General features: G+C 41.1%; 1 protein-coding gene and 1 long non-coding RNA gene across 2 annotated transcripts; both read right to left on the bottom strand.

Annotated features, from left to right (window-relative positions):
• Positions 1-10145: 10145 nt before the first annotated feature.
• Positions 10146-43782, bottom strand: SDAD1 (SDA1 domain containing 1). Its single transcript, XM_026676468.2, has 21 exons — positions 43577-43782; positions 41089-41193; positions 38816-38914; positions 37138-37248; positions 36132-36203; positions 35941-36041; positions 35113-35170; positions 34531-34605; positions 32703-32804; positions 31833-31902; positions 30745-30848; positions 28008-28065; positions 26559-26617; positions 24890-24966; positions 22881-22978; positions 22449-22525; positions 20779-20911; positions 18240-18340; positions 12896-13086; positions 12613-12697; positions 10146-10415 (listed from the first exon to the last, which is right to left on the bottom strand). The coding sequence occupies exons 1-21, from the start codon at positions 43664-43666 to the stop codon at positions 10161-10163; spliced, it is 2121 nt and encodes a 706-aa protein (XP_026532253.2). The 5' UTR covers positions 43667-43782; the 3' UTR covers positions 10146-10160.
• Positions 43783-47840: 4058 nt separating this feature from the next.
• Positions 47841-49672, bottom strand: LOC148130647 (uncharacterized). Its single transcript, XR_015749148.1, has 2 exons — positions 49580-49672; positions 47841-49548 (listed from the first exon to the last, which is right to left on the bottom strand). It is a non-coding gene; the product is annotated as an uncharacterized LOC148130647 (long non-coding RNA).
• Between the last annotated feature and the right edge of the window lie 8216 nt (positions 49673-57888).

Below are 57888 nucleotides of genomic sequence, written 5' to 3'. Positions count from 1 at the left end.
GGATCCCTGCTATAGAGCATTGCACACCAGAACAACTAGACACAAGGAGTTTTTTCCTGAACGCCACCACTCTGCTAAACAAATAATTCCCTCAACACTGTCCAACTATTACAAAGTCTGCATTACTATTACTGCTAATCTTGTCATTACTCCTTATCACTCATCCCCTCCCACTTGTGATTGTATGACTGTAACTTTGTCGCTTGTTTCCTAACGATCTATATGGACTGTTTCCTAGTATGATTTGATTGCTTATTGTACCCTATGACTATCATTAAGTGTTGTACCTGATGGTTCTTGACGAATGCATATTTTATGTTGTACACTGAGAGCATTTGCACCAAGACAAATTCCTTGTGTGTCCAATCACACTTGGCCAATAAAGAATTCTATTCTATTCTGTTCTGTCCTGTTCTATTCTATGAATACTTTTTTTAAAAAGTGTGTGTCCTTACCTCTATGTTTAGTACAAGAAAGTGCAATGTAATCTAAACAAGTTGTCATCAAACCCTGCCACCACTAACTACAACTGTGTCATATTTTAAGCAATATTTTTTTGTTAATTCCATGGGAACTACGGCAGTGGCTGGCCATTTGGAGTTTACACTCCCTGCATTTACACACTAATGAATTTCAGTATATAATCCTCATGATTTAATGAAGGTGAATCTCCAGTTCTCTAACTAACCACATGGACAGGTTGGGAGGATATTATGGGATACAGCATTATGAGATGCTCAAGATTATTATGGGCTAGAGTCACCTGGTCATTTGAAGAGAGCTTGCAAGTGGATGGGCCAAGTATATATAGCAAGCTAAAAGCATTTTAATTTTTTATGAAAGCACAATAGCTGGCCAAGTGTTTTTTCACACCTCATCTTCCTGTAGTGAATATGAATATGTGAATAAATGGAGTCGATTTATTAAACCAGGGGTCCCCAACCGCCGGTCCGCGGACCGGTACCGGGCCGCGGAACAACCCTTACCGGGCCGCTGGTTGCTGGGCGCCGCCATCTTTTTGGTAAAAGCGCTTCCGGGTAGAAAGTTCACGGAAGCGCTGTTTCGTCATAAAAGATGGCGGCGCCAGCGCTCGGTGAGCTTTTCCGGGTAGAAAGCCATTTCTACCGAAAAAGCTCACCAGAAGCGCTGCGCGCCATCTTTTGTATGATGAACTGCGCTTCGTGACGTCACCGAAGCGCCTTTCGTCATAAAAGATGGCGGCGCCCAGTTGACGCCGGTACCGGGCCGCGGCGCCCAGCTGATGTCGGAACCGGGCCGCGGCGTCGAAAAGGTTGGGGATCCCTGTATTAAACCATGCAGGAGAGTTCGCTGAGCTTATTTATATCAAAGTACAAAGTTCATAGGAATGCTAAAACAGCCCTTTTCTCACAGCTCTATAAAGTGTATTTAGAGATATCCAAGGCTAAGAGGTCAGAAGTTATTAAGATGCATTATGTAACTACTAAACTTCAGGTAGTGGGATCGCACAAAGTCCTACCCCAGATTTGTTTTGTCCTAGGCCTCCCCTCAAAACACTAAGTCAATTCTGAGTGCCGGCAAAACCTCTTTTATTACATTAATGTGAATTTATTTCATTCAGTCAACCAACAGCTTGGCAAACAGTCTTGCCAAGGTATACTAATTAGCTCAGATCTTTATCAATCCTAGAACGCTGCCTGGTAAATAGTTCCACACTCAGTGCTGGCAGGGAAGGGCTGGGTTACACAGATAAATCCTCACGAGACTGGAACAAACGAACGAGTTGTTTCCTGCAAAAGCCCCCTCCCATTTTGCTTCTTTTAATCCTGATAGGAGGAACCATTCATCGTCCACCTGTGGCCTTACTCCTACGTCGACCCTGAGTTCTTAATTGTGCCTTCCTTTTGGTAGCTCTGCATATGCCCAGGCTGGGAACCGGTTCCAGAAGCTCCCCCGCCTCACTGCTGTCCATGCCCAAAGGCAGCTGATAACTGCCAGCCTGCCCTGGCCCCATCTCTGCCTCCGACGCAGAGCCCTCGTCCGAACCTTCCTCATAGTCTGCAGGAATGGCCTGGGTTCCTTCCCAACCTCCTCACTACTGTCCGACTCTGCTGCCGGCTCCACCAGCCGCCAGCAGGCCACAACAGAAATCTCCAAACTTGGCAACTTTTAAGACTTGTGGACTTCAACTCCTGGGAGTTGAAGTCCACAAGTCTTAAAAGTTGCCAAGTTTGGGGACCCCTGTCCTACACAGTGAAATAGGCAACTCATTGTCATAAGGACATAAAATAGGTCTTCAGCCGAAGGCTTGAGAATCATCTGTCGAGAAATGGTCCTGAGGGTTAGGCTAGATCAGGGCTGTCAAACTCTTGGCCTGCGGGCCAGATGTGTCACATGCCGGCCACGCCCATGCCCCGTATAGCGAAGGGGAAAAAAATGTCCTGATACGTCACGTTACGTTGCCGTGACAATGCGAATTTGACATCCCTGGGCTAGATCAGGGGTATCAAACTCGATTTCATTGAGGGCCGCATCAGGGTTGTGTTTGACCTCGGGCGGGGGGAGGGGGGAAACATGGCTTGGGTGGGCATGGCCAGCTTGATGTCACTCGTGTCGGGAGGTGCCTGTGGTGGTCCAAGCGCTCTGCCAGCGAAAACCCGGCTCCTGATCTCCATTTTTGGCTGCAACAGCCTCCTGCAATCTTCTGCCAGGCCCTCCTAAGCTCCATTTTCGCTGGCAGAGGCACCTCAGGGTGGACTGTTTCCAGGGCAGCCCTCCGGGCCAGCTCTAAGCACCCCACGTGGCGGATATGGCCGCATGCCTCAAGTTTGATACCCCTGGGATAGATGATCTCTACAATCCCTTCCCACCGTTTCTGTGAAAAGGTTCTTGGGTTAGGTCAGCCAGTCCAACTCATGTTATGGTTTAGTCAATAAATGAGGAGGCAATATATATATATATATATATATATATATATATATATATATATATATATATATATATATATATATATATATATATATATATATATTCATATATATTTAAAACCATATTTTACAGTCATGTGCAAGCTACGTTCTTTATATAAATTTGTTGGCTGGTGCGGTTCTGAGGTACTTATTTCCTTGCATAACAATCCCTTTGCAGTTTGTAGGATTTGGATTGGATTATAAACCATCATCATAATTTTCTTCTTCTTCTTCTTCTAATGACCCCATAATCCCTTGCTCTGTGGAGTCTGGACAACTGAATGGAACTGAGTGTTTACTGGCCGAATGCCCTTCCTGTCACCAATGCGGAGTTATATTCAGCAGATATATTCTCATTGTGCCCAGAGAGAGACAAATCTGCCTCTCCCTAGGATTCGAACTCACAGCCTCCTGATTGTGAGGCGAGAACTCCACCTCTAAGCTAACGCACTACTCAGATTGGATTATAAATGCCAAAACACAAATCACAAAAAATTCATTTTTTTTTTGAATATTTGAAACGAATCTTCGAAGGCTGTCATGAGCTGAGAAAAATAGCTGAATGCCATTCATATTTTTCCGGTGCATGTAATGGATAGAAGTATCTTTTTAAATTATCCTGTGAATGAAATCGGTTTATGGTTACAGTTCATCATTTTCAGTTGTCTTTCTCCAGTCCTCTCAGTTTTTACTTTTCAAACTGTCATTTCTGACACTCCTCTGCTGTGCTGTGGTTATTTCATCAATCTTTTCTTCTGCCTCAAAAGTGCATCCCGTAGAGCCAGCTGCAATAAGTAGAAAAGAAAAAAAGGAAAAGGAAAAGAAAAGAAAAGAAAAAGAAAAAATGTTAGCATGCAAGAATTGCTTTGCAAAGGAAAATCTCTGAATTTAGACCTTGCACAATATGTCTTATAAAATCTTGTGTGTTTAATTCCAAAATTGCATAACCACTTTGTGCGTCCTGTTCTAACCCATATCATAGGCTAAGCCATGGTAAAAACGATTAGATGGTTCCCATATCACACAAATGAAAGAAACCTTATTCTGCTTACTGCATGTTTATCCTCAAAAGTAATCATCAGTAAATTAGAAATGTCAGCATTTCAGTGCTGTGTTTCATTGGACTTTCTAAGCCAAGATTTTTTTCAACCTTGGCAACTTTTAAGACAGGTGAACTTCAATTCCCAAAATTCCCCCAGACAGACATACTTGCCACCTTGAGTTACAGGTAGCTATGCTGGCTGGGGAATTCTGGGAGTTGGAAGTCCACCCTTCTTAAACTTTGCCAAGGTTGAAATACATTGTTTTTTAACCATTACAGGTAGTCCTCAATTTGCTTAGCACCATTACGACAATCTCTCCCCCAAAAAGATATTGATTGCAAAATTCTGAAATTCCACTGGTTGCAGCCCTGGTCATGTAACCTGTCAGACACTTGGCCGTTAGCTCAAATTTATGGGGGTTTGCAACATCTTGTGGGTCACATGACTGCTTTTTCCTGACTTTTGTCAAAAAATAAAATAAAAAGGTATTTACTTCTGATTTTCAACAAAAATGGCCCACAATGAACGATGGGTTTGCTTTATGGCTACGGCGTTTACTTTACGACCGGGGTGTTTGCTTTTAACAACTGCCACAAAATTGGGAGTAAAATCAGGCCGGTCATGTGGGTGCTCGGCTTTACGAGTGTTAGGACTTACGAAAGCACTGCGCATTATGGTCCATTATGGTCGTAAAACAAGGACCACCTGTATGTTTTACCTTTAGCAGTTTTAGCTATTCTATGAGTGGTGCGGTGGCCTAGAGGTGGAATTCTCGCCTCACAATCAGGAGGCTGTGAGTTCAATCCTAGGTAGAGGCAGAGATTTCTCTCTCTGGGCACAATGTGACTATAACTGCTGTAAAAAAACTCCGTATTGGCAACAGGAAAGGCATCTGGCCAGTAAACACTCTACTAGCTCCATTCAGCTGCCCAGACTCCAGCCTGCAAGGGATTATGGGGTCCTTAAAAGAAGATGAAGATTTTTTAAGCTATTCTACAGCCAGGAAAAATAGAAAACATGCACTGGGAAACAGAAAAGAAAGCAATGGGTATTAAGGGAACTAAGCTGATGAATTAAAAACTGCCCACTCTACAGAAATAAAAACACGTAATTCACTCAAAGGGTTCATATGTGGCTCACAACTGACAACTATGTATTATCTCTCATGTTTAATTAACACGGAGTAATTTTTAGTCTTGTCTTCCTTCGGGCAAAGTGCATACCATACATAAGCAAACATTATAATTACTCATTTCCAGCAATCCTTAATCTGCTGAAGAATTAAAAACAATCAGCATTAATAACATACAGAAACCCGTGTATTTGCTCAAACATACAGGCAGTTTTCGACTTACAAGAGTTCGTTTAGTGACTGTTCAAAGTTACATGGGCACTGGAAAAAAGTGATGTGTGACCTTTTCCGCGTGCTTATGACCACTGCAGCCTCCCCACAGTCACGATTTAAATTCAGATGCTTGACAACTGGTTCATATTTATGATGGTTGCCATGTCCCGGGGTCGTGCAATCTCCTTTTGCGACCTTCTGGACAAGCAAAGTCAACGATGGGGAATCCAGGTTCACTTAACGACGGTGCGACCAACTTCCGGTTTGAGCTTCTTCGTCGACGGACCGAAATCTGCGATTATGCACGGTTTCGATCCGTGCTCGCCGCCGGAGAGTCCCGAGCCGGCTGGATTTGGGGCTAAGCCATCCCGTAGAGGTGGTGAAGAGGGGGGAGACCGCCAGCACGGTCGAGGAGAGCCGCATCTCTCCTCCTCAGCTGGCCATTACTCCCTTTTCCAAAGGTGGTTGCAGCGGTGGTCAGAAATGGCCACTTCAAAGAAGAACTCGACCAGAAAAGTATGTGCAGGAGGAAGATAAGAAGAGAAAGTTTTGGTTGACAGGGTTAAGCTGAAAAAGCAACAACGTAAGGTACCCTGGAATTTGAACTATAAAAAATAACATTGTTCCCAAAGAAGACTTTGAAGCAGTGAAGGAGAGAGGGAAGGGAAAGGATTTGGCTTTTTTTTTTTTCTTCCCTTCCTTATACTGACAGCTAAGAGAATTAAGTAAGAAATCGACAAAAATCCACTTTGACGTCAATAGGCATTTAAGATGAAAATAAAATGTCAAAGGGATAATAAAGACTTTTGGATACTCAAAAACCTTTAAAAGCAGGAAAGGAGAGAAAAGGAAAGAATAAAAGGGCGGGATCTGGAAAAATGGAGGAGACTGCCTGGAACTAAAAGGAACTTATAGTGAAACCTAAACAAGATTCCTAAAAGATACATTCTAACTGACACTTTGTAACAAAATAATAGAACCCCAGGAAGAGAAAGTGGAAAAAAGAAGCAAGAAGAAACAGCTTTGGATTATTTGGATTACTTGGTGGTTTCTGGATTTTTGGCTATTGGATTTAAATGACTAGAATCAATCGAGTGGTTGTTTAAAAGTGTTTAAAATGGCATCACTTTTAGAAGAACTGAAAATGGAACTTAAAAAACAGAAAGAAGATGCACAAGAAGGAAGAGGTTATTTTGGCTTTTCAATTTTTAGAAATGGAGATCTGAAACTATGAGAAACAACAAGAAGCGCTTGTAGAACAAGAAGATCAGGACAAAGAAGAAGCCATCTTTAATGATCAAGTAACTTTATGTGTGGGAAAAAAAGGAAAGAGGGGAAATAGAATGAAAAGTTTAAGATTTGAAAAAACAACCAAAAAAAGAATAGTTTGAAAAATAATTACAATATTAGGAAGCAACAGAAGAGAGGATTACAGAAGAGAGAATTAGAAGTAGAGAGACAAGGGGGCAAAAAGAGGAGGGAGAAGAAGAGGGGGAAGAAGGAATGGAAAAGAAGTTATAAAAGACAGAAACAAGATATAGAGAAACAGGGAAAATGTATGAGAATGTAAAGTATAAGCCTATTTAGAGATAATGGGTGAAAATTTAATTGAAAAAGGGATTCTGCAAAGGTACATAAGATAGTATTGTTATATTAGAAATAGAAATAATGTTAGAAAATATGAAACAATGTATGATTAAAATGATGGATAAAATACTTATGGGAATGCAGTGGAATGTTTGTTAATAAATAAATGAAATAAAGAGAATGAGAGAATGAAATTAGGAAAGGATGAGAACATTTTAATTATTATTAATGATTTCTAAAAATATAAGTGAAGAGAAATATGAAAAAAAAAAAAAAAATTAATTATGGAAAGTTTATAAGTGTTCCCAAGGAAGTATGATATTCAATGGAAAAGAATTGTTAAAGACGTTAAGATTCTAACTAATATTAATGATAGAATTGAATTGGAATGGAATATATATATGTGTGTGTGTGTGTGTGTGTGTGTGTGTGTGTGTGTATATATATATATATATATATATATATATATATATATATATATATATATATATATATATATATTCATTCCATCCCCAAATTATTGGGGATGAGAAAAATCATCCAGATGCCCTAAACTCTATGGCCTCCCCAAGATACGCGAAGAAGGAACACCCCTCAGACCCATAGTCAGCTCCATAGGCTCACCTCTACAGAATCTTGCCAAATTTCTCACCAAACAACTCCAGCCCTACACAGAATCCATCACCTCACAAGTATAAAACTCTTTCCACTTCATAGAAACAATAAAGAAACAAAACCTACAACCCGGCGACCTACTCGTGAGCTTTGATGTCATATCCCTCTTCACCCAAGTACCTATTAAAGAAGCCTTGACAGCCATCCAAAACAAATACAACCCCCCAAAGTACATCCTAGATCTGACCAACCACTGCCTAACCAACACATACTTCATCTACAATGGACAAAGATACAAACAGATAGAAGGAGCACCTATGGGATCACCCCTCTCACCCATCATCGCTAACCTATACATGGAACATTTTGAAACCAATGCTCTAGACAAATCCGAACACAAACCCAAACTCTGGCTTAGATATGTAGATGACACTTTCGTAATTTGGCCACATGGGAAAGAAAAACTGGACAACTTCCTCACACATCTCAGCAGCCTACACCCCAAAATACAATTCACCATGGAAACAGAAGCCAACAACCAACTTCCCTTCCTGGATGTCTTAATTTACAAAAAATCCAATGGCTCCCTAGGACACAGCATCCACCGGAAGAAAACACACACCAACCGCTACTTAAACACACAATCCCATCACCACCCTGCACAGATCAACTCCGTAGCCAAGATCCTCAACTCCAGAACCAAATGCCTAGCTGACAAAGACCACTTGAGAACAGAATTACACACCCTCATTAACGTATTAATTTCCAACGGATTCCAAAGAAACACAACTACCAACCTAATCCCAAAGGAGACACCCCCCAGAAACCGAGACACAGAACAGGACAACGGTATCGCCTCCTCCCCTACATCAAAGGCACCACAGATAAAATCAGCAAAATTCTCCACAAACACAATATCAGGACAACCTTCGGCACTGACCAAAAAATAGCCAACATCCTAAGAAACCCCAAAGACAAGATCCAGCTAGAAAACCAAGGAGTATGAAATACCATGCAACAATTGCCCAGCCACATACATTGGACAAACCAACAGAATAAATGCATGCATCGCAGAACACAAGAACGTAGTCAGAAAAGAAGAAAATTCTTCCTCCCTTTTCCAGCATCTTAAAGCCACAGCATATGAAATTAATTTTGAGGGAACCAAATTAATCTCCAATACTGAACAATTCAACAAGAGAATAATCAGGGAAGCCATCGAAATAGAGAAACACCCTCATAACATGAATAAATGGGACAATACCTCCCGCCGACCAGACATTTGGAAACTAGCCCTTACCAATAAACGAGTCCGAGCCATTAAAACAAACACCGGACCCAAAACAACACATGACGCCACCACCAATCCTCCCTCACCAGACTGAAACCCCAAACCACCCCATAGACGAAAGGCAACCACCGTCCAGAAACCAGACCACGGCTGCATCACCAGCTGCCACACACCCCGACCCCCAAACCAAGCAAACTGACACACACCATGAACACATAGCCAGGCCTCAAACTCAGAGCCAAACCAAAACCCGGAACGTCACATCCCAGCCACCCGCTCAGGATATCACATCATGGAACTCAGGAGGTTATACCTTAAAACCTCAGGATGTTACAACACAGCCAACGACCCAGGAGATTACAGCACAAGACCCAGGATGTCAAAACAACAGAACTCAGAAGGTCATCACACAGCCCATTACCCAGGTCGTTACAATACAGGAGGCTGATAGACACACAGCCAATACCTCAGCCACACATGTTCTTAAGAAAAAGCCAGCCAATCTGCAAACATCAACTCCATCCACCAATCAAGAAATGACAACATAGCCAACCTCCCCATCAGTATATATAGGGAGACAGCAGCTCCGATCATGCTTTGCTCGCACAAGCATGAAGCCGAAAGCACCAGCCTGAAGATGGTGAGTGGGACCTCGTCAAAACGTTGCCAAATACTCTCAATCTTACACGGGAAAAGACCCGAACACGGCAAGACCTGCATACCTGTACCCGTGAAAATCTGCTAAGCAGAATTTGACTGGAAGTTATGTACTATATTGAATGTTATTTTAAAGGCATAAATTGAAGTTTAAATAAGAGTTGAATGAATAAAATTAAAAGATATAAAGGTGTCATACTCCAATTAGTCACTTCAGGGGAAAATTTGTTTAATGAGAAAAGATAATACGAAATTGAAACAGGACAAACAAAAGTATAAATATAATGATTGGAAAAACATTGAAACTTAGAAAAAGATATATAATTGAATTTAGATACGAGATAATTAAAAATAAAGTTGAGAAAACCAAGGGAAGGGAAAAATTATGGAGAAAATGTTAAAACAATAATAAGATATGAAATAGAACACATAGATGAATATGAAATTGAGTTTGTGTCTGTATGAAGAAGTGACAACCCGGCATCATGCTATTCTCAAAAAAAAGATGTTTTATTTGTATTATGTTTTTGTGAAAACCCAAATAAAATTTATATTTAAAAACAAAAAACGACGGTGGGACCAACTGAACGGCCGCAGTGATTCAACTTAACAACAGTGGCCCCAGAAAGTGTGCAAAACGGGACACAACACTCACTTTAACAACTTCTCTTGCTTTAGCAACAGAAATTGGGGCTCAATGGCGGTCGTAAAGCGAGGACTACCCGTATTGGGGGATCTTTTTTTCTGATAACCAATGGCCAACTTGCCTGCTTCTCTCTAAAGGAACGCTTGTTTTTTGTCCGGACATTGTGACTGTATCGCATCATCATGAAATTCTTCTGCTTTTTCTTCTCTTTGTTTGTGGAGCTGGCATAAGGGTTCAGCTTCGTTTTCTTCTTCACAAACTCTTTTCGGTCGGTCTTGCCAGCCTAAAAAAAAAAAAAAAAACACGGGAGGGAAGAAAAGAGATGTAGCCATGCCAGGCTCTTCTTATAACCCACTTTGCTTTTCTCCCTTGGCTTTGAAAAGCACAAATGTGTTTTATCTTTAAACACGCAGAACGCCTTGCAGGAGCAAATAAGGAAGCTCACAAATTAAGTTGTAGCTGCGCTGTGGAAATGCAACACCGTAATAAGTGGCTATATTAGCAGAGAAGGCCTGCTGCGAAGTACCATCTGCCATGGACTTATATTTAGAGTAGAGTAGAGTAGAGTAGAGTAGAATAGAGTAGAGTAGAGTAGAGTAGAGTAGAGTAGAATAGAATAGAATAGAATAGAAGAGTTGGAAGGGACCTTGGAGGTCTTCTAGTCCAGCCTCCTGCTTAGGCAGGAAACCCTATACCACTTCAGACAAATGGTTACCCAACATCTTCTTAAAAATCTCCCTGTTCTGACCCAAACCTTGTTCCAAGGAAACAAACACCAAACACAGGTAATAGCAAAAACTTTTAATGATTCTTTATGAATTCTGTTCCTTCCCGGTTAAAAGGCTGTTTCAAACTAACTGTCTCTGATAAGAACAAGCCTTGCCAAGGTTGCGGAAGGCTGCCAAGAACACGAGATAAAGTTACTAAGAAATATTTCAAACACAAAGAGTCTCCAAACACCAACCAAGATAATCTGAATGTCCACAAGGCTTGAGTGCAAAAACTTCTTTGCTTCCTGCAAAGAACTCCGGTTTCTCAGCTGGCTTTTATCTCTTAAGGGAGGGGCCATCACCTTGCAGCCTTACTCCCAAGTTGCCCGTGCTGCTGCAGCTGCTCTTTCCTTTGAGCAGCCCTGCACACATGCCTCCACAATCTCTGAAGGCAGCATTCCACTCCCTGATGGTCCTGGCCCCAACCCTGCATCACACACAGGCCCCTCATCTGAGTCCTCGCTCTCCGAGACCTCAGCCGTCCACACCTGCTACCGGCGCACAACACTTCCAGTGTTGGAGGATTTACAACTTCTGGAGGCAAATCGTTCCACGGATTAATTGTTCTAACTGTCAGGAAATCTTCTCCTTAGTTCTAGGTTGTTTCTCTCCTTGATTAGTTTCCACCCATTACTCCTTGTTCCGTGCTCAGGGGCTTTGGAGAATAGCTTGACTCCCTCTTCTTTGGGGCTGAGATATTGGAACACAGAAGGCAGAGGAGAGGAGAGCAGTGGAAATCTATGGGCCGGTCCTCAGGACGGAAGAGCCACCGCTGCTAGCGAAGACCCACCCTAGCTCTGGGGATAAAAGGCAGGGGGCGGAGATGAATGGCTGTGGCAGACAACTATTCATCTGTTGTGGTTCGCTGGCAGCAGGTGCAGATGGCTGAGATCTCAGAGAGCGAGGACTCAGAGGAGGGGCCTGCGTGTGATGTATGGATGGGGCCAGGACCATCAGGGAGTGGAGTGCTGCCTCCAGAGATTGTGGAGGCTGGCAGCAGTGATGAAGAGGCCCCCAAGGAGCCTGTGCCAAGTGTGCGTGTGCGCAGGGCTGCTCGAAGGAAAGAGCAGCTGCAACAGCACGGGCGACTCAGGAGTAAGGCGGCAAGATAATGGCCTCTCCCTTAAGAGATAAAAGCCAGCTGAGAAACTGGAGTTCTTTGCAGGAAGCAAAGAAGTTTTTGCACTCAAGCCATGTGCACATTCGGACTATCTTAGCTTGTGCTTGGAGATTCTTTGTCTTTGAAATATTTCTTGGCAACTTTATCTAGTGTTCTTGGCAGCCTTGCACAACCTTGACAATGTTCGTTCTTATCCGAGACAATTAGTTTGAAGCAGCCTTTTAACCGGGAAGGAACGGAATTCGTAAAGAATCATTAAAAGATTTTGCTATTACCTCTGTTTGGTGTTGTTCCCTTGGAACAAGGTTTGGGTCAGGATATCATCTCCCCTGCTTGGACAGACTCATGAGAGAGAGAATTTTTTTTGCCGGGGTTGCTGAAGCTCCTACTAAAGGAATCGTTGATTTAATTTCAGAGGGTTTGTCGTGTTTGGGGAGCTGGGACAGAATAGAATAGGCAGAGGGAATATCAAAATGGAGATAGGCAAAAAAAAAAGATAACCGGGGAAAGGCCGATTGAGCTTTTCACACATGCTTTTTGAACAACTGTTGCCAATTTAAGTCTGGCATGTTCACACCCACACAACTCACCAGCGCTGTGGCTAATCTTGTCTCTTTATCAGACCGCGGTTTTTTATGGAGGTGTTCGATGTCTCTAAGCGATAGCAGTTCCCCCCTGTAAAAGATCACAGAGATGCTAACAGCCGGGAGCCAAAAAGAAAAAAAAAACATTCCTTCAAGAGAAGAAGGAACTTGAGAGCCATTTTGGGTCGTGCTTAAAGCATGAGAAACCGAGAGATCCCGAGTTTTGCTGGTCTCCCTCCCTCAACCCTCAACGGAAGAGCCCCTCGCTTTCGTATCCAGGGCTTCTCACCTTGATTCTTCATCGCTGTTTATTTCTATGTTTTTCCTCTTGGCTGCCTTGCCAGGGGCAGACTGGAGCTCTTTGCTCAGCTGAGCCAGCCGGATTTTCTGAAAGTCTTCTTGAGTGAGAAGGCGGCTGCTACTGACTTCCGTGGCCTTGACCTTCCGTTCCTCCACTGGCATGCTTTCTATCTTTTTAGCCTTGTGAGGGAAGAGGCAAAACAGGGGAGGCCTGGAGACCCTTCGGGAGCCTCAGGCAACGTAATTTCATTTTAATGGATGACGATTAGCGTACATTCAAAGTGACAATAAAGTATTCCATCCCATTCCATTCCATTCTATATTTTCTATTTTATTCTATTCCTATTCTATATTCTCTATATATTCTATTCTATTTCTATTCTATATTCTCTTCTATTCCAATTCTACATTCTCTATATATTCTATTCTATTCCAATTCTACATTCTCTATATATTCTATTCTATTCCAATTCTATGTTCTCTATATATTCTATTCTATTCTATATTCTATTCTATATTCTATTCTATTCTATTCTATATTTTCTATATATTCTATTCTATTCCAATTCTATATTTTCTATATATTCTATTCCAATTCTATATTCTCTATATATTCTATTCTAATTCTATATTCTCTATATATTCTATTCTATTTCTATTCCATTCCATTCCAATTCTATTCTATTCCTATTTCAATTCTATTTTCTATTCCATTCTATGATAGATGAAATCCAATCCCTTCTTCACTAAGAACAGATAGTCCTCGACTTGCGACCACAATGGAGCTCAAAATTTCTGTCGCTAAACGAGACAGTTTTAAGAGAGTTTTGCCCCTATTTTATGACCTTTCTTGCCACAATTGTTAAATGAATCACGGCAGTTAAGTTAGTTACACAGTTACTGCCAGATTCTGTAACAGCTTTGTTCCCTATGCCATTCATCCGGTAAAATCACAAGGTTCTGGTTTTTTTGCTGAACTAGACTGTATGGTTTCTCTGTGTCATACAATATATGTGGGTATATGCATAATTTTCTTTTTCTTTCTTTCTTTCTTTCTTTCTTTCTTTCTTTTTCTTTCTTTCTTCTTTCTTTTTCTTTCTCTCTCTCCTTCCTTCCTTCCTTCCTTCCTTCCTTCCTTCTTTCTATTTTTGTCATGTTTATGTAGTATATATTGGTGGTGGTGACCCTTTGAGAGCTGCATGCAACGAAATTTCATTTCAATGTAGGCCGGTAAGCGCGCATTTAAAGTGACAATATAGTTATAAAGATTCTAAAATTAAAAGTCTAAACAGCTGTTAAGTGAATCTGGCTTTCTCACTGACTTTGCTTGTCAGAAGGTCACAAAAGGGGAAACCACATGACACCCCCCCCCTTGGGACACTGCAACCTGTCATAAACTGAGCCAGTTGCCAAACATCCGAATTCTGACCATGTGACCCCAGGAATGCTGCAACTGTCATAAGTGTGGAAAAAACCCCGATCAGTCACTTTTTCCAGTGCCGTGTGAATGTTCGCTAATCGAAGGATTGTAAACTACCTGCATGCTGAGAAAGTTTCGTAGCAGTGAATCACACCTACACAACAATGAGGGACTATTGGCAAGCGAGCATGCTTGTGAACATCACCCTAGAGAATGTGCCTGGCTGCCATGCCCCCCACCCACCCCCAACCCCGAGTCTGAATCTGCAGGGGAAGAGAGATGGAACAAGTGCCAAGAGAGATTGAGAGGCTGGCTCTGTTGGCCTTGGAGGAAACTGGGGAAGGGCGGACTCCGTCCAGGCAAGGCTTTTCTGACTTTCCCTGAAAATAATGACCTGCCCTGAAAGTAAGCCCTAGACTTTTACACAGGTGCAAAAAAGCCCTACCCCCCAAATAAGCCCTAATTAAGATTATTATAAGCCCTAGCCCCAAATAAGACCTAATTAAGATTATTATAAGCCCTAGCCCCAAATAAGACCTAATTAAGATTATTATAAGCCCTAGCCCCAAATAAGACCTAATTAAGATTATTATAAGCCCTAGCCCCAAATAAGACCTAATTAAGATTATTATAAGCCCTAGCCCCAAATAAGACCTAATTAAGATTATTATAAGCCCTAGCCCCCAAATAAGACCTAATTAAGATTATTATAAGCCCTACCCCCAAATAAGCCCTAATTAAGATTATTATAAGCCCTACCCCCAAATAAGCCCTAATTAAGATTATTATAAGCCCTAGCCCCCAAATAAGCCCTAATTAAGATTATTATAAGCCCTAGCCCCAAATAAGACCTAATTAAGATTATTATAAGCCCTACCCCCCAAATAAGCCCTAATTAAGATTATTATAAGCCCTAGCCCCAAATAAGACCTAATTAAGATTATTATAAGCCCTAGCTCCAAATAAGACCTAATTAAGATTATTATAAGCCCTAGCCCCAAATAAGACCTAATTAAGATTATTATAAGCCCTAGCCCCAAATAAGACCTAATTAAGATTATTATAAGCCCTAGCCCCAAATAAGACCTAATTAAGATTATTATAAGCCCTAGCCCCAAATAAGACCTAATTAAGATTATTATAAGCCCTACCCCCAAATAAGCCCTAATTAAGATTATTATAAGCCCTACCCCCAAATAAGCCCTAATTAAGATTATTATAAGCCCTAGCCCCCAAATAAGCTCTAATTAAGATTATTATAAGCCCTACCCCCAAAATAAGCCCTAATTAAGATTATTATAAGCCCTACCCCCAAATAAACCCTAATTAAGATTATTATAAGCCCTACCCCCCAAATAAACCCTAATTAAGATTATTATAAGCCCTACCCCCAAATAAGCCCTAATTAAGATTATTATAAGCCCTACCCCCAAATAAACCCTAATTAAGATTATTATAAGCCCTACCCCCAAATAAGCCCTAATTAAGATTATTATAAGCCCTACCCCCAAATAAGCCCTAATTAAGATTATAAGACCTACCCCCAAATAAGCCCTAATTAAGATTATTATAAGCCCTAGCCCAAAATAAGCCCTAATTAAGATTATTATCCCTAGCCCCAAATAAGCCCTAATTAAGATTATTATAAGACCTACCCCCAAATAAGCCCTAATTAAGATTATTATAAGCCCTACCCCAAAATAAGCCCTAATTAAGATTATTATAAGCCCTACCCCAAAATAAGCCCTAATTAAGATTATAAGCCCTACCCCAAAATAAACCCTAATTAAGATTATTATAAGCCCCACCCCAAAATAAGCCCTAATTAAGATTATAAGCCCTACCCCAAATAAGCCCCAATTAAGATTATTATAAGCCCTACCCCCAAAATAAGTCCCAATTAAGATTATTATAAGCCCTACCCCCAAATAAGCCCTAATTAAGATTATTATAAGCCCTACCCCCAAAATAAGCCCTAATTAAGATTATTATAAGCCCTACCCCAAAATAAGCCCTAATTAAGATTATTATAAGCCCTACCCCAAATAAGCCCCAATTAAGATTATTATAAGCCCTACCCCCAAATAAGCCCCAATTAAGATTATTATAAGCCCTACCCCCAAAATAAGTCCCAATTAAGATTATTATAAGCCCTACCCCCAAATAAGCCCTAATTAAGATTATTATAAGCCCTACCCCCAAAATAAGCCCTAATTAAGATTATTATAAGCCCTACCCCAAAATAAGCCCTAATTAAGATTATTATAAGCCCTACCCCCAAAATAAGCCCTAATTAAGATTCCCCCCACTCCAGAGTAATCGGGTAAAAGTTAAGCTAGGATGGGGATGAGGGGAGGTTAAAGCTGCCCTACTACTTACCTTTGGACAGTTGTAGCCAGGCCTCGCACACCCCAACACCTGCCTTACTGGCCCATTTCTTCTGCACCCGGCAAGGCTGGCAAGGCTTTTCTGAAGGCCTCTGCAGCTGGTAACAAAGCTCTGGATCGATCCAGAGCTCTGTTATCGGCTGCAGAGGCCTTCAGGAAAGCCTTACCGGCCACAGAAGAAGTTCCCGAAGGCCTCTGACAGCGAAAAGGAAGCCGGGGGCGACGCACACAAGTGAGGTTAGTCAGTGGACGACATCCCCCGAAAATAAGACCTGGTGCCTTTTTCGGCGGCAAAAAATATATATAAGACAGGGTCTTATTTTCAGGGAAACACAGTAGTAAGGCAGGCAGACGTGGGAGCGCTCAGGAGAAGAGCAAAGGACTACCTCTTCCTGATCTGAGAGCACGGAGAGAAGAGAGAAGGCGAGATCAACGTAGACGGAGCCGGCTACGAAGGGAGGAGAGTGCCCCACCCCGTTTCACAAGGCACACCTGGGGACTGAGATACAAGGTGGTGCTGGTGGGAGGGGCATTTGTCGGGAACAAGCATTGAATCTGTGGAGCCTCGGGTGCACCAGGAGATTGCTGCGCCCTGTCAGAGCAATTGCTGTCAGGGCACAGCAATCTGAACGTCTGAACACAGCTTCACTGAACTTCTGGCTCTGGTTACTCTTTGGGCTAACCTGGATTATTGGACGGCTGGCCCTGGTTGCTGTTTAGTTAACCTGGTTTACTGGACTTAGCTTGCAGCCAGAGGCTTCTGAAGGTGCGTGTGAGAGTTTTGTTCCAGGACTTGTAGTGAATCAGTGGTGGTATTGTACCGGTTTGGCCCAGTTCTACCGAGCCGGTAGTGCCGATGAGGAGCAGAGACCAAACTGGTTCTCTCTGATGTTCTGCTATTGGGCCCACCTGGGCTCCCATACTAACCGTTATGTCCTGGGAGAGTGCAGGATTGCAAGAGGTGACACAAGACGCCTCTGCGCCTGCACGAAGCGTGCGTTTGGTGCGCGCAAAGCGCGGCCATCAAGCCACACCCACCGAACTGGTAGTAAAAATGTTTGAAACGCGCCATTGTAGTGAACGTGGGAACATTTGGGGGCCCAGTTGGGAGCCTCGGTGGCGCAGTGGTTAGAGGGCAGTACTGCAAGCTACTCCTACTGCAATTTGACAGATCGAATCCCACCAGGCTCAAGGTTGACTCAGCCTTCCATCCTTCCGAGGTGGGTAAAATGAGGAGCCAGATTGTTGGGGGGCAATAGGCTGACTCTGTAAACCTCTTTTGAGAGGGCTGGAAAGCACTATAAAGCGGTATATAAGTCTTAAGTGCTCTGGCTATTGCTAATAAAGGGGCGGCTGGAACTGCCCGCTGTTTGTGTTATCTGTGTGCCGTGCCCCGGGCCATCACACTGGTCAACACATCCTGCAACTCAAGCCCAACTCAATGAGCTAGGAACTTGGCAAAGAATAATTATAATCCTAGAGGAAAAGGTTTGGCAAAAACATATAAGGAGGAAAGACCACCCTACTATCTCCTGCTGTTCTTCATCCGAGGAGTGATGCACGTCCACCCATTCTCCCTTTTCATCGTCTTCCTCCTCTTCGCTGCAGCTGGCTGTCTCCCACCCATCTGTAAAGAGGTTTTTTTTTTAAAAAAAAATGTGAGCAGTGCAACAGAGTTGGAAAAAATATTTTAAGAGAGTTGTGTTTTTGCTTTCTCCAAACCTTCGTTAAGGACAAGTGTCAGCCCAAAGGCTACAACGGTCACTATAAGGTTTATGGAGGCCAATATATCTTGCATTATCAGAATTGGTTTGTGAATCATGGTTATTACTAATTGCTTTCAATTTTAAATCTGCCTATCTTATCTCTGCTTTTTACTCGTGCAGGTAGTCCTGGAGTTACGACTGTAACGGACCTGCCCGTCGTGGTTATTAAGTTGTAAGCAGTGGTTTTTTTTGCGCTGATCGCCAAGGAAATACAGGTAGTCCTCAACTTACAACAGTTCCCTTAGCGAGCGTTCAAAGTTACAACGGCACTGAAAAAAGGGACTTGTGACCCTTTTTTTTGCACTTATGACCTTGGCCACATCTCCATGAACACGATTCAGGTGCTTGGCAACAGGTTTATATTTACGACCAGTCAGGATTCCGGCAGCTACCCCCATTTAAATCATGAGACTCGAGCCAAACTTCCAAAACTTAAAAAGGATTTATTGGGAGTTAAACTGTCCGGCACTGCCTGGGTGTAGCTGACTCTGAGACATCTAATTCATTGTCACCCTTGAACCTGGTTTTTCCCCACCCCCTGGGTGTATTCATATTCTCCAATGGGACACATCCATAGCCAAGAGTCATCAATCATGCTCTCCAGTTAGAATTTTGCATGGCAGAAACTTTGGTCACCTGGTTACCATCTTTGAAAACATTTATGGAATGCAGTTTCAGTTTGCAAGCTGCTGTACTGCTCCCCCCCCCTCTTTCTATTGACAACTCTAAAAAGACCATAGAAATATTTTATGAGTTGACACGACCGTTGCTGTGTCCCAAGGTCATGTGATCACTTCTGACAAGCCAAGAGAAGGGAGAAGCCAGGTTCACTTAAACAACCAGGTTGCTGACTGATCAACTGCAGTGATTCACTTCACAACGGTGGCAAGAAAAGGTCTTTAAAATGGGGCAAAAGTCACTTAACCAATGTCTCGCTTAACAACAGACATTCTTGGGCTCAATTGCCGTCGTACGTGGAGGACTACCTGTCCCTTCTGCTGCGGAAGTGAAACAAATGGTTTGCTGGGGGCGTGGTTTGCCCCAAAACTGGAAATGCTAGTGGTTTGGCAAAACTATCGTAAAATGAGATCACAACGCTGCCAATGCGAGAATGTTGTAGTGCGGTGCTCGCCAACTGGCGGGCCACAGCCCACTGATGGTCCGCAAGAAAATTTTGGTGGTCCGCAGAGAAATGTCCCCCCCCCCAAAGCAATTAATCCAGGCTGCGCGGGAACACAAGGCTGTGCCGCCCACATGGCCCGTGGGAACACAAGTCTTGTGTCGCCTGCATTGCGAACAACACGAGGTAGTGAGGGGAGGGGGGAAAGGGCAGAAGGGGGAACTTGCCCCACTCGCCCCATGTGCCTGGCCTGGCCACCGGGCTGCTTCTTTCCGCCTCTCTCCCTCCCTCCCTCCTCTCTCTCTCTCCCACCAATGTCAGCAAGCCACCATCAGTCAAAATTCATATTAGTGGTCTGCGGGATTTAAAATTATGAGTTTGGTGGTCACTGAGGTCCAAAAGATTGGCGACCCCTGTTGTAGCGTGTCCGAAGTGCAGTCACGACTCCCCCCCAGCGGTCAAACTTTGGATCCATGTTGGAGGTCTCCCCTCTCAGGTCCGTTGGGACTTTGGTTGTTAAGTCAAGGACTATCTGTAATTATACCCATTATGGCTAGCCCTCAGCTTACGACCACAATTGATGGTATGTTGTTAAGTGAATGTGCCCTGTTTTACGACTTTCCTCACATTTGTTACGTGAATCACTCCACTTCTTAAAATTAGTAACATGGTTACGTGAACCTGGTTTCCCCGTTGACTTTGCTTCCCAGAAGATCACAAAAGGGGATCGCCATAACTCCGGGACCGTCATACATGTGAGTCGGTTGTCAAGCATCCGAATGTAAAGCGCATGACTGTAGGGATGCTGCAACTGTCCTTAGGTATGAAAAAATGGGCCTTTTTCAGTGCCGTGGTAACTTTGAAACGGACACTAAATGAACCATGATAACTCCAGGACTACAACCTGTGTAATTTTCCAGCTATTTTGTACACCTTTGTGTACACGATGCAGACATACCGATCAGGATAATGTTTTCTGAATATGAAAGTGAAATTTCATCCACAAAATCTTTTGAACTCTTCTAACAATATCATTAGCCTTTAAGACACCGTAAGATCCCCTTATACACCTTAAATCAGGAGTATCCAACCTTGGCAACTCGAACACCTGTGGATTTCAACTCCCAGAATTCCTAACCAAGAGAAGCAAAAATGGATGGGTGCCAAACTCAAACTGACCTCCTTCTTCTTCGAGGTTTTTGTCTCCTTCCTTCTCGAGCTCCAGGATTTCAGCTCCAGGAATATAATCTTTGACATCCAATTCTCCGTATTCATGGATCTTGGCTTCTGATGTGGCTTCTGTTGGTTTACCCTACAGATAAATCGACGATAAATGAACGTGTTCTGACCCAAGCCTTGTTCAAATCAAACAAACACAAAGTATATATAAAAGCAAACCTTTTTAATGCGGTGCGGTGAATTCTGTGCATTTGCAGCCTAGAGTCATTCAAAGCTAATTGTCCCAGATAAGAGCAAGCCCTTTCAAGGTTGCAAAAGTTTCAAAAAACAAACCAAGAGTACGCAGGGCTTCAACGAGGACTCCGAACAGGAAAAACTTCTTTGCTTCCTGCAAAGAAGCCAACCCCGAAGGCTAGCTTTTATCCCTTATGGGAGGGGCCATCACCTTCCAGCCTTACTCCTGAGTTGTCCGTGCTGCTTCAGCTGCTCTTTCCTTCGAGCAGCCCTGCGCACACGTGCACTGAGCGCAGGTTCCCCGGGGTCCTCTTTGTCACGGCTGCCAGACTCTACCACCTCGGAAGGCAGCACCCCACTCTCCGATAGTCCTGGCCCCCTCCCTGCATCACACGCAGGCCCCTCGTCCGAGTCCTCAGCCGTCAGCACCTGCTGCTGGTGAACCACAACAGAACGCTACATCCAACTGAGATATTTATGTCTTAAAAAACAAATGCTTGAAGGCAACTAGGATGGCTTCAAGCTTGAGGCATCTTCTTTCTTGCTTCTAGAACAGGGATGTCCAAATGTAGGCGACTTTTAAGACTCCTGGACTTCAACTCCCAGATTTCCCCAGCTGGCTGAAGAATTCTGGGAGTTGAAGTCCACAAGCCTTGCAGTCACCACATTTGGAGACCCCTGTTTAAGAAGATGCCATCGAAGGCCTAAAGACGATGGATGGCAATCGCAGAAAGTAGCTTAAAGAAGCCAGAACTGTCTTCTACAACCCCAGCAGGTGCAAAGGGAGTTCCAAGCCGGCATGGACAACGTCCAGCAAATGGCCAATGGCACAAAAAAGCCCCATCCTGAACAGCTACAACTCCAGAATCAATCAAATGCAGAAGATACAGAGCAGATACAGGAGGTCAGGACAGAAGAGGTGACTTACTAATGAGGCCAACAGACTAAAGCAGGGGTGTCAAGGCCTGGGGACCAAATCCAGCCCACGGGAGGTTTAGTGTCAGGATTCCTGCAGTTGCCCTAATTAAATCATGAGCCTCGAGCCGTGCTTCAAAAACTTCAAAGGATTTATTAGGAGCGAACATATCGGCATGACCTGTATGAAGCTGATTCTGAGACACGTAATTCACGGTCATCCTTGACCCTAGTTTTCCCATCACCCCTTCTGGGTGTATCATAATTCATATTCTCCAACCGAAACATGTTCGTAGCCAAGAGTCATCAATCACATTCTCCAATTAAGAGATTTGCTCGGCTCATGTTTATACTTATACCTATTATCTTGTGATTGACAAATCAAATAAAGGAATAAAAATAAATAAATAAAGTTCACACCAACTCTTCATCACAATCGGCTCTTTGTTTTTAACTTTTACGGGACGAGCATCGACGGTGAGCCATTCATTCTTTGACGTGAAAATGAAATTATTATTTACCCGGAATTTTTTCTGCAACATTTGTGGATTCAGTGACTGGAACAGGTGGATGAGTGTCTTTGCTGACATCACTACATCTGTGAAGAACAATTCATAACGCTGAGCATGACTTGCAAAGTGAACTTCAGAAATATATATAAAATAGGCCTTTGGCTTTTATTCCTCCTGATGCCTTCCCACTGTTTCCGTTTCTTATTCTTTAATTTTTTACACCTCCCATCTTCCCTACAAGCTGGCTCTGAAGTGAAGCTCTGAAGAAATGTTGGAAATAAAATTAAAAAGCCAATTAAAAGACAACACTCACTTGAAATTAGTAACAAATGAGCTCTGCAAAGCTACCTAGTATCTGAAACAAGTAAACAAGGTCCCTCAGGAGGAAAATATGAGACTACAGAGGTCATTAATTTTGTACACACAACAATAATGACTCACTCTTGTTTTTATGAGATCTGTATTGCACCAGGTCTTGAAGCAAATCTTCTGTCATGGCCAGTGGGCACCGAGCAGATATCTCTTTAATAGCATTGATCCTAAAAAGTTGGAAAATACAACCATTTTTGGAATGAGATACGCTTTCTCTCCCTCCCTCCCTCTCTTATATCGACTCAGAATAGAACTGGATGGGACCTTGGAGGTCTTCTAGTCCAACCCCTTGCTCAAGCAGGAGATCCTATACCCGTGATGGCGATCCAATGGCACGCGTGCCACAGGTGGCATGCAGAGCCATTTGTGCAGGCACGTGAGCCCCAGCCAAACTTACCTGCACTGCGCATGCACATGCCTCCCAGCTGAGTTTCGGCCCATTTAAGGCCTTTTGCAGCCTCCCTGAGGCTCAAGGGAAGCCTCTGCAGCCTTGGGAGGCCGAAAAACGGGCCTTCTGGAAATACTGGAAGTGCCCGTTTTCAGCCTCCAGAGGTCCGCTGGAGCCCAGGGGAGGCTCTTTTCGCCCTCCTGGGGGCTTGAAGGAAGCCTCTGCAGCCTTTGGAGGCCGAAAAACGGGCCCATTTCATCACTTCCGGTATTTACGGAAATACCGGAAGTGATGAAACGGGCCCGTTTTTCGGCCTCCAAAGGCTGCAGAAGCTTCCCTCGAGCCTCGGGGAGGTCAAAAAAAGGCCTCAAACGGGCTGAAAATCAGCTAGAGGCACGTGCATGCGTAGTGCAGGTAAGGGAGGGGGTGTTGCGCACGCATGCGCGCGGGGGGGGCGGCGGCAGGGCGCATTGCATTGTGGGTGCCGGCACGCGCATGCGCGCTATCCATCGTTTCTTGTCTTGCCTTCTGGTGCTTTGGAAAATAAGTTGACCCCCCTCTTCTTTGTGGCAGCCCCTCAAATACTGGAATACTGTTATCAATTCACCCCTTGTCCTTCTTTTCTCTGGACTGGCCATAACCAAATCCTGCAACAGTTCTCAACCGGTCTCCATGATCACTTGATCAAAATTCAGATGCCTGGCAACTGACTCATATTTATGACCCAGGGTCACATGATCCCCCTTTTGCGGCCTTCTGACAAAGCAAAGTCAAAGGGGGAAGTCAGATTCACTTAACAACCAGGTTACTAACTTATGAACTGCAGCGATTCACTAAACAACTGTGGCAAGGAAGGTCAGAAAAAAAGGGGGGATAGTCACTTTAACAAACGTCTCACTTAACAACAGAAATTTTGGGCTCAATTGTGGTTGTAAGTCGAGGACTACCTGTAATCCAGGACAGTAGTCCTTGACTTACAACTGGTCGCTTAACGACCATTCAAAGTTACGATGGGAGTCGAAAAAAGTGACTTACAATTCAAAGTTACAACTGCTGCATCACCCTCTTGGGCAAATGATGGTTATTTCAGCATCTTGGTAACTGGCTGGCCTTTAGAATTAGTTGAAGGATTTGAGTGATTGTGTTTTGCCATTTTATTTTTGTTTGCCATTTTCCAGCAAAAAACATCCATTAGATAAGCTGACTCATAGCACTTAGGCTTATATACCGCTTTACAGTGCTTTACAGCCCTCTCTAAGCGGTTTACAGAGTCAGCCTATTGCCCCCCCAACAATCTGGGTCCTCATTTTACCCACCTCGGAAGGATGGAAGGCTGAGTCAACCTTCAGCCTGGTGGGATTTGAACTGCCAAGTTGTAGGCAGCTGGCTGCAGAAGGAGCTTGCAATACTGCACTCTAACCACTGCGCCACAGTCTTATGACCGTATGATTCACTTAACAGATATGCGATTCTCTTCACAACCCGTGGCCCATTAAACAACCATCACAAATAAGAGTCCAGCCAAATGGGGAATTCAACACGTGACCACAATAACTTACGGTCGAAGTTCTGAGCAACATTGTGGTTATAAGTCGAGAACTACCTGTACTGAATTTTCCAAAGCTGCTTTATCTCCTCCTTAGATGTTGCATCAAAGTTTACGGCCTGGTCCCAAGCTTTGAATGCTTACCCAACGGTCATGACTTCCCCGGAGTTTTTGTCCGTCACAAAGTTGTTGGCTATCGTCATGATGACTGGCTGTATCGTCTGTTGAAAAGAAGAAGGAAAAAAATCATGCCAAAGACTTAGTATGGGAGATTCCTCCCTTCCTCCCACTTCTTTAAAAAGTAAGGAATGGAGTTTAATTACATCAAGATGTGCTGGCATGACGATGCCTGAATTGCACAGAACATTTCGGTAAGCCCAGGGGTTTAAACTGGGCAAAAGATTGGTCCAAAGTCACCCAGCTGGCTTTCATGCCAAAGGTGGCTCTAGAACTCATCTGGTTTATAAGTCAGCATCTTAATCACTATACCAAACTAGCTCTCTAATTACACCACTGAGTCAATTTGCACAGGTTCTACTTTCCATTCTATCCAGGTCTTCAGATTAACAGAAAGGACCTTATAGGTCATCTAGTCCAACCCCCGCCCAAGCAGGAAACCCTACACCATTTTCGGCAGAGGGCAGTCCAATCTCTTCTTGAAAGCTTCCAGGGACAAAGCTCCTACAACTTCCAAAGGCAAGCCATTCCATCGGTTGATTGTTCTGTCAGGAAATTTCTCCTAATTTCTAGGTTGAATCTCTCTTTGTTCAGTTTCCATCCATTATTCCTTGTCTGGCCTTTGGGTGCTTTGGAAAATAGTTTGACCCCCTCCTCTCTGTGGCAGCCCCTGAGATATTGGCAGACTGCTATCATGTCTCCCCTGGTCCTTCTCTTCCCTAGACTAGCCATGCCCAGTTCTTGCAACTGTTTATCATATGTTTTAGCCTCCAGTCCCCTGACCATCCTGGGTGCTCTTCTCTGTCTCAACTCATAAAAACAATTCTATGGTCTTTTAAAGTTGCCAACAGAAAGCGAGGGGAGAGCAGTGCAACAGCTTGCAACCGAAACTGCAGTCCATAAATGTTTTCAAAGATAGTAACTAGGTGACTGAAGTTTCTGCTGCGCAAAATTCTAACTGGAGAGTATGATTGATGACTCTTGGCTATGGATGTGTCCCATTGGAGAATATGAATTATGATACACCCAGGAGATGGGGGGAAACCTGGGTCAAGGGTGACAATGAATGATGTGACTCAGAGTCGGCTATACCCGGCAATGCCGGACAGTTTAATTCCCAATAAATCCTTTTTAAGTTTTGGAAGTTTGGCTCGGGACTCATGATTTAAATGGGGATAAGTGCCAGAATCCTGACACTTTGCACTTTTTCTAGAGTCTCAACATCTTTTTTATAGTATGGTGACCAAAACTGGATGCAGTACTCCAGGTGTGGTCTTACTAAGGCTTTATAGAGTGATATTAGTACCTCACGTGATCTTGATTGTATCTGTCTGTTAATGCAAATACAAGGACAAGTAGGCTGAAGAACAGCTTCTATCCCAGAGCAGTAACTCTACTGAATTCTACTGCATAGTGCAATATTAATGCAATATCACGGGCTTTCAATTCAATTGCATAGAATGTGAAGGATGTATGTTTTTGTTTTATTTTTTAATGTATCATCCACACTGAAGATGGCAGTTCATGTTGTTGTACGAGGTGCAAAGACAATAAAGTAAACTAAATTAAACTAAACTAAGAGGTCTACTTCTTCCTAGTGGTATTTGGCTTAACATGAGCTGTGAAAAAAACTCACCTCTGGTGGGACAAGCTGGTGAGATGCTTGTGCAGCAAATAGGAGAATCTTGGTAACTTCTGCAACAAGAAAAGGATAGTTTTAATGATGGACCAAGAGGTGCATGAGTTCTGTTGAGGTAATTCCCCATTAGGAGAATGAGCGCATACAGGGAGACGTATAGAGAGTAGTGTTGGAATAATATACACAGAGCACACAGATACACTGTACAGTAAATGTAGGTTTTTACTTCCAGAAAGGTTTAAGCAAAGTCCAAAATAATCAGTCCAAAAGTCATTCACAGGTAAAATCAGTCAGTTTTTCAATCCAGGGATAATCCAAATATCAAAGTCCAGTGTCAAAAACAGTTCGGTATCAGACTTACATTAAATCCAGTAATATCAGTCAATTAGAAGAAATGGAGCAACGGCAATACTTTCCAACAGAAGGAAACAGAGATACTCACTCAGACACACTCTCTTCTGAGACTAAGACTGAAACAATCCAGGTTTCTGGCTCCATCTTATGGCCGTTTGAAAAACCACACCCAATTGCAGTTTTTGCAATCTCTTAAAGACACAGTACTAAAATGTTTATCCTGGTTTATATATTTCTAACCCAAATACCTGTTAGGTGACTTATATTCCTAACAAGTTCCTCAAACAAAATAAAATCATTAAGTTTATCATTAAAATCATTAAGGGCAAAATAAAATCATTAAGTTTATCATCTTGTTTAGGACTGTGGGCAACAACTGGCACCGATTCTCCACATTTAATAATATTTTTCTCCACACGACTTGAAAACACTGAAGATTGAAGAGGTTTCAAAGGTTGAAAAAATGTCTTGAAGATTCTGTCAAACACCCAGTCCCCCTTGGAAAGGGAGATAACAGAGCCTAAATTTGATAAATAAATCAAAATAAACTGAAGCTTTGGGCCTGAAAAGTGACTTGCCATTTTCCAGTAGTCTGACTTCCCAAAAAAGTTAAATAATAACTGTTTTTAATACTATGCAATTCAGATTTTTTTATTGGCAAATGAACAAGTCCGCCTTTATCTTCTTTCAAAATCAAGGGTATTGTTGCCAAAATAAAATAAAATTTGTTGGAGAAAGCAGCAGGTAGAAAAAGGCTCACTTTTCCAGGAAGCTCCTGGAATAAGAAGAGAGGAATTTTTTTCACTGCTCATAAAACTGAGCAATATTTTTCTGCTAGCATAGAATTCATTTCTGTAGGAACACAGAAAAATCCACCTTTTACGCTTTTCTTTGGACCTGAGTAATTTGCTTTCTTGCTCTGAGTTTTTAAAAGATCAGAAAGGTCCAGGATGGGCTAAAATTAAAACCGGGCAGGCCTTAGCAAGAAGAAACACAAAGCAGAGTAAACAAGAATCTCCTTGCTTCTTGCAACGGGGAAAACCACAAAGTGAAATGACATTGGGAAGGATATATTGAATTGATACCACTTACCTCTTTGATGGGGTTGCAGAAATCGTTGTATGAAAGGATAAAAGTTGAAGAGGAAAAGCTACGGAAACGTAACAGAATTGTCAAGAGGTCAGCTATGAATGAAATGGGACTGAGTTAAAAAAATAAATAAAATCCCACCCATTACTAAGCTAACTTTGCAGCAAAGCCAAAGCGAAACACATCTGGAACATCATTAGAAGTTAAATCTAACCTGCCAACCTCCAGATATACTAACTACAATTCCAACTGTCCCCAGCAGACAGTTGTAGCTTAGAATCCAACCCACTAAACTAAATTTAAAATTTAAATTTAAAGATTAAATTCAACCCAGAGACCTTTCTACTTGGAATGACACAACCGACATGGAGCAAAAAATCACATATCATTACAGTGGCAAGGATAATCTTTGCCCAAAACTGGAAATCAACAATGATACCCATGGACCTGGCAATAACTAATAAAATCCACCAATGTGCAGAAATGGTTAGACTAACCATGTTACTAAAAAACAAGGAAGAGGGGGAGTTTTTTACAACTTGGAATATATGGTACAAATGGTTGTATAAAAAGGAAGTAAAGATGTCGAGTGAAACTGATGAAACAAACAACAAGGGAAAATGGAAATAAGGATAAATGTATATATAGCTATGTATATTATGTAAAGTAATATAATTAAATAATTGTATTATAACTGTAATGATAACATAACAAAAAGTAACGATTTAAGAAATAAGTTATATATTTACTTGTAACAAATGACTTTAATTGACTCTAATAGAAATGTACACTACTATGAAAACGTTGCAAAAAAAAAAAAAGAATCCAACCCACCACTTCCTAAGTTACAACAATTAACCCATGGAACAACTTGCCACCAGAAGTTGTGGGTGCTCCATCACTGGAGGTTTTTAAGAAGAGATTGGACAGTCGTTTATCTGAAATGGTATAAGGTCTCCTGCTTGAACAGGGGGGTTGGACTAGATGACCTCCAAGTCTCTTCCAACTCTGCTATTCTAATACTTTCACTACTGTATCACAACGGTGTTCATATACTGTATTTTTCGGACTATAAGACTCACCGGACTACAAGATGCAAAAAATGGGACGTGCAGAAGGTTTGGGGGACCAAAAATGGGCCCATATTCGCTCTATAAGATGCACAGATATTTCCACCCACTTTTTTGGGGGGGGGGAGTGCGTCTTATGAAAAATACAGTAATTCTTCTGATCCCAAAAGCTGAAACTACGCATGTTAAGGTGGCATTTACTATCAAGCCATGTAAACGTTTTACAGACCATCAGCAATTCTCACCGTATGTTGAGATCCAGATGGGCCCCACTTTGCTCTGATGTAGCTGTGAAGACCCTAACTCTTAACCCAGATCTCTAGCAAGGGAATGAGACCTCCTCGATTTGTGGTGCTTGCCATCTTTTGTCATTCATTGATTTTATTGTAACTGTTTCTTGGAAGCCACCGAGTTATTGAGAACTGGGCAACATGCAAGTTTTAAAAACATGATTACAAATTAGCTTCATTTTGAGGATTGCTGAAGGCAAGAATTGTTAACATGCAGAAAAACAATTAACACAGTGATTTGTGGCACTGAATGCTTGGCCTCTAAAAAAAATCAGAATTTGAGCTAGAGGTAGGATATGTGTTCCTAAATATAGGTAGTCCTCAACTTAGAACCATTCATTTAATGCTTGAAGTTACAACAACCCTGAAAAGAGTGACTTACGACCGTTTTTCACACTTATGACTGTTGCAGCATCTCCATGGTCACATGATCAAAATCTGGCTGCTTGGCAACTGGTTCATATTTATGACGGTTGAAGTGTCATGTGATCCGCATTTGTGACCTTCTCACAAGCAAAGTCAACGGGGAAGCCAAATTCACTTAACAACCATGTTACTAATTTAACAACTACGGTGATTCACTTAACAACTGTGGCAAGAAAGGTCATAAAATGGGGCAAAACTCCCTTAGCAACTGTCTCCCTTAGTAACAGTAATTTAGGGTTCCATTGTGGTCGTAAGTCATAGGTTAGCTGTATTCTTTATCAGTGGCCACAATATTTGGAAGCACATTTTACTTTTCTGCCCCAGACCACCCAAAAATAAAACAAAGGGATGGAAGAGATAGACAGATATATAATTCAAACTCGAATTGATAATAAAAAGGGAAAAACTTTTGAATGGAATAATTGTGTGCGGAAAAAATTGCAAATGTGACGGATATAAGAAAATGTGTATAATTATTACAGAAATTGAATAAGAATATGGTTAATATTGTTAAATAAGATAAGAGAATAAAGAAAAATGAAATAAGCTGCAATATGAAATGAAATTATATAAAATAAGACAATATTGTTAAGTAATGCATGAGAATATTTAAAGAAAAATGTGATAATAATACGATATGATTTTGGATATGATATGGTTAATATTGTTAAATAAGACAGAATACTTAAAGAAAAATGAAATAAGCTACAATATGATATGAAATTATATAAAATAAGACAATACTGTTTAGTAATGCATGAAAATATTTAAAGAAAAATGGGATAAGTAATAATGCAATATGAATTTGGATATGAAAGCTGGTATGTAATTATGGTCACGTTTGTATTGAAATGTGAAAACCTGGAACCACATTGTTCACCTAAAGAGATGTTTTTAAAAGGAAAAAAAATAATTCAAAAAGAAAAGAAATATAATTCAGAATATTAACTTTACCTCATGAATCGCAACCAGCCTAGAAATTAGATCCATCAGCATCATCTTCACTTCAAACCTCTCCTTTGAGGATTCCAGATTCTTTAACAGTTTCTCTGCAAAGTCTGAAAACAACAAAACATTGATGAAGATCACAGAAAACATCTAGCAGGGTGAGCTGACCTGATGGGCTCGAAATTAAAGATTGTTTTTTTCCTGTGTGACAAACTGGGCTCAGTGTTACACGGATGCCGAGAAGTTTTGTGCCCGATTAAAACACAATGATGTAGGTGTGTTTAACAACTAATTCCCACAACACTGTCAAACTATCTGGTAAGGTTGTATTGCTATTATTCTTCTCATCTTTCCTATTACCTATCTCCTTACCTTCTTCTGACTATAACTTGGTTGCTTGTATCTTACAATTTATATTGTTTTATCTATGTATCTTTTCTTTTTATGCACACTGACAGCATATGCACCAAGAAAAATTCCTTGTGTTTAATCACACTTAGCCAATAAAGAATTCATTCATTCATTTAGTATCCTATCATGATTTATGTAGATTATTTAGTATCCTATCACTAAGTGTTGTATCTTATGATTTATGATGTATTTTTATGATGACTTATGATCATGATTTATCACTTATTGCTTGTATGTACACCGAGAGCTTATGCACCAGAGACAAATTCCTTCTGTGTCCAATCATACTTGGCTAATACAGAATTCCATTCCAATTCCATATTTTCTGTTCTGTTTGTTCCATTCCATTCCATATTTTCTTTTCTTTCTTTTTTCTTTTCCATTTCATTTCACTCCACTCCACTCCACTCTAATTCTAATTCCATTCCTATTCCAGAAAATACCCCAAAAGAGACAGTGTTAAGTAGTGGAAGAGGAGGTGATTGAATATTCCTGAAGCTGGTTTTGTATGGTGTGACTTGAAGATACCTGAGTATCAAGGTATAGGAAGAATCTGCAACTGAAGACCATGCCTTTCCCATCTAAACTCTAATCAGGATTGACTCCACTCAGCTTCCAAAAGACAATAAGGTAAGTCAGAAGCTCCTCCTTGCAATGATTTATTTCAAACCCAATGAACTTGCCTTGGGGATCATGGATCAAATGGATTGCTGAAAAGTTGAACACTTCTGGTTTCTTCTTTTTCTTGTGTTTCTGGCGAAGAAAGGAACAGACGTGTTCAGTAAAGAATGGGATCAATAATTACATTTCATTAGCCTCTCTGAATTAACTTCCTCCTGGGAAAAGTGATACAGATGGAAAGAATCAGCCTGCAATATCTGGCTACTGGGAAATGCTTCCTCTAGACCTGTTGAACTTCCATGTCTTAGCTTAAAATCTATTTGGGGGCCATGCAAAGTGAAGTCCAATAGGAACATCCTGTGTATTGTGGCCATTTTCCAGATTGTTAATCTATTCAGTTCACACAAGATCTTCCACAAATACGCTGAAATCAAGATGCAATAGCAATAGCACTTAGACTTATATACTGCTTTACAGTGCTTTACTGTCCTCACTAAGCAGTTTACAGAGCCAGCATGTTGCCCCCAACAATCTAGCTCCTCATTTTACTGGCCTCGGAATCATGGAAGGCTGAGTCAACCCTGAGCCGGTGGGAACTGCTGGCAGTATGTAACCCACTATGAGTATTCAGTAACTGGGTGGCATTTATGGCCATTTGCCCAGTCCCACAGCCACATAACTGTGTTTTGCTATGGTTTTGAAAAAAAAACCTGGTTTTTTTTTGTTTTTTTTTTTTTGGCAAAATCACACCCACCACAACCTATCAGTTCACTTAATGACCACTCCCCAAAAAATTCAAAATCAGGCTGGTTAGATGACTGACTACAAGCTCCACTCCCATCAGGGATATTAGGAGAGGCATCGAGAACAGGTTGCAGGATAGATCTAGATCTCCTTGGCTGAGCAGGTCTACCAAACCACACATTACTCACTTTTAAAACGCGCATAGCTTTCTCTAGTTTCTTCTTGTTCTTCGTCGTTTTCTTTCCCGTGGCGTATCGTACCATTAAGTCTCTTGCTGAAGGACCATCATCCTTGAAGAATATTTTATAAAAGAGAAATTGAAGTCAGTAAAGCTTTGCATAAGGAAAATGCAAAATACCACTCTTTATCAAATTCTATTCCCTAGGTCAGGAGTCTTTCATCCCTCTGCTGCGGTTCCCTGTCACCGGTCAGCGCCACAATTTTGAAAGGAGCTTCCAGTTTGGGGGTGTGTGTGTGAAGGGGAGAAGCACAGCGTGCCAGGAGTCTATGGCAGTGATGGCAAACCTTTTTGTTGTGGTGCTCTGAAAGTGCAAGTGAGCACGCATGCTGGCACCCACAATGCAATGTGCCCCGCACCCCCTGCGCATGTGCGCACAGTACCCTCCTTGCCACCCCCTTACCTGCACTGCATGCACCTCCCAGCTGATTTTTGGCCTGTTTGAAGCCTTTTTCGGACTCCCAGAGTCCCAAGGTAAGCCACTGCAGCCTTGAACGGCCAAAAAATGGGCCCGTTTTTCAGACTCCAAATACCGGAAGTGACGAAACTGGAAGTACCGAAAGTGAGGAAACGGGCCCGTTTTTCGGCCTCCAAAGGCTGCAGAGGCTTCCCTCGAGTCTCTGGGAGGCCGAAAAAGGCCTCAAACAGGCCAAAAACCAGCTGGCAGGCGCACGCATGTGCAGTACAGGTAAGTTTGGCTGGGCTCGCGTGCCCGCACAAATGGCTCTGCGTGCCACCTGTGGCACGCGTGCCCTAGGTTCAGCATCACGGCTCTATGGCAAGGGGTGGGTTTTCTGGTCAGCTCCACAATTGATAGGGCTTTCAGTTAGGACAGGTAGAGGAAAAAGGACGCCGCACTAGGACACTCTATGGTGGGGGAACTGGACTTCCGGTTGGCTCCAGAATTGATCGTGGGGCTTCCGGTTAGGACCACTCTTTAGAGTGTTTAAGGTTGCCAATCCCAGCCCAGGATATATAGACATACGGAAATTTTGTACAACTTCCTCTACAAATTTTGCTACATCTTGTTGGCAATGCATAGTCAAATGGTTGTGGAATTGAAAATAAAGACACTTTGGCAACAACGAGTTAAATAAAAATTCAGAGACAAAATGACCATAGAATCCTTCGCATCCGACATTGTCCGTGGATATTTACTCAGCTTTTGAATTTAGAATAAGAAAGTTGGAAGGGACTTTGGAGGTCTTCTAGTCGACCCCCTGCTTAGGCAGGAAACCCTACACCACTTCAGACTTTTAAGAAGAGATTGGTTATCCAATCTCTTCTTAAAAACTTCCAGTGTCGGATCGCTTACAACTTCTGGAGCCAATCAGTTTCACTGATGAATTGTTCTGACTGTCAGGGAATTTCTCCTTAGTTCTAAGTTGCTTCTCTCCTTGATTAGTTTCCATCCTTTGCTTCTTGTCCTCCCTTCAGGTGTTTTGGAGAATAGCTTGACTCCCTCTTCTTTGGGGCAGCCCCTGAGATATTGGAACACTGCTATCATGTCTCCCCTAGTCCTTCTTTTCATCAGACTAGACATACCCAGTTCCAGCAACCGTTCTTTATATGTTTTAGCCTCCAGTCCCCTAAACATGTTTGTTGCTCTTCTCTGCACTCTTTCTCTTTCTTTTAATGGAAGGGCATTCAATTAGGGTGGTACAGCCCAGACATAAGCTGTGGGAGTGGTACAGTCCAGGTGCACACTTCTCATCTTTTGAGAATTAGGCCCAAGGCATGTCGCTGAGTTATTTATTCTGGATTCCAGGTGCACTGACCTCCGATTCTGAATCACTGTCTTTCTTTCCGTCTTCGTCTTTTCCGAGGAAAAACGTCAAGCCAGCAACTTGGATCTACAGAGCCATGAGAGCCAAAAGGATGTTCTTTTAGAAAATCCAACACCTTGGGGCAAACAAATTTCATACACTGCTGAACTAACAAAGTCAGAAATATTATTTCCACCCACCCACCCCAAATTAGGGAAAAAGTTCACGTGGACCTCGACTTACGACAATGGAGCCCAAAATTTCTTTCGCTAAGTGTTATGGCCTTTCTTGCCAAGCTGGTTAAATGAATCATTCTAACTGTTATATTAGTGACTCGATTAAGGGAATCTGGCTTCCCCATTGACTTGGCTCGTCAGAAAAAGGTGATCACACGATCTCAGGACGCCGCAACTGTCATAAATATGAGTCAGTTGCCAAGCAACCTAACTTTGATCGTGCGACCATGGGAAAGCTGCAATGGTCTTAAACAGGCATAAGGTTGTTTTTTTTCAGTGCCGTCCCAACTTTAAACGGTCACTAAATGAACTGGCATAAGTTCATTTATCTACACTTGGACCAAAATGTTTATTTTACCTTGGTGACTTTGGAAAAACAAGCCAGCGTGATGACATTCACAGTTCGGGCATCATTCCTGTTTAAAAAAAAAAAAAAGGATACTTTACAACAGAGACTGAGAAATTAAATACCATGTTATCCCGAAAATATATATTTTTTTTGCCTCCAAAAGAGGCATTAGGTCTTATTTTCAGGAAATGTCTTCCACTGTCTCACCTCACAGTGACGGTATTGAAAGCCCCGCACAGCAGGAGCCTGTGTAGCTGCTGTTGGCCCACTTCTTCTGTGGCCACTTGCACGCGGTGACTCCTAGCCTCCGTTTCACTGTCAGAGGCCTTCAGGAAACGAGCTCTGACAGCACCTTTGACAGAGAAATGGAGGTCGGGGGACACGACATGCATCAATCTGGAGCTCTTTTCTCGGCAGCAGAGGCCTTTCCTGAACACTGATAGTGAAACGGAGGCCGGGGGCGATATACACAAGTGGCCACAGAAGAAGTGGGCTGACGAGGAAGATGTCGGGGTCTGGGAGGCCTGGCTGCAACTGATAAGTGGGTGCGGGGCATGTGGAGCAGCTCCACCCCATCCTCACCCTAGCTTTTTAACCTATGCGCCGTGACCCACCTCATGCAATCAGGTGCAAAGGAGTGGGCGGGGGTCTTTATTAGGGCTTATTTTGGGGGTGGGGCTTATATTGGGCGCACATGTAAAAATCAAGGTAAAGCTTATTTTGGGGAAAGATCTTATTTTCGGGGGCAAACTCTATATGTGTTTTATTTTCTCTGATATGTCACCGTTGTTCCTGCCCGCTGTGGACCCTAAATCTTGTCCGTGCCTTTCAACCTACCAGATGTTCCTTCTATACAGCTCAACCATCACATCCAGTGAAATCTTGGCTGCAGTTGAGTTGCTGTCTTGCAGCATCGTGTACATGAAACTCTGAAGCATCTGCCAAAAAAATAAAAATAAAAAAGGGACACTATTTTTGAGGAAAGAGCTTTCCAACTTGAAAGCTGATGGATCCAGCCAAAAACTTACAGTGTTCATTTTGTTGTTCTTATGTTTGGCGTTGACATTCTTGATGTCGGTAACGATGTGAGTGTACAATGTCTGTCAAAATGAGAAAACTTAAATGTCAGTAGGGATAATTGTCAATCTTCCTTTGAGAAAAATGAAGAGGAGCCAAAGCAGAGATTCCATGACAGACCAGATAAGATTTGTTGTCACTTTTCTGCGTGTGCAATAGCACACATTAAAATGAAATTCCAATTCAAAAGAATCACACCCATACTGTATTTGCCAGCTATTATTGTTATGTGTATATGCACATATGTTAATCAGTCTATTTTAAATACATAGCGTAAAAGAGTCTTGAGGGTTAACAAGGTTGATATTATATGGTACAAAGCTATTACAGAATCGAGCCTAATCTTGCATAAGGGAATGCAATGTAATAGTAATTTAATAAGTATAGATAGAAAATGTGTAACTATTTGTCAATTTGTAGAACAAGCGGGAAGAGGACCTATTAGATCTGTTTGAGATACAGGTATCAGCATTCAACCAGGGTGGAATTGTACTGTTTACTGTTAATTTTATATTTTTATGTACACTTTTTTCTCTTTTTCTTGTTTGCAGCTGTTTTGTTGTTTTCTACTTTGCATTTTGTGTTTTATCTTCGGGGGAAATACTTTTTTTTTTTTTAAAGAAACAAATGTGGAATTTTGCAGCATATAATTAAGAGACCAAATGCAAGCATTTAAAAAAAAATATTATCCCGTGTCTTGCTGATTTTTAGTTCTTCTCACAGCTGTTATTGCTTCTCATTAGATTATGCAATTCTGCAATATTTCCATTAACATCTCTCAGACACAAAAAGGCAAACAAGGTTGGTGGATAGCTTACAGTATTGAAATTAGATCATTCATCTTCTCAGACTTTAAAGGAAATGCTAAATGTCTTGTAGCTTTTACTTTTTTTCATTAACATTTTTTAAAGTAAAATTGGCACAGGTTTTTATTTTAAAGTTAGTTCAGCTACTCACTTTTCGTAAAAATTTATCATGGCAACGGAGGAGCTCAAAGAACAGTTCCAACAAACTGGTGGGATTAATCAGGTTTTTGTTTCGTAGCAAGATCAGAGCTCTGCAAAACGTCTGCAAAAAGGAGAAAGGAATTACTAAGAATGACAATAATGAACTGTGAATAGACCAGATTGCAACACTAATACTAAAACAACCAATCTATTTTATTCTTTCATCTCATTTTTGTCACCTTGTTACTTTTTAAATAACACTTGGACTTATATCCCGCTTTATAGTGCTTTGCTGCCCTTTCTAAGCAGTTTACAGAGTCAGCCTATTGCCCCCAACAATCTGGATCCTCATTTTACCCACCTTGGAAGGATGGAAAGCTGAATCAATCTTGAGCCAGTGAGATTCGAACTCCTGGCAGTGGGCAGTCAGTCTATAATTCTGCATTCTAACCCCTGTCCCATCACGGCTCTCAGAACAGAAAATCACTGTTCTTTAATGTTGGTAGACAGAAGCTTCAAAGCATGGGCAAATATCAGTCATTCGAAGTGGACCAGCAGAATTCAATTTTAATGAGATTTTAGTAATAGAATATTTCAAGTTTGATTGTATTTTTTGCTGGCTTCCTGCTAGCTGGGGAATTCTGGGAGTTGAAGTCCAGGCACCTTAAATTTGCAGACATATGGGTAGCCTGACTTACGATTGGTTGCTTAGTGGCCGAAGTTGCAATGCACCTCCCCAAAAGTACTTAAAATCTGCTTTCGAAGTTGGAGCAGCTATGCACTTGTAGTCACATGACCACATTTTAGGAGCTTGATAGCCAATCCATGTTTATGGCTATTTACAGTGTCCCATCATAGTGTTCTGCAGTCACATGACCATGATTTTTTTTTGCCATTTTTGTGTTTTCTTCCAGTTTTTGGAACAAAACACCCCATAGCAAATGATGACTACAGATTCACTTAACAATTGTGGTGATTCACTTTAAAAGATCATAAAATCAGTCACAGGATGATCTGCTTTATGACACAATATCCCACCATAATTTGCAAGCTCCATAATTGTCGTAAGTTGAGGACGACCTGTACTGTCCTAGGAGGTCAGGAAGAAGCCAACTGAATCTCTTCCCAATGCTTTCTCCTTTTCCTGGGCTCAAGGCATGCTTCGACCCCTTTTAGTTTTGTAACAGTTTCTGAATATTTTTTTTCCAAGTTGGGCTGTTGGTTTGAGATCCGAGCTTGGCAATTTGGTTGCAAACATTTCACCACCATTCGAGGAGACATCGAATAGTGACGACCTCGAATGGTGATGAAATGTTTGCAACCAAATTGTCAAGCTCGGATCTCAAACCAACAGCCTAACTACCAACTCAAGCTACTAATATTCAAACGCATTTCAATATTTTCCCCAAGGTCACCTCCATGATTTCCTACAAGCTTAGTAGAGGCTCCAGCAACCATGAAGCAGAAACCGAGTTTTTCACAGCTTTTTTCACCTTCCTTTAACAACAAAGCATGATATAAATTTATCAGCATGGCAGCATGAGATATGCCAGTCTTATCTATTCCAAAACATTGGCTCCAATCTCCTAAAACAAGAAACTAAAAGAACACTGGACAAAGTTGCTCCCCCCCAAAAAAAGAGAGTCCTCTGCTCCCAGTGATCAAACATCTGGACTGCAGATGCTCACCATCCGAAGATCTGGATCCAAGACCGTGTGACAATAGGACAATAATTCCTTCAACTGTTGTGGAAAGTCTTCTAGATATTTAGGGTAGCAATGGGCAACCTGTTTCAAAAACCAAAGAAATTGAAGTAAAACTATTCCCACAGCAATCAAAAGGTTTATTTGCATCAAAATAACATTAAGGGTGGGGTAATCAGATGACTGAAGTGGATTTCTTGAAGAATCTTTAAGACAACCTCTAAAGTCTCACTAGGTGCCAGAATACAGGTATCAACTCTCTCAGGTAAACCAGAAAGGAAAACAATTAAATGAGCCAAATCTACTGTACTGCAAGGCTACATTAACAAAATATTTGAAGTCTGAAGGCATCAACTTTCTGCTGCCATTGTTTGATCAACTAGGGCACGTTCTTCCCAAAATTTCTTCCTTTGACTGCTTAGCCACTGGGAACTACTGCCTTTCTTGCCTGATCGTCTACGGAGATTCTCAGTCATTCCGGTCATGATTGTCCCATAGGTACTTTTTCAAGAGACAACTGGACTTTCTGGTTTTCTTTTGAAGATGTTTCGCTTCTCATCCAAGAAGCTTCTTCAGCTCTGACAGGATAGTGGGGAACGGAAGGATCTATACTCCTTGCAGACAGCTGGTCATTTGCATTGTTTTAGCGGATCGTTGAGGTCACTTGGTGGTTTATCATCAGGGTCACCTGAGTGGTGCAAATTGGGGTGGAGCCTCCTTGGAACTGTTGAAAGGACTGTGTTGTAGATTGGAGATAGATGATATCGTATCCTTCCCCCTCTGTTGAGAAAGGGCTGTTCAATTTTGACATAGATGGTCATCTCCAATCTACAACATGGTCCTTTCAACAGTTCCAAGAAGGCTCCACACCAATTTGCACCACTCAGGTGCAAAAGGATGCAAATGACCAGCTGTCTGCAAGGAGTATCAATCCTTCCATTCCCCACGATCCAGTCAGAGCTGAAGAAGCTTCTTGGATGAGAAGCGAAACTTCTTCAAAAGAAAAACCAGAAAGTCCAGTTGCCTCTTCAAAAAAAGCACCTTTGGGATTCTTGTCTGATCACCCACTAAAGCATCTTTCCTTTGTCCAAGGTCATCCACACATTTCATTACAATAGGCGATCCCGTCACCCATTCAAAATACAAAATATCTAAAAACTCGCCAAGATTTTGATTGTCTTACACGAACTCTCAGCTTTGAGGTCACTGGAACCTTGGAAGATTTGGGGTTCTCACATTTTTCTGTCTTAGGAACTGGGACAATCCCGTTTCTGAGGACCCTGCTAATCCCTGCCCCAAAGGGAAATGCCTCTTAACACCTTATCCTCTCATTCCCAGGTCCCACAGATAACGTTCAATCCACAATAATCACAATGCAGTTTTCCCCAATCTGGCATTCCCTGGAAATATTGGGTATCATTGGAGAAGGTTTCACTACCGAAATGAAGATTTTCCCCCTTAAAAGAGGCTTGCTATCAATGGGACACCAATAACTTGAGGATATTTTATCTCTACATAGCAATTTCCATTTAATATGCATGAATGCATATTTCAAACTGTATTACAATGTTTGGGAAAAGTATTTCAGAGGGCAGAATGATAGTTCTGAAGACTGCTTTTTAAAGCACCTATGTCATTTCCTAGGACTGTGCAGCTATCTTCTGAAACACGACTCAGTGAAGATCAAGTTGTTTTAAAAAATTACAGTGGGTAATATGTTCATGCTCCCACCCACTCCAAACCAACTTTTTGAAATGAAATCTGAAAAACTGCACCCCTTGCTGTGTAACTTCTAATCTATACGCTGAGTTTTATTTCCATCACGGTATCCTTGCAACTCAAGTGTGATGAGAATTTTCTATGAAAACAGTGTTAAAGCCACATTCAAAACTGATGATTCAAGCAAAGGAAACTTCTAAATCATTTTAGCTCCATTTATTAGAAATGTTAGAAGTGATTATTCTCACTTGTTTACATTTGGGACTGTCCATTAGAATTATTGGAAGGAAAAGACTCTGTGTTTTTACTCTGTTAATAATTTGATTCCCCCACCCCTCAATAAGGGAACCTTCAACTAATTCAAAGGTCTCCAAACTTGGGAACTTTTAAGGCTTGTGGACTTCAATTCCCAGAATTCCTACTGGCCGGAAGTCTTAAATTTGTCAAGTTTGGAGACCCCCCGATCTAATTCAAGCAAAATTCTCTCTCTTTCTCTCCCTCTCATATGCACACACGCCATATACACAGATAAATTTTACCTGGGCCAAGAACATCACCAATTCACCCAGTTCTTTATTGGGCTTTGCCGGCTGAAGTTTGAATATTTCCACATTGGATTTATAATGGCGATACTGTTGAAGGAACTAGAAGAAATCCAAACAAGAAAAAAATATTTTCCATTGTAGTTTGTGCTAAATATCATACCTGAACTTCAGCTGGGAGCAAGCATTGAGAGGGATTCTCAACAAAACAAATAAGAATATTCTATTCAAAAGGAACAGTGGGATTGTAAGATTTACTAGGAATGGCAAATTTCCTGAATGTGCAAACAAAGCTTTTCAGTATATTATCCAATGGAGTGAGGTAACATACAATCAGTTAAAACAGTCCTACCAAATGACTGGATAACATCTTCCGTAATTCCATTTATTATACTCGTATCAAATTACAAGAGCTAGATGATGTACTGGGAATAGTTGCTTTTAAAGTCCAATGAAACACTTTATGGCAAATTACAGGTAGTCCTCGACTTAAGACCACAACGGAGTCCAAAATTGATATTCTGAGTGAGACATTTGTTAAGGGAGTTTTGCCCCATTTGCTTACCACAGTTGTTAAGTGAATCTGGCTTCTCCAATGACTTTGCTTGTCAGACGGTTGCAAAAGGGGATCAACGTGACCCCAGAATATTGCAACCGTCATAAATATGAGTCAGTTGCCAAGCATCGAAATTTAAGGGATTCTGCAAAGGTCATTAAGTGTGAAAAGCAGCATAAGTAACTCTTTTCAGCGCTGTTGTAACTTTGAACGGTCACTACGTGAATGGTTGTAAGTCAAGGACTACTGTACAGGAAAGGGTTGCCTAAGTGATGAGGACCAGTTTGGTGTAGTGCCTAAGGCGCTGGGCTTGAACCAGAAATGGTGAGTTTTAGTTCTTCTTTGAGCATGGAAGCCAGCTGGGTGACTTTGGGCCACTCCTCCTCTCTCAGCCAACCCACTTCACAGGGTTGCTGTTGTGATTTACCAGGTATCAAGATTACCAGATCACCCTCACTTAGCTTGATGAAGTCAGCTAGGACCTACTTTGATCCAATCTTCAACAAAGGAGAAGATGCAGCTGCCATACAACCTAAGTAAATCAATCAGAATACAGCTGGAAGGGACCTTGGAGGTCTTCTAGTCCAACCCCCTGTTCAAGCAGGCCCATTCAGACAAATCATTGTCCAATCTCTTCTTGAAGACCTCCAGTGTTGGACCATTCACAACTTCTGGAAGCAAATTGTTCCACTGATTAATTGTTCCAACTGCCAGGAAATGTCTCCTTAATTCCAGGTTGCTTCTCTCTTTGATTAGTTTCCATCCATTATTTCTTGTCCTGCCCACTGGTGCTTTGGAGAATAAATTGACCCCCTCTTCTTTGTGGCAGCCCCTCAAATATTGGAAGGCTGCTATCATGTCACCCCCTAGTCCTTTTTTTCTCTAGACTAGCCAAATTCAAATCATGCAACCATCAAATCCATCCCCTCCCACTTGTGACTGAATGACTGTTAACTTTGTCGCTTGTTTCCTAACTATCTATATTGACTGTTTCCTAGTATGATTTGATTGCTTATTGTACCCTATGACCATTATAAAGTGTTGTACCTTATGATTCTTGATGAATGTATCTTTTATGTACACTGAGAGCATTTGCACCAAGACAAATTCCTTGGGTGTGTAATCACACTTGGCCCAATAAGGAATTCCATTTCCCATTCCCATTTATTCTATTCTTCATATGTTTTTGCCTCCAGGCCTTTAATCGTCTTAGTTGCTCTTCTCAGCACTTTTTCCAAAGTCTCAACATCTTTTCTGTAATGTGATGACCAAAACAGGACGCAGTATTGCTGGTGTGGCCTTACCCAGGCTTTATAAAGCAGAATGTTTATACTTCACGTGGTTTTGATTCTATGCCTCTGTTTATACCAGAGGTCTCCAAACTTGGCAATTTTAAGACTTGTGGACTTCCACTCCCAGAATTCTCCAGCCAGCATAGCTGGCTGGAGAATTCTGGGAGTGGAAGTCCACAAGTCTTAAAGTTGCCAAGTTTGGAGACCCTGGGTTATACAACCAAGGATTGTATTAGCTTTTGGGCTGCCACCGCACACGGCTGGCTCATGTTTAAGGGGTCGTCCACTAGGACTCCAAGGTCCCTCTCCCAGTGACTGTTTTTGAGCCTGGTTTCGCCAAATCTGTACTTGTCCCTTTGGTTTTCTCCTGCCCAGGGGGGTAAAGCTTTGCTTTGCTCCTCGTTAAACTTCACTTCGTTGCCCCATTGCTCAAGTCACTCTCTGCATACGCTCATTGGCGTCTTTTCCGCTCCTATTTCAGCTGCAAACACCGTCAAGCTCTAACACCACACAGAAATAGCAGAGTTGGAAGGGACCTTAAGAGGTCTTCTAGTCCAACCCCCCTTGACGCTTGACCACTCTCTAGAGACAGCAGGATGCCGCCGCCGCGCGCCCCCCCGTCCCCGCAATTCCTCACCTCCTCGGTATATGACGGCGGGTCCCGCTTGATCAAGTTCTGCAACTGCGGCAGGTTGAACGGCAGCTTGTTGTTATGGCGAGCGGCCATGACGGCGAACGGCGCACATTCTTCTGTACCGGCAACGTGGGGCCTTCGCTGGGCGGCGCCATACGGTAGCCGTGAAGGGCCTTTTGTCCTTAAAACGCGAGAGCGCCTCAGATGCAGTACTGTAGCAAAAACAGTAGAGGCCCCTTCGATTACTGCTTCCGGAACCCCCAGCCGGCGCACAGAACTCTGGGATCTGGAGTTCCAGCTTATCTAACTGGCTTTTAAGGCAGAGCAGTTTTTTAATCTCAGCAACTAAAGGAACGCTAACCCTCACATTATGTTCATACAATACACTGTCTGGGGAATTCTGGGAGTTGAAGTCCCCAAATCTTAAAGTTGCCAAGTTTGGAGACCCCTGGCGTAGGATATATGGTTACGGTGCCAAAATGGATGATTGTAGAGAATCTCCATCAATGTGTTAAAATATTTTTTTATCATATGGTATTAGGATATTGTATTTGAGCATTTGCACTTTTATTAAGGCTCAGAGACCATGTCTCCCTTTGTTGACTTTAAGATTAGTTGGCTGTCTTGCGCTTCATTGTTCACAGCACTTGAAAGTGAGATAAGGTGAATATCCCAAGAATTCTGTAGAGATTCTCAGTCATCCAGGTTGACCCAAAGGTGGTTTTTCAGGATTTTCTTGTTTTTTTTTCTTTTGAAGATGTTTCACTTCTCACCCAAGAAGCTTCTTCAGCTCTCAAAGGATGGTGGGGAATGGAAGGATTTATACTCCTTGCAGACAGCTGGCCATTTGCATCCTTTCAGAGGGTCGTTGAGGCCACTTGGAGGTTTATCTGCATCCTCAGGGTCACCTGAGTTGTGCCCCTGGTTCCTGTGGTCAGCAATTATTTCTCTGGAAATCCATTCCTACTCCCACACCATTCAGAGAGTGTTCAACCCACCCTTTGGGTTTCTTGGATGAGAAGCGAAACATCTTCAAAAGAAAAGAAAAAACAAGGAAGTCCAGTTGCCTCCTGAAAAAGCACCTTTGGGATTCCAAGGATTCTCCTTAATTATTCTTATAGAACATGGAATCTTAGGGCTGGAAGGGACCTCAGAGGTCTTCTAGTCCAACCCAGAAGATCTTATAACATCCCAGTCAAATACTTGTCCAGTCTACTTTTGAAAACCTCCAGTGATTGACTATGGAGATTCTCAGTCATCCAGGTCATGGTTGTCCCGAAGATGGTTTTTCAAGAGGCAACTGGACTTTTATTTATTTATTTATTTTTATTTATTTTTATTTATTTATTTATTGTCAATTGCTTACAAGATAATAGGTATAAGTAAAAACATAGTTATAAATACATGGATACATATAAGAGAAATAAAAAAATAAAAGAAACAATAGGACAGGGACGGTAGGTACATTGGTGCGCTTATGCATGCTCCCTACAGACCTCTTAGGAAAGGGGTGAGGTCAATAGTAGACAGTCTAAGGTTAAAGTTTTTGGGGTTTAGGGAAGAAACCACAGAGTCAGGTAGAGTATTCCAGACATTGACCACTCTGTTGCTGAAGTCGTATTTCCTGCAATCAAGTTTGGTGCGATTAACCTTGAGTTTGTATCTATTGTTTGCTCTTGTGTTGTTATGGTTGAAGCTGAAATATTCATTGACAGGTAGGATATTGCAATGTATGATTTTATATACTATATTTAGATCGGACCGAAGGCGGCGTAGTTCTAGGTTTTCTAGGTCTAGAATTTTGAGTCTGGGGGCATAAGGTATGAGAGAACTCTTCTTGTGAAATATTTCTGGACTTTCTCAACTGTGTTAGTATCAGATACGTAATGTGGGTTCCAGACTGATGAGCTGTATTTGAGTATTGGTCTAGCAAATGTTTTATATGCTCTAGTTATTAGTGTAATATTACCAGAGAAAAAGCTACGTAAGATTAGGTTAACAATTCTTAATGCTTTTTTGGCTACGTAGTTACAGTGGGCTCTAGCACTTAGGTCATTAGAGATGAGTACTCCAAGATCCTTGACAGAGTTTGGATCATCAACAAGGTCTTGACTATTCAGCCTGTATTTTATTTTCTGATTTTTTTTGCCAATATGTAGGACAGAGCATTTATTTGTTGAGATTTGAAGTTGCCATTTGTTTGACCATTCTGATACATAGTCAAGGTCTTTTTGAAGGGTAACAGTATTGTCTGTGGTGTTGAACAGCTTTACATCATCAGCGAAGAGAACACAGTTGCTTTTGATATGATCACAGAGGTCATTTATGTAGAGTATGAAAAAAGTTGGTCCTAGAACACTGCCTTTCTGTTTTTTTCTTTGGAGATGTTTCGCTTATTGAGCTGAAGAATGAACTGAAGAAGCTTCTTGGATGAGAAGTGAAACGTCTTCAAAACCAGAAAGTCCAGTTGCCTCTTGAAAAAACACCTTTGGGACTCCAGTGATTGAGCACACACACCTCCAGGAGGCAAGCAATTCATTATTAATTGTTCTCATTGTCACAACATTCCTCCTTACTTTCTCTCTTTAAACAAGGCTCTACCCATTACTTCTTGTCCCGCTCTCTGGTGCTTTGGAGAATATGTCAATCCCCTCTTCTCTGTGATAGCCCCTTCAACTACCAGGGGAGTGCTATCATGCCCCCCCCCGCAATAATAAATTATATGCTCAAATACAATGTCATTTGCACTTTTATTAAGACTCAGGAACCATGTCTCCCTTAGTTTATTTTGAGATTAGTTGGCTGTTTTATATTTCACTAGCCGATAACCTGGCATTGCCCAGATATTTATTTTTCCCAATCCTGTATTAGACAGGAAAATCCTGTTGTCAGGACTCACCCTGTTGTACTGTCTGTCATGCAATTCTTCTATTCCTCCCACAAGAGGGAGCCCTGTGAAGCCGTTACCGTGGCAGAAGCCATTTTTAGGCATACACACACCCCAAGGGGTATCGGGGGTGTCTTTTACCTCCCAAAGTATTTGTTTTCAGAAGGTAAGTCTGTGTACCAAGTTTGGTTGAAATTGTTCAAGGCATTCCAGAATTATGCTGGAACATACATACAAAGAAGAAGAAGAAAAAGAAATAAAATAATATAGAGAGAAGATAGAGAGAAGAAGATGATAGAAAGAAGATAGATAGAAGATAGAAGATAGAAGATAGAAGACGGAAGAAGAGGAAGAGGAGGAGGAGGAGGAGGAGGAGGAAGGAGGGAAGAGGGAAGAAGAGGAAGAAGAAGAAGAAGAAGAAGAAGAAGAAGAAGAAGAAGAAGAAGAAGAAGAAGAAGAAGAAGAAGAAGAAGAAGAAGAAGAAGAAGAAGAAGAAGAAGAAGAAGAAGAAGAAGAAGAAGAAGAAGAAGAAGAAGGAAGAAGATTGTTCATGCAACTTGAATCTTCCACCCATTACTTCTTGTCCTGCCTTTCGGTGCTTTGGAAAATAAATCAATCCCTTATTTTCTGTGACAGCCCCTCAGGTTCTGGATACACCAGGCATACTTAGCTCCCTCAACCATTCATTATTCAGAAAATCTAAATACCGCAGCAAAGAAGGAAGTCCCTTACATGGAATGAGGTGAAGAGGGAAATGAGTAACTGGAGAAAGAGTAAGTATTCTATAGGAGGGCACTTATATACTTGTATATTGTTGTGTCCGTCGCAAGGAAGGAGACTCGGAGCCAGTGACTTTAGTTCAGCTCATTTATTGATTCCCGAGATCGGCTGGGGTCCGAAAGAAAAGCGGCGGCTTTTATTCTTTGGCAGCGCGGCGCTGCCAATGGCACCACTTTGAATCTCCCGCGATTAGTTTCCACCAATCGCGGAGATTCGCTGGCGGCCAATCAGTGCGGCTCGCTCGACCAATCAGCTCGCCGTGTGTCTTGACCACGCTGCATGTTCTACAAGAATGGTAATGACCGTACAGAACATATATAAATTGTGCTGGTTGTGTGTTTGCCGCTATCCAGTAACTGCTACTGGTAGCTGTCATCGCTTTTTGATGAATAATAAAGAACTTAATCCATGCATCTGTTTGTTTTCTGGAACTCAGCTTGGAAACAAGTTTGATAAGGAATAAAATGTTCCAGCAATGAGTGTTCCAGTTGGAGATTTGACTTCCAAAATCATTTTGGAAAAGAAAATCTTTTCCTATGTTTTTGAAAAGGGAAATCAAAAGATGGTTTTTAATAGTTGAAGAATACAATAAAACGAGTCTGTGCTTTGTTACCTTTAATTGAATAATTTATATTTTCTTAGGTAAAAAGTTTTTTTCCTCTAGACTTAATTTACATTATTTTCTTTAAAACATTAACAGGCATATGTTTACAAGGCATCCTGATATTAATTTCATTTTTCCTGAATACACGTAACAAGTACAAGTTACATATTCAAATATAGCTGTAAACAATATCTGTAACAGTTTAAGAACTGATCAAATGTGTATTATATCATCCGTGATTTAAATGTACCTGTTTCACATATTTGACAATACATTTAAGAGAAGCAAAACTTTAGAACTGACATGAGAAAATAGTTTTGCCTGTGTTACATAAAATAGAAAGGAGGACTGAATTCTACAGATTTCTTGGAGTGAAGAGATTAATTTTAAATTCCCATCCAATGTGGGTTGAATAATATAAATTATATTATTAACTTTAGCAGATTGAAAGAGTTAGATATGTAGGCATATCTAAAGTCTTAAGAGCATATCACAGTGGATTCCTTGCACATGTTTATATTTTATACATTTTAAAGCAGTTCCAACAAGAAAGAAACTTTCTTCAGTAATAGTTTTCCAGTTTAGTTTTCCATTCCATTCGCAGATATTTCATTACTTGCTGAATCATATCTACAATGCTACCAGCTGGGATTTTTCCATTGTAAAATATATTAATATCTGTTACATGTAATTACATGTAACATTTACATTACATGTCATTGGTGAGCTACCCCGTTAAATGTGGTGTTTGTCTGCAAGTCTGTCCTGTTGGGTCATTGGGTTGATTGTTGAGTAAGAAAGAGAAGTGATACTGTGATCTCATTCCAGCTTAATCTTTGGTTATTTCTGTGGTAAATTAATTTGTGCAGCTGTCCACTCTGTGAGGCTTACCACACATTCAAAACAATAAAACAATGTCAATGAAACATAAAAGAACCAATAAGGGATGCTGACAAAATAAACCAAAGATTATCAGCAGGCCAACAACAATGCCATTTAACCTATAAAATCTCATGTTCTGGAATTCATCACTTAGCAGGGTCCAAGCCAATATAACCTTTAAGGGTAGAGTGTTCACATTATAACATTGCTCATTGCAATTTGCAACCATAAACATTTAAATATATACTGAAATACTGACTTGGAAGACTTCTGCAGTCCAACAGTGCAACCCTGAGCTATATATTTTCTCTATTTTCAAAATGTAGGTTCAAAGGTACTTGGTTACTTAAAGTTAATTGCATGGCTTTTTGGAACCCACCAATAATGATTAAATGTTTTTTTTTTTTTGGATAATTACTTCGATTGCTCTGACCCACTTAGTTTGCACTACCTCTCAGACAAAACCTAGAGCCTACATACTTTGTTTGATTTTGGTTTTAGGCTCACAATTGGCTGTTTTCACAAATCCTGAATGATGGCTTAAATGCACACTTGGGTGGGATCATGCTACATATACATCTGATAAATAAAAAACACCTAATTAGCCCAGATCAAAGTAGCTGCTTGATGTGATACAGTATGCAACCAAGTGGGAGACCTATAGGACTCTCCCAAACAGACTGGCTTCAAACACTTGTTTAACCATTGTTTGGTTCATTCAACACAGTTTGGCTATATTTAAACAGCTAAGCCATAGTGCTAACAAAGTCCAGCAAATTGTATGATGCCTTAGCTTGTATATTATGTACAAAATATATGGCTCTGGGGGGAAAACAATACACACACACATAACAACCCCGCAGACTTCCTCTTTGGTTGAGGCAGTTTTGTTCCTGAGGCATGCATGGGCCATCCAACGGAGACCATCACCCTTTGCCTGGATGAAATTAGTCTCTTCTTCTATGTTGGGTCTTCTTCAAAGCTTGGTCTGGTTTAAACAAAATGGAAGAGGTGAAAACAGATTTCCTGGAAGGACTATTAATTTCAGCCAAAATACAGCATCTTCCTAGCCAATTCTGGCTCAGGTGTGCCAGTGCCAAACCTTAATAGCTTTTGTGTTTAGCCTTCAGGTCTTTAAAGATCCTCTTGAACATGTGCTAAATTCCCCTAGGGGAACAAAGTGTTTTTTAATATGACCCAAACATTGCTTGAGGATGTATAAATCGTCTTGCTAAAGCAAGGGTCTTCAAACTTGGCAATTCCCGAGCTAACATGACTGGAGGAAGAATTCTGGGAGTTGAAGTCCACAAGTCTTAAATCTGTCAAATTTGAAGACCCCTGTTGTAACTCAGAAGTCTCCAAACTTGGCAACTTTAACATTTGTGGACTTCAACTCCTAGAATTGCCCAGCCAGCATGACAAGCTGAGGAGTTGAAGTCCACAAATCTTAAAGTTGCCAAGATTGGAGACCCTTGCCCTAACTGGAGTTTGGAAAGTCCAACTTGGGCATCAACTCTTCCAAAAAGAGATATTTCCCACCCTTAGTTGCAAAAAAAAGGATGTTGCTATCCAACATTTGCTCTTATTTCTGATGTAAAACCTAACCCGAAATTCTTTGAGCAAGGCAAGCATTCTGCCTAATCTACTCCATACAGGATAACATGGGATAGATAATTCTGCTATGGATTCCTATTGGGAGTGTAATCCCAAACTTGTAGCAAGCAGAAGAGTTAGAGGAAGAAACAAAAAGAAGACATATTCAAAACACAGTTAATAGCTTAGATCATCAGGGGCAACCTTGGCAACCTTAAGACTTTTGGGTGTTGTCCACAAGTTTCAAAGTTGCCAAGGTTGGATGTCCCTGATTTAGACTGTATAATTGCAGCTAGGTATCATGGGAGTTGTAGTCTAACAGATGAGGATGCCAAGATGAAATAAGCTGTGTTAGATATTAAATAGGTGGTTTTGTACAACATACTCAGCCAGGTCTGTCAAGGACCTAACAGTTGCCTTTTGCATAACCTGCTAGGGTCAGCTAGCTTTAAAATTGGGTAGGTTAATGCAAGGTGTGTTAATCAGGGTGCACTGAATTGTAGAAACTCAGAAAAAATAATTTGTTAACTACTTTAAATGGTGTTAGGTAAGTCTTGCTGCTCACATTATTGCACATGGAAAGTGATAAAGTATAAAATATAAGTATAAATGTAAAATATAAAATGTCTCCACTCCAAGCAGCTGAAGCAGCTTACATTTTGCTACACTTGATCTTAGCCAAAAGACCAAGAAGCAATTGTGAAGTTTATGAGTCTTCAGAAAGAAGTTATCTGGCTATTTTAAAATCTAACCAGGAAGACATACATTTTATAAATATGTATAAAATATATAAAATTTACCTGCAGATGACAATCCTAAGATTACAGTGGCAACAGCCAAATTTTTAACTATGGCTACGTAAACAAGGGTTTTAGTAATAAATCAATGAGCTGGAGTTTTAAGTCTATTCTGATATGTTTATTAAACATTTTGCTTGTTAAATGTTTTACTTGTTAAAATGTTTTCATCTGTGCCAAGTTTCAATTATGTTTGTAACCTGCTTTTGGTCCTTTCAACTGTATATAAAATTGATTGAACTTACACTTTTCATACTTTTTCAGTACTTCTGGTGAAGGGTTTAGGCACAGCTTTCTTAAGCCTTTCCTCAAGGAAAGCGTCACTCTTGAAAAGAAAGAAACAATGAACAAACTCCTTATTTATTACACTTACAGGTAGTTAACAACTCACAACCCTTCATTTAGTGATGTTCAAAGTTACAACCAGTCCTCCTCTTGTGCTCATCACAGCATCCCAACAATTACATAATCAAAATCCGGGCACTTGGCAACCAGCATTGATATATGATGGTTGCATCATTTTATCGCATGTGAGTGCCATTTGTAACCTTCCTAGCTGACTCCCCTCCCCCAAATTGATGGGAAAAGTTAGATTGGCGTAACTGTGTGATAAGTGCAGCAGCTGTGGCAAAAAAGTAATTGTAAAATGAGGTGCAACTCCCGTAACCAAATTGCTTAGCAAGAGGAATTCTGCTCTCTATTTACGAAAATTCATATGGTCATCCAACTCATTCTTAGTGACTCCGGGCAGCTTACTAGGATAAAATCTCAATGCTTAAACAATTCGTTGTTGTTTTAACCATTTACTTGTGCCCATTTCTTGGAGAGTTTGTAAGCAAGTGCTTTCTGTGCTACCCTATCAAGTACAGCTTCTTTCAGTTGTTGGATGTTCATCTTTGTATCCGATTTAATATTATCAAGCCAGTGTGTTTTTTGTTGGCTCCTTCTTCTTGTGCCACTAACCATTTCTAGCATCACCAGCTTCCCCAATGAATGTGCATGTCAAACACAATACAAAAAGCCAATAAAGGAAATATTTGTAGCTCAGGCTTGAAATGAGAGGTCCTTGGTTCTCTCTGAGCTTGGTTGTTTTCTTGCAGACATTTCACGACCCTACTAGGTAACATCATCAATGGTAGCCTAGTGAAACATCTGCAAGAAGACAACCAACTTCAAAGAGCATCAAGGACCACAATACAAAAAACCAATAGCAATCTCATTCCACAACAATTTACAAAACCCACTTGATGGGCTCTGTGTCATTCTGGAGTCCCCAGACCCATTGGCAGAACCAGGTATTCAGAGTCTTGAGAAAAATAACATTTGGGGGCCAATCCTATCTCTGCAGGGATGTTTTTTCCACAGAGAAGGATCACAATTGTGGTCATAAGTTGAGGATTACTTATATATTCCCATCCCAAGCATTGTTGTACATTCTTTGAGGCACACATTAAGGGATAAAGGCAGCAGAGACAACTCTACCTTCTGTCTATGGCAGAAATATTCTTAAATCAGAATTTTCTGATTTTCCCCCCCTTTCCTCTCTCCCTGCTTTACTCTGGAGATAGAATAGAATAGAATAGAATAGAATAGAATAGAATAGAATAGAATAGAATAGAATAGAATAGAATAGAATAACACAGTTGGAAGGGACCTTGCAGGTCTTCTAGTCCAACCCCCTGCCTAGGCAGGAAACCCTACACCACTTCAGACAAACGGTTGTCCAATCTCTTCTTAAAAACTTCCAGTGTTGGAGCATTTACAACTTCTGGAGGCAAGTTGTTCCACTGATTAATTGTTCTAACTGTCAAGAAATCTCTCCTTAGTTCTAAGTTGCTTCTCTCCTTGATTAATTTTCACCCATTGCTTCTTGTCCTGCCCTCAGGTGCTTTGGAGAATAGCTTGACTCCTTCTTCTTTGTGGCAGCCCCTCAAGTATTGGAACACTGCTATCATGTTTCCGCTAGTCCTTCTTTTCATCAGACTAGACATACCCAATTCCCGCAACCGTTCTTCCTATGTTTTAGCCTCCCGCCCCCTAATCATCTTTGTTGCTCTTCTCTGCACTCTTTCTAGAGTCTCAACATCTTTTTTACATCATGGCGACCAAAACTGGATGCAGTATTCCAAGCGTGGCCTTATAAAGTGGTATTAACACTTCACGTGATCTTGATTCTATCCCTCTGTTTATGCAGCCTAGAACTGTGTTGGCTTTTTTGGCAGCTGCTGCACACTGCTGGATCAGATGATTCAGCACTTACATATATTCGAGTTTGTCGCAGGACTGGCTGGGGTGGAAGACTTCGAAGTCGATCACATGTCTCAGCTGTATAGCCCTTCCGGAAGATGTACTTCGGCACAAACACGTATTCCTCAAAGAGGTGATCATGCCTAGACGCCATGCAAAATAGGGAAGAGAATGTGATTGCAAATCCCGGCGGACATTTTGAAACACATCTACAGAAAGCCCTTGAATTACGATCACAATTGAGCCCCAAATTTTTGTGACTAGGTGAGACATTTATTAAATGAGGTTTTTGCCCCATTTTACGACCTTCCTTGCCAACGTTGTTAAGTGAGTCACCGACCTTGTTCAATCAGTAACACAGTTGTTAAACGGATCTGGATTCCCTGTTGACTTTGCTCGTTACAAGCTTGCCAAAGGGGATGGCGTAATGCATAACGTCACAAATATGAGTCAGTGTCAGTGACCAAGCATCAGAAGTGGAAAGGCACATTTTTATTAGCCAGCTTTGAGACTGTATGGAAAAGAAAGCCACCTATGGATGGGAAAGCAGCACAAATGCTTCTGCACAGTTGCAAATGGCCACAAAACCTAGGACTCCTCACTGAATCAAAAAAATTGTCCTGAAAAACTCATCCATCATTTCCTATTGCAAGGCTAAAAATAATCAACATATTTTACAGATCTCAAGTAACCAGTGGTCTGCTGTTTTTTCTTACTACCAGTATGCACGAGACTTTATCAACACTAAACAGTGAAAATGTATAGACTTGCTCTGAGTTTTAACAAAATAATTCAATTGGCCAGTGTTTCTCAACCTTGGGACTTTAAGATGGGTGGATTTCGACTCCCAGAATCCTCCAGCCAGCAAAGCTGAGAGTTGAAGTCCTCCCATCTTAAAGTCACCAAGGTTGAAAAACATTGCAATAGGCAATATAAATTAATGCAAATTAATTTCCAGTAATTAATCCATTCACATTCTAGGGTAAACATATCTCAGCCCTCAAAGGCTGCAATTCCTCCTTACCTTCTATTCCCACGGCAAGCAGGAGGAGCAAAGAGAGAGAAATGGCACCGACTGTCTTCATGGTGATGGTGAGTTCTTGAGTGTTCAGTTTTCTCTTGTAGAAAATGCTGTGATTTATAGGCAGGGAATTGTCCCTCCTTGAAAGCTGATTGCTCATAATTCCTTAAAAGGGAAAGTCCCCACCAGACTGCAAATACCAGGAAGAAGTTCCTGTTTTAAGGAAAATGGAAAGTTTCACTTTTCATTTCCGTTCAGAATCATGACACAAGCTCTCTTCCTCTTTACTGTCATCTACAAGCCTTGACTTATAATGCCCTTGCCTTATAACAGTGCATTTAGTGACCACGAAAAATCAGGACTTATGGCCTTTTTTCAGACTTATGATCGATTCAGCGTTTTCCTGGGGATGTGATCGAAATTCAGATGCTTGGCAACAGATGTGCACTTATGATGGTTGTCTATAGAGATTCTCCGTCAATCCAAGGTCCTTTTTGAGAAGCAATGATGTCATTCCATACATTGCAGGAATCTCTGAAAAACTCAGGAGGATCTTCAGCCAACACAATGTATGTGAACACTTCAAACCCAAGAGTACACTAAGACAGAAGCTTGCCCACCCCAAGGATAAAAGACCCAGACACAAACTGAGCAATGTGGTATATGCAGTACAATGCATTGAACCTTGTTGTCATGCCCCTGTTGGAGTATGACTCCAAGAGAGAGATTGAACAGCTGACAGGGAGTGGGAATGTGGCTCTGGTGGCTGTGGAGGAAACTGGGGAAGGGCACAGTCTGGCTGGGCATTCAGAGCAAGACCCAGGCCCGCCCGCTCTGCATCCTAGGGCACGCAGTTAAGAACGGATAAGGGAGCAACGTGGGTTACAGGGGAGAAGTGTTAGAAATAAGAAAAATCAAAAATAAAATGTAGGTGAATAGAATAGTATATTATAGTATTAAGGAGACAATTGCTCTATAGACATTTACTATCTTGATGTAACCTGTAAATATATTTTCTAATACATTCACTCGTTGTTAAACATGTACCTGCAATCTATGACATCCTCCTGTATCAAGTAATGCCACCCCTACTTCCTCCAGGAATCGGGTATGTATCTCAAACTGTCAAGGCAATTCACATACGCATTTGACATAACGAAAGATCAATTAGGAGGAGAATAGGAGAAGAGATAAACCATTGCTCTAACTTTCTTTAATCAATTGAAGTTAGATTTTGTTTTTCAAAATGTCAGCTTAAGTTTGCCAGACTTTTACTTGGCATAGCTGTTAGAAATGCATATAGGAAGAAGTGCTGAATGTAACATTAATATGCAACAAGTGTGGTGTTAGGAATAGATATTTCTTGGTTCTCAGACCGTTAGAAAAGGGGACATTCTTTAATGCCAAGTAAGATAAGATGTGATGGGAGGTCATTGGGAGGTATCAAAGGAGATGATGTGGTCTCCATAAGGTGTCCCGGATTAGCTGTGCTCAGTCACTGGGTCGATGTAGGAGGGGTGTGGCGGGGGGGCGTCGGGATAGAAAAACTATAAAATGTAATGTATTGAAATCTTAGGGGCGGTTCTTGGCTCAAACTTCTTGTTGAGGTCAGCTGAGATCCCCCGCTTTTAGCAAACAGCTTAACAAAATAAAATCTCTGTGTTTTCACCGATCCAAGTTTTTGTCATTTGGATTTATTTCAAACAGGTGTAATACTATTGGATGGATTTAGGATGATAGAGTGAATTGTTATAGTATAAATGAATTTAAAATTTTGAATATCTCGTATAAAGTGAAGGAATAATAGTTTAGTCAAATAAAGGATTAATGATAATAATGTATACATAGATATTAGATTGATAATATGAGAATTTATACAAACAGTTGTAAGTGAGGACTATGAAAAGGATGCACAAAGAATTTTTTTTTTTAAGCAAGTTTTATTAATTTCAAAAAACAAACAAATCATCATCAACCATTACATATTTGAACCTTTTTCCATTATAGATTTAACGTCAGATAAAACCTTATCTTATACAATACATTTCTATATTATTTCATCTATTTCTTTCTGACTTGATTATCGTCACTCTCTTTCTATGTTTCTACAAGGTTTCACCAATACTCTCAAAGACATAAACAGACACAAACATACATATAAAAAATCTTTTAGTAAAGTAACTTGGCCCCAGGTACCTCTCTTTATATGGGCTTTAATTATATTCATGCTCATCTTACAGATCATTACTTATTTTATTTACCATTCTGTATCTTCTATATAAACTTCTCCACACATTTCACTCTTCATAATTCTATCTTATTCAATCCATCTTAATTTAAATCATTATATTTGTATCTTTTGCCCATCCTTTATTATCCCTCTATCTCATTCCTTATAATGAAAAAAAAAAAAAGAATTTCTCCTGAAATCACTAATCAGAGTATGATGCCTTTCTATCCTCTCCCTAAATTAATTAGATTAACATTTAAAATAACACCTAATACCCAATTTGATTCTGCTTGGTACATTCTATCTACTAATTTTTACTTTTAGTAACAATAAAAACAGAGTAAAAAATCAAAAATGTTTAAATACATAATATCCTCCTAAATACGTAGTTAAATAATAAATCTAAATAATAAATCTTATAGCATTCTCATTGCCTTTCCCTTCAATATTTTATTACATTTTAAAAATCAATCATTATTAAACATTTCAACATTTTAATTTCTTATTAACTCTTAAGCCATTCTAATTTTCTATTTCTAATACAAATGTTACAGTACCATCTTGTGTACCTTGCAGAATCTTTTTTAAAAAAATTTATGCTTTACCCATTATCCCTAAAAAGGATTCCTCTTTTCCCATCTAATTTTAAAACTTTGTAGCTTTTCTCCGCCTTTCCCCTTTCTTTCTTCCCCCACCAAATCTTCCTACCCCCCTTCTTCTAACCTCTGTCTTGCCGGCATCCCTTCTCTGTTGTATTCCTTTTTTCTCTTGTTTGCTATCATTGTATTTATTTTGCATCATATTTTTCTCTTTCTTAAATGTTTTTTTAGATCTTAAATCCTTCATTTTCCTCGCTTTCTTCCTTCCTTCTTTCTTAGATGAATTTTGGGATTCATTGAAGATGGCGTCTTCATCTTCTTCTTGTTGTTCTTCAGCTTCCATCTGTATTGTCTGTTCATAGTTAACCAACGCCATTTTTAAAAAAAGAAAAGCTTTTTCCATACCATCTTTACAGGCTGCTTTTGTTTGCTCATATTCATCCCTCAGTTCCTCGAAAGAAAAAGCCATTATAGATCTTTTCTTTTCTTTTTCCCTCTTTCTTCTCACACCAACCAAAATATTCCAAAAGAAAAATAAGACAATCCCAAAGTCCACAATCCTCAATCAATCCAAGCCAAGCCAAAATTCCCCTTTCTCTTCCAGGGGTAGTATCAGACAAAGGAAAAAGAAAGTTCAAATCTGTGTTTTGAAGCCTTATTAAGATTTTATTTCTG

Source organism: Notechis scutatus, chromosome 4, assembly GCF_049901735.1.
Source record: "Notechis scutatus isolate UNSWTSFEM ecotype Mainland chromosome 4, rNotScu1.2, whole genome shotgun sequence".
In the NCBI taxonomy this organism is placed as follows: domain Eukaryota; kingdom Metazoa; phylum Chordata; class Lepidosauria; order Squamata; family Elapidae; genus Notechis; species Notechis scutatus.
The sequence above is the reverse complement of the archived record's forward strand: the minus strand, read 5'-3'. Positions and strand labels throughout refer to the sequence as shown.

Bases quoted from the DNA above. Each gene is read 5' to 3' on its own strand.
- SDAD1 (XM_026676468.2), bottom strand. From the start codon at position 43,666: ATGGCCGCTCGCCATAACAACAAGCTGCCGTTCAACCTGCCGCAGTTG. The intron at 28,066-30,744 runs GTAAAGTTAATA...ACGTTTCCGTAG, and splicing joins GGCTGGTTGCGATTCATGAG to CTTTTCCTCTTCAACTTTTA. The intron at 12,698-12,895 runs GTGAGAAGCCCT...GATCTTTTACAG, and splicing joins AACAGCGATGAAGAATCAAG to GGGGGAACTGCTATCGCTTA.